A 60,544-nucleotide genomic window follows, 5' to 3' on the forward strand; every position below is an offset into this window, starting at 1 on the left:
AAAATAAGGGATTAACCCTGCCTGTCATTTCCTTAATGAGTAAGAAAATAAATTACAGTCAAGGAAATAAAAACTCCACTGGACTCTTTAGGGGAAATTTCATCTTATGGGGCCTAAGAAAAATAAAAAAAAAATTTCTAAAAAGGTAAGAGTTACTTTATTTAAAAGTGTCACATTATCAGCAGGTACATAAAAATCAGAGTGCTTATAGCTGAAAAATATTTCCTTAGTGTTTGTTAATCTTAAAAATACTGCTTTGTTGTTTTTAATTGGGAAAAAAGAGAAACCAAATGGATAAACACTGCCTCATTTTGTTATAAGAAGTGTTTTGATTACTATCTAACAGTAGTATTCTTCAAATCTTCTCTTCTCTCCTTCATACCTCCCCCCCCACACACATTCTCTCTTTCTCTCAAATTTCTTGCTAAACAAAAATTGTTAAGGGTGTGTGTGTGTGTGTGTGTGTGTGTGTATGTGTCTCATTTTGCAGATGGTTGAGATCTCTTCAGGATATACCATCACCATCTTGTGGCTTTTTGCCATATTCCTGTTAAGGATTTTAATACTACAAGTGGTTTGCTTTTTTTTTTCCTTTGCAATTGCAAGCATGAAATTTAACATATCTCTTCTTGGTAATCCTCTGTAGGTGCGATGAAATATACTGAGGGCCAGATACAGCCTGCATATCAGGGGTTCCCACCAACGGTGAGATGGTATCTCTGCATTTATGCTGTGTTCTCACATGATTCTAAAACAACCAGTTGAATAAGGAAATCCACTGAAGAGAATTAATCAAAGTAGTTTAACTGTAAAGTGAAATTTTTAGTTTTGTTTTGTGTTTTAGCTGACTCTGTTTTAGTGGTTCCTTTTTATTTGTAAAAAAAATATTGATTGGCAGGAGAGTCTAAATTTCCTTTTTCCTCTGTCTCTGGTTATATTGTTGGGACATTTTCGCATTTCTGTTGTAATATTGCCCCATCTCAGTACTATTTTATTATGTGCTTAAAATTTTTTTCCATCCTCCTCTTTTGTGGATGTTTCCTCCTTTCTCTTTGTCTCTGTGATCTATTTTTCCTTCTTTTCTCTCCTTCCTATACTTCTCATTTTTAGTTTCTTCGGTATTCTTTCTGCATATCACTTTTCTTGTTCAGCTTTCTCTACTAACACCCTCCCCCTTCCCCGTAGCTCCCCATACCACCACCCCCTGCTCCGTTCTTTGTTCCTTCTAATTCCTTCCCCCAGCGGTTGTTCCTGCTCTTGTGCTGAGTACACTGACCTCATCCTGCCTGCTGCATAGGTCTTTTAAGGACATAGCTCCCTGGTAACCCTTAAGCTTCAGGAAGGAGTCTAAATACTACCTTTTCAAGGAAGCCCATCCCTAAACCCAACCCTATATTTACGGGGAAAGGTTTCAAAAGGACAGCCTTTGCTTCCGTCCTAAGAAATGGTTCCTGACTCATTACCTTTCTTATGTTTTTTGGGTTTCTTTTTTTTTTTTTTTAATCGTTCACGTAAGTCTGAATTTCCACAGGAAATGTACTGGAACCTTTTCCAAGCTCATATTTGCCTGTCCAAACTCTCATTTGCATAGGGAGCAATTATTTACTAGTGCTTTGGAGTTGACACTTGAATCTTATAAAAGTGAGTTAGATTATTGGTGGTGGAAGACAGGTTTGGGAAAAGAGTTTGCTATCATTTTGGAAAACAGTTTAAATTTAATTATGGGAAGTACATTTTTTGTCTTTTTCTGAATATCCTGGAAGCTCTTCCATGAGGTAATCAGCTTACATTCAAATAGCTTTTATAATTCCAACTGGGTAAACAGGGCTGATGCACAAAAATAAATTATTTGAGGCAACTAATGTGATTCCCAGTTTATTATGCATTTCCCACATGGATTATGAAAATAACATGGACTTTTATTAGCCCAGGAACCCCAGATTTACTCATCCTTCAGACTCTGAAGACCTCGTAGAATCATAAATACAATAGTCATAGAATCCTAAATACCAAATTAGCATGAAAAATATAGTTGAATAAAGGATATACTACCTTGAGGAAGCTTTTTTTCCTGCTTCTTCTACAATTAATACATGTTCATTGTAGAAAATCTAGAAAACATAGAAAAGAAAAAAATAAAATCTCGGCATCCAGAGTTAACGAAGCACTACTGACATTTTGGTATCTATCTTTTCCTACCTCTTAATTTAATTTTAATTTTGGATATAGTCACTTGGTCCAAAATTTAAAAGGTATGTAAGGTACATAGTGAAAAACAAATGTTCTCTCCTCCCTTATATTGTAGTTCCCTAGCTCCTCTCCATGGAGGCAACCATTGTTTCCAGCTTCTAATGTAGTCTTCCAGAAATAGCCTTTCCATTTACATGCTATACACACACACACACACACACACACACACACTCTGTCTTAAACTTTAATGGTAGCTTTATATACGTACCATTCATAATGTTTTTTCCTCCTTACCCATGTATTTTGAACATAAAATATTCCTTACTAAAATTATGATTGTATGTGTGTGTGATGTTTCAAAAGTCAAATAGTACTACTAAATAATATTCAGTGTTTATTATTATGACTAAGTAAGTCTTATTAGCTGTGTGTCTTAGGGCAACACTACTTAGCTTCTCTGTACTTCCTTCAAATTCTTGACATATAAAACAGGAATATAATAGAATGTATCTTATGGGGTTGTTGTGAAAATTGAGTAAGTTAGTTCTGGTCCACAATCTCTTATTCACAATTCTGAAATCCAGAAAGCTCTGAAATTGAAAGTTCTTTCATAATTTCTTTGGTGGCAAATGCTGGCCCAAACTGACCTAAAGCTATTTAAAGTTTGTTTATCCCTCTTAGTTTGAATTTTCATACATTTTACCATAGAAGTTTCATTTTGATTATAGGATGCTTGTCAGATCCAACTTGATGTGGTAAGTAATGAGTTTAGGCACTGAGTTACCTTTCTAAAATCTGGAAAAAAATCTGAATTTTAAAACACACATGGCCCCAAGGGTTTTAAAGGGTAAGGTGCTATGGACCTGTATATAAAAAGCCCTTAACACAGTGCCTGGCACAATTTATTATTATGTGCTACCGGTTATTATCATCTGAGCCACATATGCACTGTATATACATTCATTTTGGTTTTCTTGGAGTTAATAATCATCTTGGTTTTCTGTTTGCTTGGTTTTAATGTGTCAGTTAAAACTTTTTTATATACCAGCTACTGAAAAATATCCTTTTAAAATATTCAAACACAGATGTAAATATATAAAACTGAAAGTGTATGTATTTTATTGTGTCTCACCCTTCATGGAAATGCAACCTTCTGAGAACAGACACTTGGTCTATTTTGTTTATTTTATCTCCAAGACCTAGAATAGTTTCTGGTACAGAGATGGCACGGAAATCTTTATTGGATCAGTGGATGTGGCAAGTATTTTATCACTTCGTTTCCTTCTCAGCCTGTTCTCTCTTGGAAACTTCTGTCCTCTTGCTCCAATCTGGACCTGCCGCCCTCTGGACCTGCAGGCCCAACTATCATCCTAGTAATTCCTTTTGCCTCTTTCCACTGTTGGGTTTCCTGCCTCCAAAGTTTTTCTCTTCCTTGGTGTAGTCCCTCATTTTGGTGGACCACAATTCATAGACTGAAAAATATTTGAGGAACTCTTCCAATTGCTCTGGCTGCATAAAAAAACTACCTCAAAACTTAGTGTATTATGCCACTACACCCATTTATTATCTCCTGGTTTCTCTGAGGCAGAATTGAGGAAAGGCTCATCTAGGCACTTGTGGCTTGGGGTCTCCCATTAAGGTTGCACTCACATGGGAGCTGGAGTTGGAACTGTAGGTCTACAGCAGATGGGAGTTGGGCTGGCATCTCTCTGTGTAGTTTCAGGGCCTCTCCATTTGGTGTGGCCTTGTTTGGGCTTCTCGACAGCACCGAGCATGGCATAGTTGCACTGCGTATGTAGAGGCTGGTTTCCCTCGAATATCATTGCTCTTCCTTTGTACTTAATGATAGTTTGGTGGGTGTAGAATTCTAGGATGGATTATTTTCCTTCAGGATTTTGAAAGCAGTTCTTTATGGTTTTCTGGCTTTCCAAATTGCTGAGAAGTCTGATGCCATGTTAATTCCAGAGTCTTCATATGTCAGCTGATTTTTTTCTCTAGAAATACTTAGAATGTTCATTTTACCCCCAGTGTTCTGAAATTTCATGTGAATCAGGGAATAGATTTAATAAGCTAGTCAAAGTCCTGCTTGGTTGAATTTTAAGTTCTGCTCAATATTATGTCTCAATAATTGGGTTCCCTCCCATTACTTTATTAATCTAGCTTGAATCATCCTAAGAAACTTTTCCTGACTAACCCCTACCCATATTGGTCATTTTCTGGCTTTCAATTCTTTAGCACCTGTACATGGTTTATAATTAACTTCCAAAACTGAAATTCTTCAGATATTTTAAAATATTTGCTTCATTTCCCCTGAACTCTTTTATATGAAGAAATCATGTTTGCTACTCTTTGTATATCCCTATAGCACCACTGCAGGGACCTAATTCAGTAAGGAATCTAAGAAAGGCAGCCTGTGAGTGAATGCTCTGTGCCTTCCAAGAAATGAGGAGCCTGATTGTTTACTTAATGCTATAGAGAGAAACTGCAGGGTTGTTCTCTTCCTCTCTTTAGGTCGGATGAACCAGTTTCCTTCTAAAGGCCAACTCCTTCCACAAAATACCCAGAAAAGCCACATGATCCTCCTGTGGAGTGGCAGTTTACTATGAATGGAGTGGATTTTCAGTTAATATATTCTATTTAATCAAGCTGTTGTTTTTCCTCTAAGTCTTTAAGATGTTATACAAACTTATTCCTGTTTTGTGATTTGGTGTAAGTGTGTAGTTTATAAATTTTTAAGGTTTTTTTGTTACCTTGTAAAAATGTTTATAATGATATATTAGTTGTGTTGTGTTATGTAATCAATCTACTTGAATCTTTGTTCTTTGACTGTGTATATTGTGGTGTCGAGGATCTATCTTCACCTTGAGAAGGCAGAACATGGGACAAGAGACAACCAGGAAACAAAGAAAGTAAAGCTACTCTGGAGTTGTTTTATTGTTATTTATTTTTTACTTGTTTTGAGACAAGGTCTTACTCTGTTGCCTGGGTTAGAGTACAGTGGTGCGATTGATCATAGCTCACTGCAACCTCAAACTCCTGGGCTCAAGCGATCCTCCTGCCTTGGCCTCCCAAAGTGCTAGGAGTACAGGTGTGAGCCATTGGGCCTGGCCTGGAGTTGTTTTATTTAATCACACACTTAATAGATAAAATTCTCCATTCCTGGGAATAAATGAAGAGATTATCTTTACATCCAAAGCTGATTTCAACTTTAGTTATTTGGATAATAATTAAAAACAAAGTTGAATTAGTCAAATACAAACCAAATAGGATGTAATTCTTCACATCTGGGAGTAAATGAAGTTATATTAGCACTCCAAACTTCAATCCAGGTGATAACCTCAGTTGAGAGGTTACTGGAAAATGGTTGTGATTGATTCAGCTGAAGTCCAATCTGGCATATTATATCCTGTATGAAGAAAGACAATGCGTAGGTCCTGAGACAAAAAGTAGGTAAAAATAAATAAACAATTAAAAGAAAAATAAAAAAAGGCGAGTAGAAAAGCAATGGTCAGCATAAAGTATAGCAAAAATGAAAACAAAAAACCTTTCAAAGAGCCAGAAGTTATTTGTTTTACGCTATTCATATGTGAAAAACACATTCATTTTGCTAATCAGGGATATTGGCATGGTGATTCAGCAGGCCATGTTGTAATTCAATTTGCTAAAATTTAATTAATGTACTTTTAAAGGATAGTACTCTACATGAAAATGAAACTGAATCACCATCAAATAGAGTACTTGTTTTTCCAGTATTCCAGATAGTTTTAAGATGATCTATGTACTACTCTTACATCATCCATTTTATACTCTACAGCTCTAGGATTGATGATTACCGTTCCCAGTCCACCTCCTTTTTTTTTTTTTTAAGAGACGAGGTCTTGCTCTCTTGTCCCCGCTAGAGTGTAGTGACAGGATCATAGCTCACAGCAACCTCAAACTCCTGGGCTCAAGCATCCTTCTGCCTTGGTCTCCCAAAGTGCTGGGATTACATTTGAACCCTATCAAGCACTCCTATTTGCAACAAAAATATGTCTCATAATCTCTAAGCTAAAAATTCATTGTTGCTTGCCCAAGACCAAAACTCTCATAGTGGCTTAATTAGGTAATAATTTAATACAGATTTATATTTTTAAAAACTAAAATTTAACTAAGTTTCCTTAATGAGACCTGACTCTAACTTAAATCTCTTCATTTCTTTGAGCCCCTGTAAAGTAAGGGGGTTTACGTAGCAGTGACCATTCACGAAAATTCTATGACTGTCTGACTTTATAATGTTCAACTGTAGCAATATTTCCCAGCAAAATCAAACTTTTCTTGCAAAACAAAAAAGCCAATGGAGCCCTCTGAATAGTGTTTTTCTAGCTGCAGGTTGCAATCCATTAGTAAATCATGAAATCAATTTAGTGGATTGCATTGCCTGCTGGCATTTTTAAAAACCCAAACTGAAATAGAATAAAACAGAGCATCTCAGAATGCATCTTAGTAGTAAGGGAAATAATGTTTTTGAAATATTTGTTTCAATTTTATACATAAGGTATGTAAACATAAAATGTACATAAAGTCGGGTAGGATGTGTCTTATTCCATTTTCTACACCTATTACAGAACACTGCAGACTGCGTAATTAACCAGATAAGTTTATTTGGCTCACAGTTTTGGAGGTTGGAAAGTCCAAGACCATGGCATTCGCATCTGGTGAGGGTCACCCCATGGCGGAAGGCAGAAGTGAGCATGAGAGAGAGAGAAAATGGGGGCTGAACTCATCCAGGAGACCACTCCAGCAATAACTAACCCATTACCATAACAGTATTAATTCATTATTGAGGGCAAAACCCATGTCACCTCTTAATACTGTCACAATAGCAATTAAATTTCAGGAGTTTTGGAGAGGACATTCAAACCACAGCAGGACTGAAAATCTACGATGTTTGAGAAACCCTGCTCTAAAGCTGTGGTTGTCAACAAGTGGCTGGATGAAGACCTTTCAGGGGATCTAAGAGAGCCTCCCTCTTCCAGTTACAAGTATGTCAATGTGAGATGAGATTTTCTTCTGTGCTTCAACCACATTTCTCAACAGATTGAACGGCAGAAGCAGCTTTGAGAATTTAGCTGTCTTCCTTTAAGCCAGATATTAAAGATATTTTCAATCCTGTAAAACAATTCCACTCTTCTAATTATTTTATAAGAAAAAAATAGTCATTTAAAGCTAAAAAAAAAGCAATTTATGTTAACATGTTTATTATAAAATGAATTAGTATTTTTAAAATTTCTGCTTTAAATGGTGAATATCAATAGCTATAACCCACATAAATAAAAGGTTTTTGGAGCCTTCAACAATTTTTTTAAGAGGGTCAAGGGGTTCTGAGATCAAACAATTTGAGACCAGCTGCTCAGTATGAAACAAAGAGCTTCAGGCCTGACTCCTGATAGGTGCAATTCAGCCTGAGGGCCTTCACCGGAGATCACCAAGCCCCGCCCATTCACCCTGCACTCAAAAGGCGGGAAGCTCCGCCCCGGGTGAGAAGTCTGGCGTGTAAGAGCAGACATTGACGAAGGGCGGGTCTTGTCCGCCCGGAGGAAGTAGCAGAGTATGGGTTCATCCGGCAAGCAAAAACTAGGTCACCGAAGGAAAGGAGTCTCTTAAGCGAGTCTTTGCGACACTGTCGCGTCTCGTTGGTTCCGTGCCGTAAAAGCAGGCTCGGAGCTACCCCCTACAGCGGACGTGCGCAGCAATGGCGGATATGGAGGATCTCTTCGGGAGCTACGCTGACAGCGATGCTGAGCGTAAAGGTGGGATTAGTTGGGCATCGGAGGAGGAATGCGTGTCGAGGCTTAAGCTGTGGAAGCCGGACAGCTGTGGAGGTTCCGGCGCCGCGGGCAAGGGATGGTGTTTCCTCTATTCCTGCCTGAGCGCCCCCTGCACTCCCGGCGGTGGCACTCTCTCCCGGCGGGCGGGGACGGTGAGACAAACACAGAGACTGTGCCTCGAGGTTCTGGGTGTCGGTGGAGCATGAGGTTCTTGGGAGCGGGTGGAGCGAAGGCGGCGCGGGGCAGGGGTAGAGATGCGAGCGAGCCTGCGCAGTCCGGGCAGGAACCTTGGGGTCCTGCTCTGCTCTACCTTGCACAGGACAGCACAGAGTAAGGGCTGTTTGTGAATGAACGGAAATGAGGTGTTTAGGAATATGGGGATGGGGTGGACGAATTTACAGAGAGTCTCAGAATGCCCTCTTGAATGAAACCAGAGCATGGCGTGATGGGAAGCTTGAGATGTTTGGAAGAGGAGTCTGGGACGGATACTGGGATGGGGCTACACATAGGCTTTACGCACTGGAGACAATGTGTCCTCTGAGAGCTTGTGCAGAAACTCCAGAATTTCTTGAGTCTGCGATGTTAGATTAGGGAGCGTATGCAGTCTGTGTTTGTAGAGGAGGGATGAAGGATTTGTTGATGAAAGCGATCCTCCTGCCTCAGCTTCCAGAGTGGCTGGGACTACAGGTGCTTGAAATGTGAATAGGAATTATTTGAAGTGAGAAGGGACCCAAAACCAAGTTCAAAATTCTTGCAACACTTATTCATGCAAAATTCTTGCAACCAAGTAGTGTGTGTATGTATCTATTTATCTATCTATCTGTATTTTCCTTGGCAAAGTGCATTGTTGTGGTTCTTTTTTTTCCTCCCTCCATTTTCTCCAACTCTAGTTTATTCATAATTTATAGAGTATAGCGAAGGGAGCACTAGGTCGAGGTACAGAGAACTAAATTCTGATGTGAGGGCTCTGCTGGGATGGGTATCCGGGAGGCTCTTCTAATTAGGATAAGTGTGGAGGTATAGAGCCCTGTATACTAACTCTTGTTCTACTACCTTTGCTAATGTTTTCATTTTTCCCTCATTTTTACTTGTCTATATCCCATTCACCCTTTAAGACACCGTTCTTTGTGAACCCTCCCATGACTCATTTCCCTGAAGTTGTCCATTCATTTTATAAGTATTTACTGATCCCCTATCATGTTCTAGTTACCTTGCTAGGTATTGGGGATATAATGATGAAAAAATAGTCACCCCACCCCCACAGCTCACATCCATGCTTAATGCATATTTGTTAAATAATTGGATGGGTAGAAGCAATAGTTTCTTTCGCAAGATGTACCCTGCAGTGCGTTCCCATTGCAAATTCAGCGTGTGGCGAAGTGATGTATGGAGATGGTTGCTTCTCTGGGCTTCATGTTTACTTTCTTAAAAGTCCATAGCAGCTCTCTTCCATCTTATCGTTAGATAAAAGAACTCTCTATGATTTACTTCCAATTCTGATATGCTATCCTTGAAGGTTGTTGTTGGTCCTGGAGGTAGTGTGGATGTGACAGGGTAATTTATTATGTATGCTTAGCATATTTCATTATTTCCCTGGTCCGCGAAAGTTGTGGAAAATAACTCCATTTGCCAAGTTTCTTATCATGACAATGTGTAGAACCTCAACATATGCCCAGTGTGTGTCTTTCATGTATAAATGACAGTTCTTTTTAAATTTCTTTCAGCAATGTTTTGCAGTTTTCATTGTGTTGTAAGTCTTGCCCTTCCTGAGTTAAATTTATTCCTAAGTATTTTATTCTTTTAGATACTATTGCAAGTGGAATTGTTTTCTTAATTTCTTTCTTTCTTTCTTTCTTTCTTTCTTTTTTTTTTTTTTTGAGACAGGGTCTCACTCTTTAGCAGGGGCTGGAGTGCAATGGCATTATCATAGCGCACTGTAACCTCAAACTCCTGTGCTCAAGCTATCCTCCTCCCTCAGCCTTCCTAGTAGCTGGGATTACAGGCACATACCACCACACCTGGCTAATGTTTTATTTTTTTTGTAGAGATAGGGTGTCACTATTGCTAAGACTGGTCTCTAACTCATGACCTCAAATGCGATCCTCCCATCTCGGCCCCTCAAAGTTCTAGGATTATAGGTGTGAGGCACTGCGCCTGGCTTTGTTTTCTTAATTTCATTTGGGATTGTTCATTGCTAGTGTATAGAAATAAAACTGATTTTTTTATGTTGCTATTGTACCCTGCAACCTTGCTGAATGTATTAGCTGTAATAGTTTTTTTGTGGATTCTTTAGGATTTTTTTTACAGAAAAGATCATTTCATCTGAATAGAGATAGTTGTGCTTCTTCCTTTCCAATTTGTATGCTATTTATTTTATTTTATTTCTTGCCTAATTGCCCTGGCTAAAACTTTCAGTACAGTGTTGAACAGGAGTGGTGAGGGTAGACATCATTGTCTTGTTCTTGATCGTAGGAAGAAAGCAGCTAGGCTTTCACCATAACATATGTTAGCTGTGGGTTTTTGTGGATTTTTTGTAGATATCCTTTATCAGGTTGAGGAAGTTCTATTCCTGGTATATCGAGTGGCTTTATCATGAGAGGGTATTAGATTTTGTCAAAGGCTTTTTCTGCATTAAGATGATCACATGACTTTCTTTCTTTCTTTCTTTTTTTTTTTTTTTAATTTTTTACCACTGGCCTATCTTAACTGTCTTTCTGTCTTTCTGCCTTTTGAGACAGGGTCTCACTGTGTTGCCCAGGCTAGAGTACAGTGGTGCAGTCATAGCTCACTGCATCCTTGAACTCCTGGGCCCAAGCAATCTTCCTGCCTCACGCAGCCTCCCGAGTAGCTGGGACTATATGCCCAGTTAATTTTTCTAGTTTTTTGTGGAGATGGGGTCTTGGTCTTGCTCAGGCTGAGTTCTGACTCTTGGCCTCAAGCAATCTTTCTGCCTCAGCCTCCCAAAGTGCTAGGATTACAGGTATGAGCCACCATGCCCAGCCTTGTATGTTCTTTTAATATGCTGTTAGATTTGGTTTGCTAGTGTTTTTAAAAATGATTTTTGCATCTATATTCATGAGGGATATTGGTCTGTAGTTTTCTTATGATGTCTTGGTCTGGCTTTGGTATCAGGGTAATGCTGGCTTCATAGAATGAGTTAGGAAGTGTTCCCTTGCTGCAATTTTTTGGCCGAGTTTGAGAAGGATAGGTGTTAATTCTTTTTTAAAGATTTGATAGGATTTACCAGGGAAGCCATCTTGTCACTGGGCTTTACTTTGTTGGAATATTTCTCATTACTGAATCAAACTCTTGGTTCTAGGTGTAGTCAGATTTTCTGTTTTATTTTCAGTCAGTTTTTATAGTTTGTGTTTCTAGGAATTAATCCATTTCATCTAAGTTATCTAATTTGTTGGCACACAGTTGTTTATAATATTCTCTTATAATTCTTATTATTTTTGTAACGTTGGTAGTAATGTCTTTACTTCCATTCTTGCTTTTAGTAATTTGAATCTTCTCTTTTTTTCTTGGTCAGTCTAGCTAGAAGTTTATCAATTTCATTTACATTTTCAAAGAACAAACTTTTGGTTTTCATTGGTTCTCTCCATTGCTTTTCCATTCTCTATTTCATTTATCTCTGCTCTGATCTTTATTATGTCCTTCCCTCTGCTTGTTTTGGGCTTAGTTTTCTTTTTCTGATTTCTTAAGGTGAAAGGTTAGGTTATTGATTTGAGATTTTTCTTTCTTAATGTATGTGTTTACAGTTATAAATTTCCCTTTAAGCACTGCTTTCACTGTAAGTATTGGTATGTTTTGTTTTTATTTTTATTCATCTTAAAATATTTTCTAATTTCCCTTGTGATTTGAGTCCTTGGTTGTTTAAAAGTGTGTTAATTACCCCATATATGTTAATTTTTCTGATTTCCTTCTGTTATTGATTTCTAATTTTATTCCATTGCGGTCAGAGAACATACTTTATATGATTTCAGTGTTTTAAAACTTATTGTGACTTGTTTTGTTTCCTAACATGGTCTATCCTTTAGAATGTTCCATGTGCACTTGGGAAAAATGCATATTCTCCTCTTGTTGGATGGAACGTGTTATTGATGTCTATTATGTCTACCTGGTTTATAGTGTTGTTCAAGTAGTGACATTCAAGTCCTCTGTTTCTTTATTAATATTTTGTCTAGTTCTAGCCATTATTGAAGTCTGTAGCTATTATGTTGTACTATCTGTTTCTCCCCTCAATTCTGTCGGTTTTGTTTTTAGGTGCAGGTAGGTTTATAATTGTTATATCTTCATGATGGATTGACCCTTTTATCATTTTATAATGTCCTTGTCTCTTGTAATAATTTTTGTTTTAAAATCTATTTTGTCTGATATTAGTATACCCACTATAGCACTCTTTTGGTTACTATTTACATGGAATATCTTTCTATGCTTTCTCTTTCAACCCATTTGTGTATATATTTGGTCCTAAAGTGAGTCTTTTGTAAACAGTGTATATCCATTTGGGTCATTTTTTTAATTCATTCTGCCAATTTCAGCCTTTAATTGGAGAGTTTAATCCATTTACATCTAAAGTAATACTGTTAAGAAAGGACTTTTGCCACTTTGCTTCTTGTTTTCTATTGTCAACCCTTTTCCCCTCAATTCCTCCGTTTTCTAGTATAACTGTTTTGATTCCTTTCTTGAGTCTTTCCCTGTGTATTTTTTAGTTTTATTTCTTTGTGGTTACCCTGGAGATTATGATTAACATCTTAGTTTAACAATCTAGTTTGGATTAATAACACCTTAATTTGTTTATTATTTATTTGTTTGTTTACTTTTGAGACAGGGTCTAGCTCTATTACCTGGGCTAAAGTGCAGTGGTGTCATTGTAGGTCACTGCAACCTCAAACTCCAGGGATTAGGCAATCTTCCTGCCTTAGCCTCCTGAGTAGCTGTGCTACAGGCGTGTGCCTCCATGCCTGGCTATCTTTTTTTATTTTTTGTAGAGATGAGGTCTCACTATTACCCAGCCTGGTCTTGAACCCCTGGGCTCAAGTGATCCTCGTGTCTTGGCTTCCGAAAGTGCTAGGATTGTAGGTGTAAGCCACGGTGCCTGGCCAATAGCACCTTAATTTAACTAGTATACAAAGACTTTGTTCCCATATAGTTCCATTCTCTCTTGCATTTATGTTGTTATTGTCACAAATTACATCTTTATACATTGTCTGCTCAATGACATAGATTGATAATATTGTTTTATGCAGTAATCTTTTAAATCTAGTTGAAAAGAGAAAAGGAGTTACAAACTAGAAATACATTAATATTGGCTTTTATAGTTATGTATTTAGTTATCTTTACTGATGTTATTTCTTCATGTGGATTCAAGTTATTGTTTATTGTTCTTTCATTTCAGCCTGAAGGACTCCCTGTAGCATATCTTGTAGGGAATGGTCTACTAGCAGCAAACTCTCAGTTTTTGTTTATCTGGGAATGTCTTAATTTTGACATTTTTGTTTTCATTGAGAAATTTACATAACGCAAAACTAACCATTTAAAGTGAACAATTTAGTGGTACTTAGTATAATTACAGCATTGTACAACCACTACCTCTATCTAGTCACAAAGTATTTTCATCCCACTAAAGTAAAACCCTGAATGCCTTACTCACTTATTCCACATGTGTTCCTTCTCCCAACACTTGTCAACCACCAATCTGCTTTCTGTGTCTGGATTTACTTATTCTGGGAATTTCATATAAATGGAATTATGCAATGTGGTCTTTTGTGTCTGGCTTCTTTCACTTAGAATAATGTCTTCAAGTCATTGTAGCATGCATTAGTACTTCATTCATTTTTAATGACTTAGTATTCCGTGGTATGTATATATCCCAAATTTGTTAGTCCACTGATCTGTTGATGGACATTAGATTGTTTCCACCTTTTGGCTATTTGAATAGTGCTGCTATGAACATTTATGTACAAGTATTTGGGTGCCTGTTTTCAATATTTGGGAGTATATATGTAGGAGTGGAATTGTAGAATCATATTTTAATTCTTTAACTTTTTGAGAGATGGCCAAACTGTTTTCCACAGTGGCTGAACCATTTAACCTTACCACCAGCAATGTACAAGGGTTCCATTTCTCCACATCCTTGCCAACGCTTATTTTATGTTTTCATTTTTATTTTTTAAATATAGCCATCCTTGATGGCGTCAAGTGGTATCTCATGCTATCTCATGATGGTTTCAATTTGCATTCCCCTAAAGGCTAATGAAGTTGAACATCTTTTCATGTACTTTTTGGCCATTTGTGAAACTTTGAAGAAATGTCTGTTAAAATGCTTTGTCCTTGATTGATTGCTTGATGGAGATGGGGTCTTGTTATGTTGCTTAGGTTTGTCTTAAAATCCTGGGCTCAAGCAATCCTTCTGCCTCAGCCTCCTGAGTAGCTGGGATTACAGTCATGTACCACTGTGCCTAGCCCTTTGTCCATTTTTTAAATCGAGTTATCTTATTTTTGTAAATGTTGTTTGTATATTCTAGATACTAGACACTTATCAGATGTATGATTTGCAAATATTTTTCTCTATTCTGTAGGTTGTTTATTCACTTTTTAAAACTTTTTATAAATTTATGGAGTATAAGTGTAATTTTGTTACCTAGATTGCATAGTGGTCAAATCAGGACTTTTAGGGTATCTGTCACCTGAATAACATACATTGTACTCATTAAGTAATTTCCTCCCCCTCCTCACCCTTCTGAGTCTCCATTGTCTTATCATTCCACTGTCTACATCCATGTGTTTTTTCACATTCTTAATGTTTTTTGTTGCACAAGTTTTTCATTTTGAAGAAGTCTAATTTATCTATTTTTTTCTTTTGTTTCTTATATCTCAGTTTTTGAAGCATAGTATTGCTGACTATAAAATTCTTGGTTGACAGTCCTTTTCTTTCAGCACTTTGAATATGTCACCTTATGGAAACCTTTTGGCTTTCATAGTTTCTGATAAGAAATCAGCTATTATCCTTATTGAGGCTCCCTTGTATGGTATGAGTTGCTTCTCTTTAGCGGCTTTTGGGATTCCTTCTTTGTCTTTGGCAATTTGGTAGTGATGTGCCTCTTTAAGCTTGTCCTATTTGGCATTCATTGAACTTCTTGGATGTTTTCAGCCATTATTTTTAAAAATATTCCTTCTGTTTTTTTCTCTCTTTTTCTCCTCTGGGAGAGGAGGCGTCATTATGTATATGTTAGGATACTTGATGGTGTCCCACAAGTCTTTTAGGCTCTGTTCATTTTTCTTCTTTCATTTCTCTTTCTGTTCTTCAGACTGGATAATCTGAATTGACCTGTCTTCAAGTTTGCTGATTCTTGTTCCTGCTCACATCTGTTGAGTCTCTCTAGTTAATATTTTATTTCCATTATTGTACTTTACAATTCCAGATTTGGTAATACACCATTTTCGTGTTTGGTCTTCTTCAGGGACAGTTTCTAGCCTTTTTCCTATCTATGGACCATACTTTCTTGTTTCTTTGCATGCCTTATAATTTTTTATTAATTACTGGGTATTTTAAATATAATGTGGCAACTTAGGAAATCTATAATACATTCTGTCTCCTCCGTAGGATTTTTCATTGCTGTTTGTTGTAGCAGTAGTTGTTTATTTGTTTAGTGACTCTTTTTTTTTTTTTTTTTTTTTTTTTGAGACAGTCTCGCTGCGTTGCCCAGGCTAGAGTGAGTGCCGTGGCGTCAGCCTAGCTCGCAGCAACCTCAAACTCCTGGGCTTAAGTGATCCTACTGCCTCAGCTTCCTGAGTAGCTGGGACTACAGGCATGTGCCACCATGCCCGGCTAATTTTTTCTATATATATTTTTTAGTTGGCCAGATAATTTCTTTCTATTTTTAGTAGAGACGGGGGTCTCGCTCTTGCTCAGGCTGGTCTCAAACTCCTGACCTCGAGCGATCCAACCTGCCTTGGCCTCCCGGAGTGCTAGGATTACAGGCGTGAGCCACCGTGCCAGGCCTGTTTAGTGACTCTTTTGAACTACTTTTGTAAAGTCTTTAATCTTTGTTGTGTGTGGCCATTGAGGTCTCTTTCTGTTAACTTAGTGGTCAGCGAGTGGTTGGACAGGGTTTTCCTTAAATGGTTAGAACCCCTAGAATCTCCCAGTCTTTCCAGGTTGACTCTGTGTGTGTGTTGGGGCATGCTTTCAACACTCAGCCAGGCAGTGTGCAACCCTGCCTTTGCCTTCATTGTCTTCTTGTAGAGAGCCTGAAATTCAGCCAGAAGTGAGAGCTTAAGGCCTTCTCAGTTCTTTCCTGAGCATGTGCATGGTCCTCAACATGGTGTGACGTTCTATAATAGATCTCCAAGAATATGTAGGAGCTTTTTAAAATTCCTTATTCCTCATATCATTGAATTCCCCAGTCTTTCCTCCCAAGGTTTTTGGTGACTCTCTTGTTTCCCCTAACTGTTACTATCCATTGTTCCTGGCAGAGGTGACTAGTACATTTGCCTGTTAATGTTTTTGACAACCCCCACTCCCCCATGTAGCATGTAGCTGCCTTGGCACTGGGAGTTCCAAGATAGGTGAGATGAAGGCAAGCCCTTTGAGCTAGTCCTTCAGGGAGCCACCAGACAGGTCAAAACTAACAATCACAGTTCTTCATAAATAAGGTCCATTCTGCTCCCTCCAGTAGTGGTACCTGTACCAGAAATGCAGGCTGTTACCTTCAAGGCACCATCAGGCTAGGGAGCTGGGGATGGGACCAGGGTAAGTTAATATACCACAAAGTTCTGATGGTTTACTGAGATTCAGCTAGTTTTTCTTGAGTAAGCATTCTCCTGGTTGCTCCAACTTTTGATTAGTCTTCTGAGTACTGAGAAGTGGATTCTAACAGTTTTTGCCAGTTTCTTCATTGCTTTTATGTCGGGAAGGACTTTTGGGGTACTTTACTCTGCCTTGTTTTGCTGATGTTACCCTGTGTTTATATAATCCCATAGATTCTGATTCTGGGTCTGACTCAGATTCTGATCAAGAGAATGCTGCTTCTGGCAGTAATGCCTCTGGAAGTGAAAGCGATCAAGATGAAAGAGGTGATTCAGGACAACCAAGCAATAAGGAACTGTTTGGAGATGACAGTGAAGATGAGGGAGCTTCTCATCATAGCGGCAGTGATAATCACTCTGAGAGATCAGACAATAGATCAGAAGCTTCTGAGCATTCTGACCATGAAGACAATGACCCCTCAGATGTAGATCAGCACAGTGGATCGGATGCCCATAATGATGATGAAGATGAAGGTCATAGATCAGATGGAGAGAGCCACCACTCAGAAGGAGAAGGTTCTGAAAAAGCACATTCAGATGATGAAAAATGGGACAGAGAAGATAAAAGTGACCAGTCAGATGATGAAAAGACACAAAATTCTGATGATGAGGAGAGGGCACAAGGATCTGATGAAGATAAGCTACAGAATTCTGATGATGATGAGAAAATGCAGAACACAGATGATGAGGAGAGGCCTCAGCTTTCCGATGATGACAGACAACAGCTGTCTGAGGAGGAAAAGGCTAATTCAGATGATGAACAGCCAGTGGCTTCTGATAATGATGATGAGAAACAGAATTCTGATGATGAAGAACGACCCCAGTTGTCTGATGATGAGAAAATGCAAAATTCTGATGATGAAAGGCCACAGGCCTCAGATGAAGAACATAGGCATTCGGATGATGAAGAGGAACAGGACCATAAATCAGGTAATACATTTATAAGAACCGAAATGGTTTAGGAGAAGCATCCAGATACAGCAGTGGCCCATTTGTTCTTTTTTTCATTCCCATCTTTATTACCTTGTTTTTTTCTTCTGTCCCCCATTTCAACCTTTTCTAACTCTATGTTTTGCTTCTTGTAAATCTTTCTAATCCATTTATTCTTTCTGTTTCCCTTCTGTCCCTTGATGATAGATCATGGGAAAAACAATTTAAATAGGACAGTTTTAGAGAGGTGTGTATGGTGCTAGAGGAGCTAGATAATGAGTTGGTTCCATTTCAGTGGGTAAAGAGCGTGCCTCATGTGCCTGGGGAAGAAAACGATGACATTGAAATGTCCCCATAGGGTAGCCGTACTGAGATGTGGGCACTGAGATGTTCCAGCTCAGATTTTTAAAATCCAAAATTTGATCATCCAGAGGTAGTCAGGCTCTAAGGAGTTTACTCAAACTAATCAAATTTACAAAAAACTAATGTATAAAAATTGAATTGTAAAATTGTTTCAAGAGGACCAGTTATTTCTTCCTTATCATTGCATTCTTTCTTTGGGGGAAATCTATAGTGGATACCAAATTATAATAATCAGGAGGTTGCCTAGGGAGTATAGCATCTAGAAAATGTAAACATGGCTGGATGATCTCAGTGGACAGTGTTATGAGCTATTCCAGTTTGATGTGTGAGTCCCCACCCTACAGAGATGAGCTTGGGTCAAAGCACTCATTCCTTAAAGACTATAGGAAACATAACAGCCAAACTTGGGCTTCTGCGTCCCTCTTATATAATTGTCAGTTAGACCATTCTAATCAAGTTAACATATCCTTCCTACAGAATGTAAAAAAAATTAGAGATCACATTTCTTTGTATTATATAAAAGTCACCTTAATTAGGTTGAAGTCTTCCTGAAGTATTGTCTGGATTGCTTCATTTCTGTAGGTGATTGGTTATATTAATTACATTTTGATCCTGTCCTCTTAGAGAGCTTAAATGTAGGGGAATCTTTTCCTCTGTAACACATACCTCACAGGATAGCATTCAGAACTACATTTTGGCATTATTGGGAGAAGAGGGCAGAATATTTCCAGAGATGTATACAGGTCTGTGCAGACTATTAGTATAGTAAATACTCAATAACTAGTCCAGAGTAGGGTTGTTTATATCATTATCAGAATCTTTGAGGCTCATGCACTACCTCCTCAATACCAGCAGATTAACTGAAGGTTAGAGTCATAGTAGGGAATCTTGTAGCTGGTCATCCTGCTTAAGAGTTACTTGTACTATGGTTTGGTTGATTTTCGTCAAGATTTTAGGAAAATAATTATACCATCTAGAAATAGTGATATATTTGTCTCTTCCAATATTTTTACCTTTTTTCTTCTGTAATTTGTTTTATATAAATTTGATCATAAGTTTCAGTACTAGTTTGCTCATTTCTACCAAGTTTTTCTGCTTTCAGAAACCAGTGTTCCTTTTTTAAATTTTGCTCTTAAGTTAACATATGGTAGAGTTTTTTTTTTACCTGTGTGTACAACTCTCTGTTAGTTGTAATATATGTATAGATTTGTGTAACCACCACCATAGTCAGGATACAGCAACAGTCCCCAACCTTTTTGGCACCAGGGACTGGTTTCATGGAAGACACGCAAGGGTGTCGGGTGGGGGGAGGCAGAGCTTAGGCGGTGATGGGAGTGATGGGGAGCAGCTGTAAACAACAGATGAAGCTTTGCTGCTCACTCACCTGCCCGCGCTCACCTGTGCAGCCTGATTTCTAAGTTTTATGAAAGACAATTTTTCCATGGGGTGCAAGGGGGGTGGTTGGGAGCGTGGGCTCAAATGGTTATGCACAGCCTGGTTCCCAATAGGCCAAGGACCAGTACCGGGCTGCGCCCTAGGGTTCGGGACCACAGGGATATAGAACAGCTCTGTTGCCCTAAAAAACTCCCTTTGTAGTTAACCCCTCCTCCACCCCAATCCCTGGCACCTACTGGTCTTTTCTGTCGCTATACTTTTATCCTTTCCAGAATGTCGTATAAATGAAGTCATATGGTAAGTATGTAGCCTTTTCAGATTGGCTTCTTTCACTTAGCATAATGCATTTTAGATTCATCCAAATTGTTACGTCTATCAGTAGTTAATTCATGTTTATTGTTGAGTAGTATTCCATTGTATGGATATACCACAGTTTCTCTCCAATGTTGCTTTTAAAACATAAAATTCAAAGTTATAATGCGACTGTGATTATCCAGAACTTCTAATTCTACTCTTACAGAATCTGCAAGAGGCAGTGATAGTGAAGATGAAGTTTTACGAATGAAACGCAAGAACACAATTGCATCTGATTCAGAAGCAGATAGTGACACTGAGGTGCCAAAAGGTACCCCTATTATTTTTTTATATATGTATGTATTTCTGTATCTCTTTCTGTATTTAATTGTAGTGCACTCCCAACCCTGAGTGTTTATCCCAGATTGCAAGACCAACAGAAAATAGTGTAGATACACTTAGTGTACCCAGAGAAGTTGTACAGATATTAGGGGCTCATACTTAATCAGTTGCAGAAGAACCTAACACTTTGTTTATGGTTAGAGTGAATCCATTGTTGGGGGCTGAACTTCTGGTTGGGATGGAGGTGACTATGTCCATTCTTCAGTTTGAATCATGACAGTCCCAGAGCACCTCATTTTTAAGTTTTTCACAGTTTAATATCTGATGAAGAAACTGATTCTTTGAGCTATGGGTTAGATGAAGAGTTTATAAAAATCCAGTGTCCAGATGTGGTGGCTCATGCCTGTAATCCTAGCCCTTTGGGAGGCCCAGGCGGGAGGATCACTTGAGCCCAGGAGGTTGAGGTTGCAGTGAGCTATGATGACACCACTGTACTCTAGCCTGGGTAACAGAGCAAGACCGTATCTCAAAAACAAAAAAACACTAAACTAAAAACAAAAAAACCCAGTGTTTATTTGTTGTAAGGACTAAAGGAGATCTACTTATTCACTTCTTTTTGTGACTATGTTTGCAAATAGCAAATCACTGTGCAATGAAGATGTTAGTGTAAGTTACAGCAAACATTATTTATTTAAGAGATGAGATCTTGCTATATTGCCCAGGCTCGCTATATTGCTTGGGCTCAAGCAATCCTCTTGCCTTGGCCTCCTGAGTAGCTAGGACTACAGGTGTGTATCACCACACCAGACTAATTTTTAAAAATTTTTTTTAGAGATGGTGCCTTGCTGTGTTGCCTAGCAGCTCCGGGGCTCAAGTGATCCTCCCACCTCAGCCTCCTGAGTAGCTAGGACTACAAGTGTGAGCCACTGCGCCTGGCTAATAATTTTGAAAGATACTTTGATTATGTACAGCTATTACTGTGCTGAATGGTAATTAGGTATTAATGTTAAATAGCTTATGTAAATTATCATAAGTAACATAACTAAAGGAAACATTTAGAGGGCCAACTAGAGAAAAAAGGAGAGAGCTGGACAGAGCAGCATGCTCTGGGATTTAAAGATCTATAACTGGTAGTTATGTGCATAGACTTTGGAATTAGATGATCCAAGTTAGAATCTTTCTATCTTCCCTTTCCAACTATATGATTTTGGTCAAATTAGTTACTTATTAAGCTTCAATTTTTGGATTTGTAAATGGGAGATGATGCTAACAATCTTATGGGTTATGAGAATTAGGTAAGATATGATCATTTTTGTAATTTGTTCACAGATATTATTGAGAATCTGCTGTGTACTAGTACTATTCTGGGCACTGGGAATGTAGCAATGATCAAAACAGATAAAAACCCCTCCCTTGTAGAACTCACATTCTGTTGACAGGATAGGGAGACTAGTAACACAATAAGTAAACTAAATATATAGTATATTGGATGGTGATAAGAACTAAGAAGAAATTAAATTAGGAAGGTGCATGAGAGTGGGTGGGTAGGGTTGTAGTTTTGATGATTTTTATCATATAGATGAATGAAGATCATATAGATTTTAATTGTTAAAATAACTTTTTTGAAGTGTTGATTAATTTCACACTTCTGTGGATGAGTATTTACAAGATGGGTTTATCACAAAAAAGATATTTTTTGTATTGATATATTCAATACCCTGGCCTTCCTCTCCTCCTCTTTTTCAGTGATCTTGTCCTCTACCCTGTCTCAGTAAGTCACTCTCATAGTTTTATGCTAGACCATGTCGTTACCAATAATTGTAACTCTTCTATAATCTCAATTTTTGTCAGTCTGCTTTCTGACCAACCTTCTATCTTCTATTTACCCACTTTAGTAGCCCACCTTGGTTTATTATTTTATGTAGATTGTTGTTGTTGGTTTTTGCCTATTCTAGGTGATGTTCTGCCTATGAGAATAGGGCCTGGGTAGACATGGATCCGTAATTTTGAAACTTGGGGGACTTACGTAGAGAATAAACCCCAACTTTGAGTAGACTGTAGGAAACATTTGGCCCCTGGGGAATAAAGACAAGTGGAAGAACAAGGTCACAGAAAGTGAAGGGCGAAAGAAGTGCCTCCTGTGCAGCTTTGCCTGTCACTGGATCTGCCCCCTCCTGTTCCACACACAGTCTAGTCAGGTCTTTGAGAGCCAGGCTCAGAGTTGCGTTTGGGGTGGTGTCCTGGTGCTGGTCCAGAAACACTGAGAATATGTCAAAGTGATCAACTTTGAAGAACCTTAGTCACAGATACTAATACTGCACATTTTTCCTCCTGCGTTGAAGATAATAGTGGAACCATGGATCTGTTTGGAGGTGCAGATGATATATCTTCAGGGAGTGATGGAGAAGATAAACCACCTACTCCAGGACAGCCTGTTGTAAGTAAAATTACTGATGTGAACTGGGCCCCTTATTCAAGGCTGATAAGTAAGACGTTTCAGAGATGAAAGATCTCTTTTACTCCAGGAAGAGGAAGTCGATAAATGAATTGTAATGTGGAAATACAATAAACAGATGACTTTCTTAGTTATGTAGAGAACCCTTGGTTATAAGGGGGAGTAGAAATAACTGCCCAACATGAGTTGGTGCCATGCCTTAGAGGGCTAGACTGGGAGGACCTGTGATTTGAGAACCATTGAAGTGTTTTTCTTGTTCATGCCAAGAATTACATGCTGTATTGATAATCTTCCGAGATTTATTAAAACAGATTGACTTCATATTGAAATATTAATTTCATACTTCTGTTGATGAATATTTGGAAGATAGAATTATCATAAAAGATATTTTCTTGTACTGATGAATCCAGACTGATCTTCTTTCCCATGAAGTTTTTGCAGGGTGGGGGGGTTAGGTTGGGGATTAAGGGCTGCTTTAGTCCTGAAGGGATGTCTAACTATTCTTCTTGCTCATCTGAATAATTAAAGTGTGACGGTTGGACTAGGCCATTTCTAAGATCCCATCTAAAATTCTGATTCTTTTCTTAGGATGAAAATGGATTGCCTCAGGATCAGCAGGAGGAGGAGCCAATTCCTGAGACCAGGATAGAAGTGGAAATACCCAAAGTAAACACTGATTTAGGAAACGATTTATATTTTGTTAAACTGCCCAACTTTCTCAGTGTAGAGCCCAGGTAAGGGAATCAATTAAAATTTTTTCTGGATGTTGAATTAGAAATATATGGAATGTTAATGTTTTTCTTACTTTACATTGAGTTGACTAATCACAAAAATGGAAAATGAGTTATGTATCTCTAAAAAAATTAAGCATATCTCAAGATAGACAAGGTATGTATGGATAAAGGAGACTTAATGCTTATGATTGCTTTTAGTAGTTTGGTACTTTCTTATGAATTAGCAGACATCACAAGTCTTCAAGATATTTTTTAACTAGTAGAGCCCTGAAAAAGCTGAAATTCAGAGTAACGAAATTTGCTAGAGAAATGCAAATGTCCACTGTAGCTGCCATTGTTGATCTATTAATAGAAAAGCTAATGGTTTTGGACAATTAAACAGTGTTGATGAGTACTATTTACTAAGTTTACTCAAGATCTTGTGCAATTTAAATTTTTTTTCCCCAAGCAAAATTATGTGGAAAGCTAGAACATATGTAGCTTCTTTAGAAGAGTTATACAACAAGAATAAAGAATATTTTGAATATTTACCTTTGCTTGTACTTTATTTCAAGCAATATTTATTAATGCCATATTTTAAGGAGGTACAGTAGTTTGAATACTTCTTTGAAGTTAAGCATGAAGATATTTGACCATTAGGATTTAAAAAATTATATTATGATTTTTTGATACAGTGTTATGTGTTAATAAAGATATTACTACATCGCAGTAATATTCTTTATAAAATATGATTAATAGTTTATTTTGAAAATAATTTATAGACCTTTTGATCCTCAATATTATGAAGATGAATTTGAAGATGAGGAAATGCTGGATGAAGAAGGTAGAACCAGGTTAAAATTGAAGGTACATTTGAAAATGATATTTTGTTTCCTGTTATATCAACAAATAATTGTGTCTTGAGAATATCAAAAACAATTTTTTTTGTATTTTTTAGTTGATATGTCATAGTTGTACATATTGCCTTTACAGAATTGCTTTTTTTAAGAGACAGGGTCTCGCTCTGTTGCTTAGGTTAGAGTGCAGTGGCATGATCATAGCTCACTGCAACCTCAGACTCCTGGGCTCAAGCGAACCTCCTGCCTCAGCTTCCTGAGTAGCTGGGACTATGGGCACATGCCACCACACCCAGCCAATTTTTAAAATTTTTTGTAGAGATGGGGTCTTATTGTGTTGCTCAGGCTGGTCTTGAACTTCTGGACTCTAGTGATCCTCCTGCCTTGACCTCCCTAAGTGCTGGGATCATGGGCACGAGCCATTGCGCCTGGCCTCGGAATATTTTTAAGGAGAAAAATATATAGTTTTTTCTCTACAAAGGTGTCAGTTTTTTCACTGCTATACTTTTCTAATGCTTTTTAAAAATTGATAGCTACTTCCTTCAGAATAGGTAGTACTGTGGTTAGGTCTTTAGAACTACCATCATACATACTATGGGTAAGTTTTTAGCAATTTCCTGAAGAGGAAATTCTTTAGGCCCTTTAATCTGTAGATAAACAAATCATGTACAAAAAGAGACTTTATTATTATACTAGTATGTAACACTTCATTATATGACTTTCTTTGTGTTCTTTCAATTGCTCTTATTGCCTGTTAGGAGAGAATTTTATTAGGAGAGAATCCCATTAGTGCTGCTCTTTGATATCTTATATTGTTTGGTTACTTCTATCCAGGGAGGATCTCTGAACTTCTTTTAAGTAAAAAGGATGTAGGTTAAGTAGATATTTTAGAGCTGAGTTGTACCAAGAACAAGAAGTAGTTAAACCCATGATACTAAAACTGGAGTTACGCATTTTAAATTCCTAAATCCAAAGGATTTCCTGTAAATTCTTTATTTTCCAGTGGATATTGTACATAGTATTAGAATTTGAGACAGGGGTCTCTGTCACCCTGGCTAGAGTGCCATGGCGCAATTATACCTCTCATTGCAGCCTCAATCTCTGGGGCACAGGTGATCATCTTGCCTTAGTCTCTGTAGGAGCTGGGACTACAGGTATGCACCACCATGCCTGGCTAATTTTCTTTTTAGAAATGGGGTGTCACTGTGTTGCCCAGGCTTGTCTTAAACTCCCAGCCTCCAGCGATCTTCCCGCGTTGGCCTCCCAAATAGCAGGGATTAGAGGCGTGAGCCACTGTGCCTGGCATCTGCTGTCTTTTAAAGCCTTGGTGTGTGAGAGAAAGTACCTCTGGACCCTTCGTTTATTGAGTGATGTGTAAGACTAGGCTGACCAGTCTTAAGCAGTCAGTTGGTGGTACAGTTAATTTTTGTTTTTGTTTTGAGACAGAATCTCACTCTGTTGCCCTGGGTAGAGTGCATTGGAGTCATTGTAGCTCACTGCAACCTCAATTTCCTGGGCTTAAGCCATCTTCCTCCTTCAGCCTCCCAAGTAGCTGGGACTACAGCCATGCACCACGATGCCCAGCTAATTTTTCTATTTTTAACAGAGATGGGGTCTCACTCTTGCTCAGGCTGGTCTTGAAATCTTAAGCTTAAGCAGTCCTTCTGCCTTGGCTTCCCAGGGTGCTAGGATTATAGGGGTGAGCCACCTAGCCCAGCCTAGTTAATTCTTTAATTAACAAGAAACCAGACACAGCTTATGTACCCCTATGAGGTCTTCTGTCTTTAGAAATACTTTATGTGTCCTTCATCCCAGTGGGGTAAGACCTAGCAGCGTGTCCTATTGTAGCATTATTATTTGAATCACCTTGTATAATAGAAAGCATGTTTCAAAATGGCTTGTCAGTTAATAATGGCCTATATGAGTTTGTGTCTTTATATGTGGCCAGCCTATTTTGTATGAGAGGGAAGGCAGGCATATTGACAGATTGTTGTGTTGTAATTCCTTCTTAGGGAAAATTTCAAATATAAACAAATACATTAAAAACAATGTAAAGAACTCCCATGTGCCCATGACCCACTTCAGCAGTTGTCAAGTTGAACAATCTCGTTTCATCTATATTCCCTGGACTATTAATATCTTGAAACAAATCTCAGATATGACATCATATTTAATTCATGAGTATTATTGAATTATTCAATCAGCTGACTTTATGGTTATTTATTTAGTGAGGAATAAATAAGGAAGGGGAAGGAACTGGAAAAGAACCATCAGGACCCAGGTGCAAAGACATTCACAGCTAACAGAGTGGAGATCCAGAAAATCTAAGTGGGAGAGGGAACAGCTGTTGTTAGGGTCGATGGTGGGGGAGTCGGCATAGGGAAGTATGGTCTTAGCTTTTCAGTTTTCAAAATGTTGGCTTCTCTTTGTTACCAGCTTCATTCTCATTCTTTTTATCCTTGTGAGTGTGCCCTTTTTAAATTCTTAACTGTCATTTTATTGGGTTTCCAGGATGCAGCAGTGATAAGCTGCATGTATTTAGTGTGCCATTTTCTCCTGGAAGTCCCACTGACTTTAATTTTAATAACAAGGGTTTTCATTTTCCAAATCTGTCTGGTGTTTCCCTGCCATGCAGGTAAGATCAAGTTAGGCTCTAAACCTATTCAAACCTGGAGTTTTAATTTTCATAGGGCACTTCTTTATCTTTAGTCATACATAAGGAGCTTCCCTAGCTCCCTGGGCCAGTTAGTGGGGTTTTTTTGGTCCCACTTTTATAGGATTTTTAGTTCTGTGAAAGAACCTGATTTACATAGAGGTGTCAATTCTAAATTGCCTCTTCATATGGGCTCAAGCTTTATCTCCTGTCCCGTGTAGGTATTACTGTGTCTTATCACATCTTGGTGCTGCTGCAGGTTTAGCATCTGCTCAAATACTCTGGCTCTAAGCTTTCTCTATGCTTCTGAATCTCGGAGTTCAGAAATCCACTGCAGTGTATTTTTTCCTGTTTTAAATTATCCAGCATCTCTAGATGATTAAAAGGGTTTCAGTATTGTCTAATTTTCTGTCACTACCTGTGTATGCTTATTCTATGATTATGTGTCTCCTGAGGAGAAAACAAGCATAGAGTCAGTTGAATTATAATTTTCTAATTTGTGTTTTAAAACAGGTAGAAAATACTATACGATGGAGGATACGTCGGGATGAAGAAGGAAATGAAATTAAAGAAAGCAATGCTCGAATAGTCAAGTGGTCAGATGGAAGGTGAGCACAAAATGCCTCGAGAGTATTGAAATACCCAAATGGGCTACAAAGGGTCAAGTTTTGGAATAGGACCTTATTTTGGGGCTACCTTTTATTAAAGAATTTCCATTGCTTTATTTTTAACTTTTATTTTATTTTATTTTTAGAAACAGGGTCTTGCTGTGTCACCCAGGCTGGGGTGCGGTGATGCGGTCATAGGTCACTGCAGCCTCAAACTCCTAGGCTCACATGATCATCCCATCTTAGCCACCCAAGTAGCTGGGACTATAGGCATGCACCACCATGCCTGGCTAGAATTTCCATTACTTTAATCCCTGAGACTGCGTAGGAAATCTGAGAGAAACAAATAGGTAGTTGGAGGTCATACAGGCTGGTGGGAAATGTTAAAAGTAGGCCAAAAATGTGATCATGTTCTTTGGCTACAGCACATTAGATTGGAAAAGTTAGGAATATCCCTTCCCCCCATTGCACACTGCTTACAAGTTGACATTTTAGAAAAATTGTCTTTCCCTGGGAACATCACAGCATGTGTTACTTCTATGTAGTCAGTTTTCTCACTGTGACTTTATTGTTTTCTTTCTTTCTGGATTCTATGTCAATAGAGAAAGCAGCAGTTGAACCACTTTTTAATGAAATAAAATGGTAGAGTAAAAGCTTTATGATTATAACATATGAAGTGTTTCTTGTTTCCAGCATGTCCTTGCATTTAGGCAATGAAGTGTTTGATGTGTACAAAGCCCCACTGCAGGGTGACCACAATCATCTTTTTATAAGACAAGGTACTGGTCTACAGGGACAAGCCGTCTTTAAAACAAAACTCACCTTCAGGTAACTATTCTCATCAGTATACTATTTGTTATGATAAAGGAGCAAAACACAGATGTTTCTATAATGCCTGACCCCTTATTGATGTAACCCCACAGTATAATTCGCCACGGACCAAGATCTGGTTCTCAGTTCTGAAAGTTCAAAGGCTGTTTTGTCAAGTACACTAAAAGTTGCTGTTTCTTGGGGAACCAGATCACACTAACCAGACTTATAAGAAACTATTATGTAAACCGGAATGTCAATTTATTAATTTTAGTGATTATCAATTATAACTGTAAGAATCCTAAAATACTTGTGTCTGCTAGTCAGTGTGTCCTTTCTTTTTAGTAAAATTGATCTGGGAGACTAATTGATAACTAGAGGTGGTTGTGCATGCAGTCAGAGGAAAGGCAGTGAGTTGGTGGATGTGAAGACTAGGGGTCATTGCCCTAGGGTGCTGTATCCAATACCACTGCAGGGATGTGTCCCCCGAGCAGACTGGAATACTCAGGTCACCTGGCAAGTACATTTCCCTTCTCTAGACTGTGTAGGTACTACACTGTGTTCATGTTTCTCTTTTTTTGATTCTAAGCAGATCATCATCCTTGGGTAACGCTTATCTTTAGAGGGAACACAATAATGTTGGGATGATTTAGCTTTTTAAGAGTTGTAAAGGTCAAAGTGTAGGCTTTGCAATCAGCTAGACCTGTATTTGAATTCCATTTCCACTTATGTGACCTTGTGCAACTTTCTCAACCTCTCTTTGCCTCAGTTTCCTAATCTATAAAATGTAATAATTATCTCGTAGGGTAGTTGTGATAGCTAAGTCAAATAACATGTAAAACACAAAGCATAGTGCCTGGCACATAGAATTCATTTAATTCTGCTTGAGCCTATTCATTTATTGTTCTAGAAGATGATGATCATGCTATACAAGCCTTTTTTACTCCAGCCTTCTTTTTTTCACTTTATTTGTGAGATAAGGATGTCTCAGTGAGCCACAGAATACAGAAAGCTCACAATCCGCCACCTAATGTATTCAGTTGCGCGTCCCAGCCTATTTTTTCTAGTGGATAGGAAATGATCACTGGCCTCTCATTTTTATGATGTGGATATGACTGGCTCACAAATGCATGTGGTAAACAGTGAGACATTTTTTGTTTATTTCCTGGCAGACCTCACTCTACAGACAGTGCCACACATAGAAAGATGACTCTGTCACTTGCAGATAGATGTTCTAAGACACAGAAGATTAGAATCTTACCCATGGCTGGTCGTGATCCTGAATGCCAACGCACAGAAATGATTAAGGTATGTTTGCTAAGCTCTATCCCGGGATTCTTTGGTATATTACGAACAGCATTTCCCAAAACGTTTGTTCATCATCTCTTATTGGCCCACCTGCTCCCCTTGCAGATAAGGGGAATAGGGAGCTGGATTAATTTCCTAAGCATTTGCCAAAAAATGGATGACCTGTTGACGGTCGTCAAACAGATACAGGGCTCAGGTTCTCTCCCACCAGGTCCTGAGCGTTCAGCAACAAACTGGTGATTGAAAGAACAACTTTCACATATTTCAAAGATGATTAAATCATCTGTGTCTGGTTTAGAATCCATGACAAAAGTCAGTAGAAATGCTGGAGAGTGTCTAAAATAGAGAATACATCAGGAGTCTGACTTAGAGAGTGCCTAGAGCAAAAGCTGGCAAAGAGTAAGAATAGGTTGTGGGCTTTTTAAGGTCAATTTATAACATTCTATCAGGTAGATTTTCAGATTTGATACGACTGTCAATTAGGCACAAATTTAATTCTGGGACATTGTACTTAAATGATGGAGTGTGTGCTTGTATTGGCCATTGGCCTCTAGTGCAGCGCTTGATTTGAGAAGCCGAATGCGATGGTTCAGGCATCGCATTTCTCCTTTCCATCCCCATTCAATCTTGGCCGTTGCCCAGCCTGCCCCATGTGGTTACATTCCTTAGTGCATCAGGGCATGGTGAGGCTGAGACAGTCCAGTTGCCTGAGGGCCTTTTTTACTAATCTCATTGTCAGGCTCTGCTGAAGGTTTGGCCCTGAGCCCCTGCTTTTTTCTGCATACTGTATTTTGTCCATGGAGGCAGGTTAACTAAACCAGGGCTGACAGTAGTACCTGACCCAGTGGTGTGCAGGGGCATTGGCTTTGGAGCCTGGCTTCTTGCTCTATCTCCCTGCCTTTTCTGTGCATGCCAGGGGAGCTGGAGGAAGCTGCAGGGTCCAGTCTCTGCACTACTGGAAGAGCCCTCTGGACCACTATGAGAGTGCCCCCCATGTCCTCCTCCACATCCCCAGCTTCTGTGGAAATGCAGACAAAGAGGCAGCTAGTTTGTTCTTAGTCCCTGTATCACTGACTATCAATGACTTTTACTCTAACCTCAGTATGGCCATGTGCTGTTTAATGAAACAATATTTTGTGTGAATTTTTAGCAACAGAATTGGAGTTGTGTATGATAATACAGAGCAATCAAATGAAGACGACCTTCAAAGAAATGCCTGTATTTCCCTGACCACCCTCCCCCACCCCCGCCAAATCCTGTGTGAACATCAAGGTGCAGAATGGCAGCAGGCAGCTGCAAGGAAATGACGGCTCTAGCTTTTGCCTCTGGGACCCTTCCTATGCTGTCATCAGGAGCTGGGGGAGCTCTCTGGGTCGAGAGGCTGAGACCAGAAGCTCTGAGAGCCATGGGAGTTTGTTGGAAGCTGGGCAGGTCAGGTGTCTGGCTCAGGGATGAACAGAAACAGCCTCTGCTGCCCCAGGGAGTCAATTCAGGTATCCACTGGGCATGGATGGGGTTTTTGAGGTCAGTTGCTTCGCCCTGGGCTCTGAGGGGGAGCACAGAGGATGGTGCAGCTGCCGAGGGCATGCCTGTGCCAATTCTGATCAGGCTAGCGTGAGGGACCCCTTCTGCCTTTCACTTCACGTGTGTGGTAGCAGGTGAAAGTGGACACAAGGGATAGCTGTTGTGTTGTCCGGGACTGGGCATTAACATGTTCTCTATAGTAAAAGTGGGTTCAAGTGGGCATGAAAGTAGATCTTTTTTTAAGTTGAATAATTTATTCCTTTCTTTACAGAAAGAAGAAGAACGTTTGAGGGCTTCCATACGTAGAGAATCTCAGCAGCGCCGAATGAGAGAGAAACAGCACCAGCGGGGGCTAAGTGCCAGCTACCTAGAACCCGACCGATACGATGAGGAGGAGGAGGGCGAGGAGTCCATCAGCTTGGCTGCCATTAAAAACCGATACAAAGGGGGCATTCGAGGTGAGTCTGGTGCAGAAATTACATCATTTCAGGGTTCTGGACTTTATCTTTGCCTCGGACATGATCTGAACAACATGTCACGGGACATTTTATTTTTAAAGAACCACCAATGTTAATGAGTGATCCGTTTCAAGGCCTAGTTCTTTTTTTTTTTTTTTTTTTTTTTTTTTTGAGACAGAGTCTCGCTTTGTTGCCCGGGCTAGAGTGAGTGCCATGGCATCAGCCTAGCTCACAGCAACCTCAAACTCCTGGGCTTAAGTGATCCTACTGCCTCAGCCTCCCAGGTAGCTGGGACTATAGGCATGCGCCACCATGCCTGGCTAATTTTTTCTATATATATTTTAGTTGGCCAGATAATTTCTTTCTATTTATAGTAGAGACGGGGTCTCGCTCTTGCTCAGGCTGGTCTCGAACTCCTGACCTTGAGCGATCCACCCGCCTCGGCCTCCCAGAGTGCTAGGATTACAGGCGTGAGCCACCGCGCCCGGCCAAGGCCTAGTTCTTTCAGGTGAGCTTGAAAGGTAGTGATGCTGTCGTTCCCGCTTTCAGTTTCACCCCTTGAGCTTCTGCTTTCTGATTTGAAAGTTTGCCACTTATGTTGGAACTTTGCTTAATTTTTATTACTAATTAGGATTAAGAAATTAAATTATTCACAGAATGCATGACGTTTTCTTTCTTTCTTCCTCCTCTGCCTTTCTCTAAGTTCTCCTTGGCATATTCCCTCCTTTCACAAGTATCAGTGATTTATAATGGTTACATTTTTTCTGTACATACTGAATCCCAGGCAAACACCCAACATGTGATGCGCATCCTATTGGATCCTCATAACAACATTATGACCTAGTTGCCAGTATTTCCTTATTCTTATTGAGGAAATGGAGACTTTGAGAGGTTGAGTAATTGCCCAAAGACACGTAGTTGTAAGTGACCATTTCTTGAACCAAAGTTGTCTGACTTCCAAGTTGTGTGTCTCAGCCGTGACGCTGCCGCCACCTGGTTCTCATCCAGAGCTTCCCCCACAGCCAGTAGCAAGAGGATGTGCTGAAAAGCAAACCAGAAGATGGGCTGGCCTCCTGACCCTGCCTGCTCTAAGCTCAGCCCTGCCACTTTTTAATTGTATGACTTTTGAAAAGTTACAAAACCTCCCTTCTGTTACCTATGGGAAAAAAACCAACCTATTAATAATAGTATGTACAACATAAAGTTGTTTTGAAGGTTGATATAATCTAGAGCCTGGCATGTAACATGTACTAAATAAGTGCTACTCCTAAACTGTTATACCACTTGTAAGCTTTGGGCAAGAGACTTCCCATCTCTAAATATCACGTGCCTTGTCTGTAAAATGAGGCTCTAATACTCCCTTGCTTTGCTTGGATAGAGCTTTAGGAATCCCTGTACAATGTAAAGTATACCCAGGTTGACCATGTATCCTGGTTTTGTCCCTGTTGAGTGATACATTTTATAAACACCCAAATGTCTCTTTCTCTGACCATCCTATGAAGCTCTCTCCTTTTCTTGCAGTAAGTGCATTTGGTCTGGCGACCTGTTATACCTTACCTACCTATTATTTATTTTAAAACTGTAGCACAGGGACCTTTTCTTTTTTGTTGATGCTAATTTCCCACAGAAAAAGATCAATTGTGGAAATAAACAAGGGAGAGAGGTATATAATATTCAATTCACCAGAGATTAAAAATCTAACACATGAGTTCAGTAACGCTCATTCTGTCCAGAAGTCACGTAGGCAGGGAGTGGGGTGGAGAGGCCTCTGGGCTCTGAGGGGAAGGGCTTGGTTTGACGTCAGCTGCTGTTATGCCATCCAGGGCTCACCAGGGATTGGGCAGCAGAGCAGCTTGGTGGTCCTCTCTGTGTCCCTTTGAAAGGGCCACCTGGCAACAAATGTCTTTATAAGACCAGGAAACCACCTCCTTGCCTTTATCTACAGAGCTTACTTTGGAGTTAATTTACCTGATGACAGAATGACTCAGGCTTTAATAGTTGACTTTAGAAGAGTAGAGAGTATCAATCTCTTTAGTCCCTTTGCACACAAACATTTTTGGTTTTTTTTTGGAAACTTCAAGTGATAGACTTTTTGATCTTTAAAAGTGGTCAGACTTTTGTATTTTGACAGTCTGCTTTATCTAAATTTTACATTTATGTTTAAATAAAAAAATTTAAAATTATTTGGTTCCTCTAGGAAAAAATGTACAGAGGGAACTAAAGGTATTTATCAGAAGAAAAATCCAAGAATGAATACATAACTGTCTTTGAAAGTCACTCACAATCTAATTCCTTTTATTTCAGAGGAACGAGCCAGAATCTATTCTTCAGACAGTGATGAGGGATCAGAAGAAGATAAGGCTCAAAGATTACTCAAAGCAAAGAAACTCACCAGTGATGAGGTGAGACCAAATGTATTCAATTCCAGGGGTTTACGCTGGACCCAGGAGCCAACTCCTGGGAATGAAGAGGAGCTCGCAGAGCAGGAGTACAGACAGATGTCTCCACACGTCAGTAAATTCAGTGAGATAAATGCAGTAATAAGAGTAGGAGTGGCCCAGAGGAGGGTCTGATGCCTGTGCCCCGGTGGGTCTTGGAAAGCTAGCTGCACGGAGGAGGAGACCTCTGCTGGGTGTTCAACAATGAGCAGAAGCTTCTAGGGCCAACTGTCTCTGGTAGGTCACGCCAGGTAGATGGAAAGGCCTGTGAGAGAAAGTGCAGCCCTGAGACATCAAGGCTCATACAAATCTACTGAACAAATCATTCACTGTGATAGATCAGAGAGTGTATCTGTGATCTACCGCCGCACTGAATGATTTTTTCATACTTGGTATTCTTTTTTTAATTACGGAATTCATTCTTTTGGTGGGAATGCCTATTTTTTTTCTTTCTTTATTTTGAGACAGAGTCTCACTCTGTTGCCCGGGCTAGAGTGCCGTGGCATCAGCCTAGCTCACTGTAACCTCAAACTCCTGGGCTCAAGCAATCCTCCTCCCTCAGCCTCCCGAGTAGCTGGGACTACAGGCATGTGCCACCATGCCCGGCTAATTTTTTCTATATATTTTTAGTTGTTTATATAATTTCTTTCTATTTTTAGTAGAGACGGGGTCTCGCTCTTGCTCAGGCTGGTCTCGAACTCCTGAGCTCAAACGATCCACCCATCTCGGCCTCCCAGAGTACTAGGATTACAGGAGTGAGCCACCGTGCCCGGCTTTCACTTGTATTTTTAACCATATCCTTTTCTCAAATTATGAGTACAGGCACTGAGAAATTTTAAGTTTTAATTATACCTATGAAATACTATATATTATTGACTCCAGGTACTATTCGTTCTTTTGATAAATATTCACTGAGCATCTTCACTGTGCTAAACAACATTCTGGACTCTGGGATACACCTGTGAGCAAAACAGAAATTCCTGCCCTCGTGACATTTCCATTCTTGGGTTGTTAGACAGTAAACAAAATAAATAAGGCAAATTCTGTATGTGTTACCGGAGATGGTGAAAAGTGATAAAGAGAAAATTAAGCAGGAAAGCGGTATAGAGGGCTTGGTTGGGGTGTCATGGGAGTTGGGGTGTACGTTTAGAGGTGATGTTCAGGGAAGCTCTCACTGGGAATGGTGGTCTTGACCTGAAGGTAGTGGGAAAGAGAACTGTTCAGCTCTCTGGAGAGTGTTCACACACAAGGAGTAGCGAGTATGAAGCCCCTACGGTGGGAACATGCCTGGCATATTTGAAGCACAGCAAGGAGGCTGAAGCTGGGGCCTTGTGAGTGAAGGGGAGATGTGAAAATAGTGGGGCCAGATCACATAGGGCCTTCTAGGTCATTGTAAGGCTTTTTATTCTGAATGCTGTAGGAAGCCATTGAAGGTTTTAAGCAGAGGAGAGATGATATGATTTAACTCTTAATGGGATCACTGACTGCTGCACTGAGAACAGGTTGATTGTGCTTGTGACGTAATGGTCTCACCTTTGTTTCCCAAATATACGCAAATTAAGGCAGCATTACAGAGTTAGAGAGTAGGAGCTTTGGAGTCTTATAGGGCTGCCTAGGTTTAAGACAATTCACTGCTTCTTTTTTTTAGCTGCATCTAATATGTTATTAATCTGTGTTTTTTAACTTTATCTCTGATCTCTAGAGGTTTAATGTCTTTTTTGAATTGGTCATTTTAGAACTCCTGCTGCTTAGTCATATTTTCAGTTTCTCCTTTTATGTGTTTAAGTATTTTAAACCTACATAAATTGTAGGTTTATGTCTGATAATTCCAATGTCTGAGGTCCTTACATGTCTGATTTTATTGCCTCAGTCTCTTCAGACTATTATGACAAAGTACCATAGACTGGGTTGCTTATAAACAACAGAAATTTATTTCTCAGTTATGTTGGCTGAGAAGTCCAAGATCAAGGTACTAGCAGATTTGGTGTCTGGTTAGTTCCTGTTTCCTGGTTCATAGATGGCACCTTCTTGCTGTGTCCTCACACAGCACAAGGGATAAAGGGAGTCTTTGGGGCCACTTTTATAAAGGCACTAATCCTGTTAATGAGGGCACTGCCCTCATGACCTAATCACCTCCCCAGAAGCCCCGCCTCCTAATACCATCATGGGGTGGGCAGGGGGGCAGTTGGGATTTCAACTTATAAATTATGGGACACAAACACTCAGACCATAGCACTGCATATTATTTCTGTTAGCTCTATCTCATGGTGCCTTATTTTTCTATGCGTTCTGTGATTAGATGATTGATTTACTGAGCTCAGATCAATGGGAATTTTTGAGGCCTAGATTGACGGTTTCCTCCCAAGATGAGTTATATCTGCTTCTGCCAAGGGGCCTTGGTCACTGGATACCTAGGACCGCTTTGAACTATATTCTCGGAGTAAGGTCTTTTTTGATTACCTGGGAAATATGAATGTTGACTGGTGGTTATGAATTCTCCTGGAAAATTTTATTTTGGTTTTTAATCCCTTGCCAGTTAGTTCCAATGTTTGAGATTGGAAATTGTCCTCACAGTCATTTAGAACAGAGGCTGACACATTAAATTCTACTGACCTAATCTGGCCTGCTGCCTTATTTTTAAAATACAGTTTTATCAGAACCCACTCATGCTTAATCATTTATATATTATCTGTGGCTGTTTTCTCGCTACAGTGGCAGAGTTCAGTAGTTGCAACAGAAACCGAGTGGCTCCCCAAAGCTAAGATATTTATTAGATGGCCCTTTACGTTAAAAAGTTTGCTGAATCCTGCCTCAGAGAAATGGGGCTGGGCTTATTTCTGGTTTATTTTTACACTAAAAAAGTAGTCCTTCGGGGTCTGCTATTAATCTGCTCAACTTGATCTTTGTCTCCTGTTTTCTGTACCCTGCAAGGCATAAAAACCGAAGTTCATATTTCTGTTGTTTGGTAATTGTCTTCTGGGAGGAAGCTTGCTTCAGTGCTCTACTTATGTCTCTGGGTTCCTGCTTTCACTTAATTTTTGGCCTCTCTACCTTATTTTCTTGCTATCACATTGATTTGTTTATATTTTACCCATCATTGTTAGTTACTTTCAGAAGAAGGATTGTTCAGAGTATTCTGCCATATTGTAGGAAATGTATGTTAATGCTTCTGTTATCCAGGATTTTCAAGTATTTTGATCATTTTGGGCTTCCATGAGCTCTTCTTGTGTGAAGCAGAATCCCATTCTTAGGTTATTGCTAATCACAACATTTAATATTTCTCAATCATTCTTGGAAGTGCCATGCTATGAAGATAACTAGACAAAATTTGTTACCTTATTCTGCAACATACTTGTTTTAAATTAAATGAGGTAACATCTTAACGATGCATTTACAGTGTGTTAAACTGTTGGCAAATGGGAGTCTTCGTCTAAGCAGATGCTGTTTATTTTTTGGCAAGCAGAAGCTGTGAATGAAAATTGAGAAGTGCCATGGGACTTCTGTATATTCCTAGTATTCTCAGAAATGAAAATTTTTTTTTTTGTTTTAAAATGTGATCCTAACTTTCTTCTAGGCTGGACAGTTGCAAACCTGTAGCTGCCTCACTTAAAAATGCCTCTTGGGAGTGGCCTCCTAGCTAGCTGTCTGTAACAGGAGCTTCCCCACCCAAATACTCTCTCTTAGGCCTTCCCGTACTCTCCCCTCTCCTTCCCTGACAACAGAGAGTTTACTTCTGCCTGGACCTCCCAACTCCTGCCACCACCTGTTCATACTACCCCGGTTTGAGTCCTGGCCCCGTAGGTTACAATGGAAGAGAGAAAGAAATGGAGTGTTCCTGCTCTAGGTCCCTCTCCGTACTTTGCACACTAAAGCCCACCCAAACACCTGGCCTGAGCATGCCTCTATGATATAGGGGAGTTTTCAGACCCAAAGTTCCACTCTAGAAAACCACCATTATCACCAGAGCATGTCTTGATGTGGGGCCAAGGGCGAGTCCAGATTAGAGTGAACTGGATCGTTGAATTTTGCTGCTACCCTTTCCTACTTGTGTGGCCTTGGGCAAGTCTTCTCAGTTTTCTGAGTCTGTTTCCTCATCTTCTTACTGAAAGCATAGCACATGTCCCCGAGGCCTCATCAGAAGAAGGAATACAAGTGATTTGAGGAGAAAGAAGTTTATTCATTTTTTGGCAAATGAGGAGGTTGGCAGACTCCTGTCTTAAAGTACCAATGTCCTGCCTCTGAGCAGGAATACAGAGCTTTTAAAGGGGAGGTCTGTAGCTTCAGGATATTGCTGTTCAACTATAGTTGATGGTTCTGGTTCATCCCATCTTTGACTGGACATTCTCCATGACCTCGCCAGGACAGTTCCCTAGAGCCATCTCCAAAGAACAAAGGACACTCCCCTGCCCCTCCTGACCATTGGCTTGGGGCAGGGATGCAGGTTTTAATTCCCAAAAGGAGTTGGGCAGATTTTAGAGAGACAGAAACATTTTTACCCTTTTTCAGGCCATTCCCCCCGTTACAGTCTGATCAATGGGGTTTTATGCTTGCTGTCTTGTAGGGTACAGCAAATAACAGAAAGTGGGTAACACAGTGACATGTAGTAGCTGAATAGCAAATGCTACTTTCCCTTCTCCAGCGAGGTCTAAGTTACTAAAAAGGAAGAAAATGTAAAGGAGAGCTTTTTGTCCTCCCTCATTTTTATAAGCAGTAAAACTTTAGGAGACCTAAATTACTTCAAAGATAGAAGAAAAATGCGTAGGAGGAGTAACTGTGTGATGGTGTTCTGTTCTTCAGGGATCTGGGAAATGGGAAAGACCCAAGGTGAAAGAAACAGATGGAGACAATGGAAAAGGAAGGTGTCAAGGCCAATCCCCAGCTTGCTTAGACAGGAGCGGTTCCCTGCTGAGAAGCGTTGGTTAGAATATGGTGCCCAGTGGCCTCCGCTGTGTCTCTCCTTCCTCCACCAGCTCTCCCTCTGGAACCTCCATTCTCCCCTTGGCCACCCTGCCTTATCTTCATAGCTTGTGGACTGCCTGTTTCTGTGTCTACAGGGACCTGCATTCATGACCATGGTAGCAAGCTTTCTTTTAGCCTCAATGAGAGTATTTTGTCATTTGCTGCATTTACATATGACACAGGGATGGATTCCAGTTACCTTTAGTAAGGCAGCATCCACGTGCGTAATTTCACAAAACAAAGTCACCCTGAAGGATTCCCTCACCTACGTGCCTGGAGTCTGAGGAGCGACATGGCTTGCAGCGGTTTACTGCGCTCCTGTGTGGCTGCCAGGGAAGTCAGTCCTGGCAGGCTGTCCAAGGCGGGATTCCACAGCTGCTCATCCCAGACAGTGGATTTGGACAGGTGCTGATTAGACTCATTCGAGAGAGCCCTGGCCACCTCCTGGCTGTGGCGGGGCCTATCCAGGGGCCTTCAGGACAGGCTATGCCAGCTTGTAGAAGCGTCCAGCTAGTTCTCCTTTTAACACTCTAATTTAATCTCATTAAAGAATTTTAGAGCTGAAGAGATCAAACACACTAAGGCTTACTTTGGGAGGTTACCAGAAAACAGTGCTGGCGTGTAGTGTTTAAGATAAGATTGTTCAGCTGAAAATAAAAGACAAGCAGTGTGATTGAACATGCTCTTTGCCTTTGCCGATGTGGGGTCGAGAGAGAAGACTTTGGGTTTGCTCCAGACTAGGAAGTAGGAAGGGAGGGGCAGTTGCTACATCTTGAGGGGAGGATCCATCTTTCAGTATTGCTGTTCGGGTGCCTCCTGCTGCTGCCAGGGAGTGAGTGGAACAGGACTTCTCTAAATCCCTTAGTGTAGATTCGCTTTCCCCTGTGAACTCTCCCGCGGCACTGCAGGTCTGCGGGTGCACATGTGGGATACTAAGCAGGAAGCAAGTGTGAGAGGCTGTCTTGTCCCTCAGAGGGCCAGCCACGGGGACCACCAGGAATAAGTGGGCGTGCCGGGTTGTTCTACATCTGGAAGCATCGTGTGGTCCCAGCAGCAGGATGCCTGGCCTTCCCCAACTTCAGCCTTTAAGCCGTGAGGAGGCTGGTTAATGGCATTCTGGAGTGTCATATTCAGTGTCAGTTCATTTAAGTCAGTATTTGATATTTTTTAGATGTTGATATGTTCAAATAACTTCCTTGAATTGTTTGTTTCTGTTAGAGTATTGTACAGAATGATTTTATACAGAGGAAACTTGTGTATGGAAGACCTTTTAATTTCTTCAAATATGGTCTTAAAAACCTTTATGATGTGAATTTTTAGTACACCTAAAACAAGAAATTGTTATAAGAATATTGAGTTTTAAAATTCCGCATTTTAGATAATGAAAAGTGGTGAAATGCTGAGGAGGCAGAGGAAAAAGGTTGAGTAATAACCTGGTCATGGTAAAATCATTCCGACAGGACGAGCGGTTCTACAGGCCAGACCTCCCAGGGCGAGCCCTGACCCTTCCCAGGGCAAACGCTCTCCAGCGCCTGCCCGCCCTGCTCCGTGTACAGCGGTTTCCCCGCGAGGGATGAGCTCACACTTGCTAATCCCTTACGATTTCCCTCCCAATCCGTGGGGGCCTGAAGCTGGGTTTTATAGTTAGTTTGTGGTGAACTTTGCAAAGCTGTCATTTTGGACTGCCCTCTAATCCCTGTAGATTTGAAAACTGGACATGACTTTGCTGGTTTTATTCTCCTGGCGAGTGTTCTTATGCAAATAGTTACTTTATTTTGAGTTTTCAGAGGGTCATTCAGCTCAGAGCTATTTGTGATCAACCATCCTAGAAATGATCTCTATTGACTTTTAGAGTTTTAAAAATGTTGTCTGTTTACATGCTTACTTCGGCAGCACACATACTAAAATTGGAAGGATACAGAGATTAGTGTGGCCCTTGTGTGCAAGGATGACATGAAAATTCATGAAATGTTCCATATGAAAAAACATATATAATTACACATTTTATCTGTTTAGGAAGGTGAGCCTTCTGGAAAGAGAAAAGCGGACGATGATGATAAAGCAAATAAAAGGCATAAGAAGTATGTGATCAGTGATGAAGAGGAAGAAGATGATGATTGAAGTATGAAATGTGAAAAGATTTTATATATTTTATTGTACAGTTATAAATATGTAAACATGAGTTATTTTGATTGAAATTAATTGATTTGCTTTTGTGTAATATTAATTGTAATAAAAAATTTAAAAGCCAAGTCTCTGTGTTTAAGACGTGGTTTTTCAAAGGCAAGTTGACTAAAAAAAAAAAAAAATTTTTATAGAGATGGGTTCTATGTTGCCCAGGCTGGTCTTGAACTCCTGGCCTGTGGAGATCCTTCTGCCTCGGCCTCCCACAGTGCTGGGATTACAAGTGTGAGCCTGTGTGCCCCACATCCAGTTGATTTTGCTAACACCTTGCACAGAGTCTTAGGTTTTCTTGAGTTTCTGCTGCTCTGCCCTACCCCACTTCCTCCCACAAAGAAGCCTCCGGCCAGGGCCAGGATTCTCACAGTTCTAGAAACTGGAAAAATCAAAGTGTTGGCAGGGTCACGCTCCTCTGAAGGCTCTTGGAAAGAATCCTTCCTTGCCTCTTCCTAGCTTCTGGTGATTCCCAACAATTCTTAGCTTAAGACAGTACTGAAATGTCTGCGTCAGTCTTCATATGACCTTTCTTCTTTTGTGTCTGTTCTGGGTCTCTGAGTATCTCCAGGTCTCCCTCTGTTTCTAAGGACACTATTCATTGGATTTAGGGCCAACCCTAACCCAGTGTGACTTCATCTTGGCTACTTACATGTACAAAAGTCCCATTTCCAAATAAGGTCACATTCTGAGGTTCTGGGTAGACATGAATTTTGAGGGTCACTATTCAACCTTCTATAATAATCGTGGTAAATAATATCGTAGACAATTTTTATTTATTTTTAATTGTGCTTTTTTTTTTTGAGACAGGGTCTTGCTTTGTTTCTGGGCTGCAGCACAGTGGGGTTATTTACAGCTCACAGCAGCCTCAAACACATGGGCTCAAGCGATCCTCCTGCCCCGGCCTCCCAGGTAGCTGGGACTACAGGCACGCACAACCACACCTGGTTAATTTTTTTTTTTTGGTAGAGATGGGGTCTCACTGTTACCCAGGCTGATCTCAAACTCCTGGCCTCAAGCAATCCTCCCACCTGAGCCTCTCAAAGTTCTAGGATTACAGGTGTGAGCCACTGCGCCTGGCTGTAATATAATTTTTAAGATATTGTATTAATATAGAATTAACGCAGAAAATCTGTGATGAACAAAATGTCAAAATTGTAAATAAAGACAGGATCTAACAGGTCTAGGATTAGGGTGAGGCAAGTGAGAGGGGCAAGTCATACAGGGGCAGAACTGGAGTCTGTCTTTAAGATTTTGTTTATCATGAATTTTTTGCATTAATTTTGATTTTTAAAAAATACTGCATTACAATATTATTTATCTTGATTACTGAGATTTTGGTGCCCCTTGTATTTGCTAGCAAGGTGAGTGTCTCGTTGTTGCAACCTAGGTGTGGCTGTGCTTTCTCAGAGCATGGCGGCTGGGTTCCAAAGGTGACTACCCCGAGAGAGATCACCAGGTGAGAGTGGTATATATTGTCTTATTTTTGTACTACCTTGTATGACCTAGCATTAAAAGTCACACAACCTGGCTTCCATCACATTTTGTTTGTTAGAAGTGAGTCACTAATGTGAGCCCATTTTCAAAGGGAGGGGAATTTGATGGCTCTTGATGGGAGGAATGGCAAAGACTTTGAGGGTATGTTTTACTTACAGCTTCTGCCTCTACTTACCTTCTACCCTACTTCCTTCCTGGTGCTGTTTAGTACACTCTGGGAGTGGTGGTTGTGGGAGGCCTACCCTGAAGCCAGGTTATAGAGAAAGAAAAGTGACTTCAAGAAAGGTCCTGAGTTACCATGTCATCGTGTCACTTTCCTAACTCAAACATCTTCAATGCCTTGCTATTTTCTGGCTTATCAAATTGAAACTCCTATGACTGGTTTTAAGTTCTGACCCCTTCCTTTCCAAGGCAACATGGGTTTTTTTGGTTGTGTGGTTTTTTTTTTAATTTGCTAGCGGATACTTGTGTGTCGGTTATTAATTAAACTCTTGTCTCCCATCTCCACACCAGCCCTTCTGTGCCTGGCACTGTGATGCCGGAGCCAAGACTCCACAACCTGGGTTTCAGCTTTGCCAGCTGCCCCCTGTTAGGGGGCGCTAGAGGAAGACTAGATGCCTGGATAACAAAGAAGGGACTGCTCCTTCCTGTTTGTTCATGGAACTTTCTGGGGGCTTCCTGTTGGCTTGCATTTCACCCAACACTTCACCTCAGCAGAGGCGGTGCCCTTCTGCAGGAGCTGAGTCCAATTTGCAGTTTTATCAACACTTGGAGAGCCAGCTTCGTTCCCCCCTGTGAGACATCGGACCAGCTGGACAGCTGCTCTTCCTCAGGTAGGAGCCGCAGCTCCCAGGGGCCCCTGAAGTTTTTAAAAGTTTAATAATTCCACCTCTTCCCTGTGTTCCCTCAGCCCTAGAGGTGGAGGTTGCTCTCTGCATTTGCTGCCTCTGTGGTCCCTCAGAGTTCCTCTTTTTATAATTTGAGTAACCTAGCCAATAGCTTTAAACCTATTTACAACTTTTAAAAATACTCCATCTGTACTGATGTGTTTTCTGACTAGAATCTGACTAGATGGTCAGGAAAATGAACTCTCAAAGCTGGAATTTGGGGATTGGTTTGGCTTTGAATGTAGTCGGAGCTCCTCACCGGTGGGGGGTGGGACCCTGGTACTCCACAGTGTTTGCTGGTGTCTTGGATCGGATTATCTCGTGGGTTTGGGGCCGTCAGTAGCTACTGCACTTGTCTGTTAGTCATCGTGACTGTGGTGTGGGATGGATATTTCTGAGTGCCCTGGAGCACTTATAGAAAGAAAATGACAAACTTAGATCTTAAATGTTCATCTCAAGTCTTGGTTGGAGAACCAGTGAGCGTTCGTGACAGCCCTAAAAGGTTCTCATGTCTTGGAGCCACAGGGCTGAGGTAGCTGAAAGTCAAACAGCATTTAGTTATGTGGTTATAGATTTATAACATCAGTTGAATTCGCAGCCTCTGTGAGTCTCTCATGTGAAAGTTAAGGCAATGATTGGGAAGGAAACAAGGAATGGGGATGTTACGGACAGAAATTGTGTCCCCTGAAAACTCATTTGTTGAAGCTCTAACCCACCCCCCAATGTGATGGTATTTGGAGGCAGAGTCTGGGAGATGATTAGGTTTAGATGAGTTTGTGATGTGAGGGTGGGGCCCCCTGAAGGGATTAGTGTCCTTAAAAGCAGGGGAACAGGGACCAGAGCTCTCTCGTCATGCAAACAAAGAAGAGGTCATGCGAACTCACAGCAAGATGGTGGCTGCCTACAAGCCAAGAGAAGAGGCCTCAGGATGGAGCCCACCTTGCCGGCACCTTGATCTCGGACTTCCCAGACTTTGGAACTGTGAGAAATGAATTTCTATTTTTTAAGCTATGCAATCTGTGGTATTTTGGTATGACAGCCTGAGCAGACTAAGACAGGGGATCTCTCTTTGGACTCGGATAAGGCTGAAAAACTCAAATTTCCCAGTCACTCTGAGCCTCCCTGGTCCCCTGTGTCTGAGGAAACTAGTCCTTTTTTTTTTTTTTTTTTTTTGCTTAAAAACATTATAATAACATCACCTGGGGGCAGTTCTCATTCTTCTCAAGACTTACCTGACTGAATGCTGTCTGACTCACCTTTTTACCAGTAGAGCCACCACTAGGATCTCATCATGAACAAAGCAAGCACAGAGTCTGAAGAAGAAGTAGCTTTATACATACCATAAGAATTACAAGATTTTGCTAACAAATATAGGCAGAAGCCTGGGGAATATGTGTGGAAGTGGATTCTAAGAATGTGAGAGGAAGGATAGAATATAACACTAGCTTGGGCCAAATTTATTTATATGGGTGCACTTATATGTTCTGGATTTAATGTGTTAGAGCTATATTAATAGCTTGACGAGGCTCTATACTTGGGTGGTTAACCAAACTCAATGGTAGCCTACATTTAATGAAGTTGAGAGGCCAAAGCTTCCCTGGCATTATGTGGAGGAGGGAATCCAAAGGCTTATTAGGGAGACAGGAATGTTGGAGTAGACTTACCTTATGTGACCTGCATACCGCCCGTTCCCTCCTCCAACTGCATTCCTTGAGAGGGCCAAGTGATGCTCCTTTCATTAGGACATTGAGAAACATATTAGTAAGGGGGGGACATATATCCTCCAGAAGCTGTAGGCAGGTAAGAGAGGAGGTGCTGCCATTGAGATGGGATCCCAGAACAGAGGCCAAGTGGCAGTGTTTAAATGCTGGAGCCAAGATGATGGGCCTGTTACTAAAAAGTGCAGCAGGAATGTAGCAGGACAGCAATCAGAATGTTTTGATCTGCAGAGATTTTTAGTGGTAGCTAATTGATCATAGTGTCCCTAGGAATAGAATAGATGGGCAGGCTATCAAAGTGTTGCTTCATCTGTATAATTGTATTATTTGGGGCAGTTCTTCAGGATTCTTCCTCACGGGGACCCAGTCTCCCCTTCCATTACATCAACATCCCCTTGAGGAAGGATCCTGAAGCACTGCCACAATCATATATTGTAAATCTTCCTGCAAGCCTTCCCCAGAGGAAACCAGCCATTTACTAGAGTGGCTTTGCACTGGGGAAAGGAAATTCCCAGAATTTGGGGGTTTCTAGATATGGCTCATTCCTAGAACCTAAAATCCAATGGTGGCCCACCAGTCAGAGTAGGGGCTAACGGTGGTCAGGTGATAGGCTTAGTTTTAGCTCAAGTTCAACTCACACTATGCCCAGTAGATTTGCAGATCTACGTTATGATTACTTACCCAGTTCTTTTAAAAAAAATTTTTATTATTTTTACTTTCTAAAATCTTTGTAGAGACAGGGTCTCATTATGTTGCCTAGGCTGATCTTGAACTCCTGGCCTCAAGGGATCCTCCTGCCTCAGCCTCCCAAAGTGCTGGGATTACAGGTGTGAGCCACGGCACCCCGCCTCCCCAGTTCTTAAATATATGAAAATTGGAATAGATAAATTTTGTCAACTGAGAGATTCCCATGCTGTCTTTCTGATCCATGAAATAAATACCATTATGGTAGGAGGGACCAAGTGGAAGTCTCTGGAACTTCTTTTTCTTACTAGGATAATAAACCCAAAACAGCACTGCAGCCTGAAGGGAATCGCAGAGATGAAGACACCACCAAAGATATGAAAGAAGCTGAGGTGATGACACCTCTTACATCCTCCATTGGCCTCATCAGTTTCACCTGTGCAGATGGCAGATGGATCTTGGAAACGACGAGTTATCTTAACCCTAATCAGGTGATGACTCCAAAAGCAGCTGCTATTTCGTGTTACTGTGTTTACTGGAGCAAATCAACGGCCACTGACACCTGGTATTGCAGCTGTTTACCTAACAAATGCTTTTTTCTCCGTATCGCTATGTCAGGACGGACAGAAACAGTACGCTTTTACTTGTTAGCCCAATGGCACAACTTCGGTCTTGCCTCCGAGTTACGTGGACTCACCTGCACTCTGCCATAAAGGAGTCCGCGGAGATCTTGATCATCTTGACATTGCACACATCACACTGGTCCGCTGTGTCAATGACATTACGCTGATTGGATCTGAAGAGCAGGAAATAGCAAGTACTATACTTTAGATGCCTTAGTAGTTAGCATGCAAACCAGAGGGTGGGAGATGAACCCCATCAATACTCAGGGGTTTGCCACCACAGTGAAGTTTCCGGGGCATGTCTGGATATCCCCTCCAGAATGAAGCATAAGATGCTGCACTTTGAACCATTTACCATTACGAAAAGAATGTTTGGTGGATCTTTTTGGATTCGGGAGCCAATGTACACTTTATTTCATTGTGCTACTTTGACCTTTTGCCAAGTAAGGCATAGATGCTGCCTGTTTTGAGTGAGGACCAGAGTAAAAGAATGTTCTGCCCTAAGTCTAGGCTGCAGGGCAAACTTCTCTTCCATGGGGGCCTAATAACCCAGCAGACCAGTGATGCTTGATGTGTCTGTGGCAAACGCCACTGCTGTGTGAACCCTTTGGCCAGGATCAGTAAGGGAAGTGAGTTCAGGCCTCTTGGGATTTGGAACATACCCATGCCCTCTTTTGTAGATAACCCCTTTTGAGAAACAACTGCTGGCTTGCTTCTGAACACCTACTCATGGGACATCAAGTAGCCACCCAGCCTGAGCGTCACACCATGAACTGGGTGTTTTCTGTCCCATCAGCCATAAGGTTGGCCATATGGATGGCGCTCTGGCACCAATCTATCATCTGGGCCCAATGAGGTCCAGAAGGCAGGAGAACGTTTCTTGAGTAGGTGGCTCAGACTCCTGCTAAATGGCTTCTTCTGTTTCCTCCTCCAAAAGCAAGAAGCCTGGCTCCAGTTATCCTCAGTATATTTGCTCATTTGTTCAGTCCCCCATATGCAAATAATAAAATGACTACAGATATCTGCTCAGCTCTGGGCCACGCACAGCAGCCATGCAGACCAAGTTCCCATTTCATTTATAGCTCTAAAAGCTCTACTCATACTGAGAATTAAAAAGACTGCAGTACTCAATAGTTGAAGAAAGGGGCAGCAACTCTACAGACCCTTAAAGGAAACACCCAAGAAACTCGAACGGAATGAAATGGATGTATTAAGCACTCAGGTGTACTGTGCCAAGTGAGTGAACATTTAACACAAATGTGGATAAATACAGACAAAACGGGCTTCTGTGAATATTCCCCTCACAGTGAAGATACGTGCAGTGTCGGGCTGGTCCTGAACAGCACTGTTGTCAGATCCTGTTAAGGACTCTTTCTGTTTTGGTTCATAATTTTGCTCCTTTGTTGCTATGTATTTCAGCAGGAAGCCCTGGCAGCTGTTGGTTAACAGATGTCTTTGTTAGGGAGCCACAATCACAACTGAAGCTACTGTCAAATCTGCTTTGTGACAACTGGGGGATTACGACAAGAGAAAAGCGTCAGCATAACTCCTTTGTGGGAGATGTCTTTTTCTTAGACCTTATAAAATGGTGCAAATTATTCATCTGGCTGTACATTGCTACTGGTACATTGCACTTACTGACTTATGCATGTTAATTGGGAAAATAGTCCTAGGCCATGGTAGCTTTTCATGTTCTAGAAACTCACACATTTTGGCCCTGGCTCCTAATTCTACAGGACAAGCTTCTTTTGTATACTTAGGCTCTATTAAGGATGCATCATTTTTAAAAAGCCAACAATTTAGGAAAGATTTACAACATTTTTACAGAATTCTTAGGTTTGTTTTTTTTTTTTTTTTTTTTTTTGAGACAGAGTCTCACTCTGTTGCCCAGGCTAGAGTGAGTGCCGTGGCGTCAGCCTAGCTCACAGCAACCTCAAACTCCTGAGCTCAAGGGATCCTCCTGCCTCTGCTTCCCAAGTAGCTGGGACTACAGGCATGCACCACCATGCCCGGCTAATTTTTTCTATATATTTTTTTAGCTGTCCATATAATTTCTTTCTATTTTTAGTAGAGATGGGGTCTCGCTCTTGCTCAGGCTGGTCTCGAACTCCTAAGCTCAAATGATCTGCCCACCTCGGCCTCCCAGAGTGCTAGGATTACAGGCGTGAGCCACCGCGCCCGGCCTTCTTAGGTTTTTTGAAGGGTAAATGCTAGTAAAATTTCTCTAAAGAATGTATCACAAGCCTGTCATGTGTTAATTGATTTGTTGACGGAAAGAAAAGCCCATTTATTAATTAAGTGTGCCTAGCTATCAAAAGCTAGTGAGTCCATATGGACTTGGAGTTTTTTCTTTTCTTTTCTTTTTTTTTTTTTTTTTTTGAGACAGAGTCTCACTCTGTTGCCCAGGCTAGAGTGAGTGCCGTGGCATCAGCCTAGCTCACAGCAACCTCAAACTCCTGGGCTCAAGCAATCCTACTGCCTCAGCCTCTCGAGTAGCAGGAACTACAGGAATGCGCCACCATACCCGGCTAATTTTTTCTATATATTTTTAGTTGTCCAGATAATTTCTTTCTATTTTTAGTAGAGACAGGGTATCCGCTCTTGATCAGGCTGGTCTTGAACTCCTGAGCTCAAATGATCCACCCGCCTCGGCCTCCCAGAGTGCTAGGATTATAGGCATGAGCCACCGCGCCCGGCCGAGTTTTTTCTTTTGAAAGGTTTTTAACTATAAATTCAGTTTCTTTAATAGACATAGGACTGCGTTTATTAAATAGGTTGTCTATTTCTTTTTGAGAGAATTTTGGTAGTTTGTGACATTTAAAAAATTGGATCATTTAGTCTCTAAGTTGTTGAATTCATGTGTATAGAATTATTTGTATTATTGCCTTATTCTTTTAATATTTGTGGATTCTGTAGTGATAGCCTCTCTTTTATTTATGATATTTATAATTTGTGTTTTCTCATGTTTTTTAGTCTGGCTAGAGGTTTATCAATAACATAAAGATCTTTTCAGAGAACCAATTATTGGTTTCATTGATTTTTCTCTGTTTTTCTATTTTAAGTTTTATTGATTTTTTTTTTTCCTTTTTATTATTTCCTTCCTTTGACTTGCTTTGGGTTTCTTTTGCTCTTCTTTTTCTATTTCCTTAAGGTATACGCTTCAATTATTGATTTGAGATCTTTATTCTTTTCCAAAATAAGTATTTAATACTATAAATTTTCAAGGACTTCTCACTGCATCCCACAAATGTTGATATTTTATATTTTTGTTTTTATTTTTTTAAAAAAAAATTTAATTGATACTTCCCCTTTGACCCAGGGATTTAGAAATACTTTAATTTCCAAGTATTTGGAGATCTTTCTGACATTCATTTCTAATGTAATTGCATTATGATCAGAGAATATATTTTACATGGTTTCAATTTTAAAAATTTTGTTAAGTATTGTTTTATGACCTAGGATATGTGTCAGATGTGGGATTTGATTTTACCCTATTATAAGCTGTTAAATTAGGCTGTTAATATTTCATGGCTGCTGGCATTAGTGTATACATGTAATTAGTGATAAACAATAAGCCCCTCATCTCAATAGCCATAAGTAGCATCATTTTTACTTTGCTGAAGTGGATGTTTACAGGAACCATGAGAAAGGTGAGGAGTCTCTCAGCAGTGATTATGTGGATAGACTTTGGAGTCAGGTGACCTTTTTGCTGGTTCCCTTCCTGTGTGGCTTTGGACCAGTTAATAACCACTCAGAATTCTTGATCTGCTAAATGAAGAATGGACTACTTCACGTGACTATTTCATGTAGGCTGAGAAAGTTCAGCAAGGAGACTTTAGGGAAATTACTTAGACCCTTTCTTATAGTCATATGTAAATACTCACCTTTATGGAGGTGAATGGGGAGGCAGAGGGCTGATCACGGCACTAGTAATGTTGAAGGACCTGGGACCACACAAATATTCATAACTGATAAAAATCAAGTTAAAATAAATACCTAGTAATTCATGTTAGATCTGAAGGAACTGATAATTGAAAACAGAAAGTCTTGGTACTGGCGGCTTACTTTTGATTGAATGAATGATGAGTTTCTCGGGTCTGTAACATCCGCTGATGGCTTCGCTTCCTTTCCCCCTGCCGGCTTCTTGCCTGGGTCACTGACACAGTCCTTTAGGGTATTTGCTTTCTAGAGATCATTTTTGCTAGCACCTCGCTGGCATTCTGGGCTGAGAGAATGTGTGTGTGGGGGCCAGTATGGATCTGTACTTTTGAAGCCTATACTTTTAAGTGAAGGACAGACATGTGGGGAGAGCTCAAGTCTCAACTTTGGGTATCCAGAGACTGTCGGAGGTCATCTGGGATCCTGGGCTATAAGAGAAGTGGGAGAACAGGGACGCAGAGAAAAGCAGGGAGGAAGTGCCTCCTGGGGAATGTGTTAGTCATGTATTGCTGCGTAACAAATCAGCCCCTAACTCGGCAGCTTGAAACATTTAATACAGCACACAGATCCTGAGGCCGGGAACTCAGGAATGGCTCAGCAGGGTGGTTCTAGCTCAGGGGCTCTCACAGGCTGCAGTCCAGGCGTGGCTGACACTATGTTATCTAAAGGCTGGAGCTGTTTCCTAGATGGCTCACATGGCTCTCAGCAGAGGCTTCAGTTTCTCACCCCGTGGGCCTCTCCATAGGCAGTTTGAGTGTCCTCACAGCACAGCTGGCTCGGCCAGAGCAAATGACCCGAGAGAGAAAGAACAAGGCAGAAAAGCCACAGTGTCTCTCCTAGGCTCACCTCAAAATTGAGGTTGTATTCATTCCATTGATCACATAAACCAGCTGTGACACAGTGTTGGAGCAAACCACACAGTGGCACGGAAACACTGGGAACTGTCTTGAAAGCTGGCCATCACAGCGACTTTGCCTTTCACCAACCAATTTTGCCTCTCTCCAAAGACACTGTAGTCAGGCTTTGGCGGGCCAGGCTCAGGGAGCTGATCTGAGGTCGGTTTAAGGAAGAATTGGCTTATGAATCTTGGGAATATGTTGAAGTGGTGGGCCAAGAACTACCTGTGTAAAGAACTTTAGAGAAATTAATACTGTGCATTTCCCCCCACCCCCACGTGGACAATTACAGTACGACCATGGATCTGTTTGGAGATATAGATGACATATCTTCAGAGAGTGACGAGGACAATCTACTACCTATTCCAGGACAACCTGTTGTAAGTAAAACCACTAATCACAACCGATCCTATTATTCAAAGCGAAGAAAAGTTTCAGAGGCTGACGGGTCCGTCCCTCTCATGTTGAGAGGGGATATGGATAACTAAACATCTGATGAGTGCGTGACTTTCTTAGCTGTATTGAGAATTCATTTCTAGATATAAGAAGGCACAGAAGGAACTTCTCAGGAGGAGGTTGATGCCACGCTTTAGGGCCTGGACTGTGAGGAGTCATAATGTGAAACCTTTGATTTAAAGGTTTTTCTTATTCAAACCTGTGCCATGAAGCATGGGCTGTGTCAGTGTTCTTCTCTGGTTTTCATAGTTGCTTTGTATTGATGGGTTGAATACTTTCACACTTCTTTTGCTGAGTATACCATGCACAATAGATAAGTCAACAAAATAGATACCTTTTCTAGTAATGCAGGCAAACAGGTCTTGTTCTCTATGGGTTTTTTGTTTGTTTATTTTGGTTTTGTGTGTATGTGGATGGTAAGGCTTTAGGGAGAGGCTTGGAAGGGTGGCTGACTGTTTTGTCCCTAAAGTGGTGTCTAAATTTACCACCTGTCAAACCTGCATCTACCTAGCACAGGAAGAGTAAGCCGAGAACATTTCTTGTATCTCTGCACGTTTTCATTTCTCTCTTAGGATGAATGTGGAGTACCCCATGACCAGCAGGAGGAAGAGCCCGTTTCTGAAACCACAATGGAAATAGAAATTCCCAGTATTAATTCTGATTTAGGAAATGAATTGTATTTTGTTAAACTACCCAAGTTTCTCAGCATAGAACCCAAGTAAGAGTACTAATTAAAATTTTTAAGATACTGAATAAAAATATGTAGAATGTAAATATTTTTTCTTATTTATCATGAGTTGACTAAGCACAAAGATAGGGGATTTCTTATATAATTCTGAAAAAAAAATACATCTAGGACACGCTGTGTTAGAAAAATGATGAATTTACTGGTCAGAGAATTTCAATGCTAATAATTTTTCTAGCATTTTGGCACTTTCTTTTAAATGAACAGATTGCAACTGATGAATGTGTTTTTCACTAGTATAAAGCTGAAAAAACATAAAATGAGAGTGAGAAAGTTTGCTAAAGAAATCACAGATTTTCAGTGCAAAAGCTGTTGTGAATCTAGAAAAGAAAATGATTTTGGACAACAAAATAGTGTCAAGTATTACTCACTAAGGCGCATGCATGCAAACTTTTGTGCAGTTAAACACAACACGGTTTCTAAAAAAATATGTAAAGATAGACCATATGTCACCTATACTTTAGAAGACATTTCATCAAGGAAGATTTTGAATTATTAGTCACATTTGGAGTTTATTTCAGGCATTATGCTTTAAAAACAAATTTTAAGAAAGTAATTTGCATACTTCCTTGAAGGTTTACATGAAGTTATTTGTCTACTGTGGTTTTTAGAAACAAATTGTATTGGTACATGTATAGAGATAATTTATAGTATTAATCATATTCATTATAAATATGGCTAATATGACATTAAAAACAATTTTTAGACCTTTTGATCCTCAGTTTTATGAAGATGAATTTGAAGATGAGAAAGTGCTTGATGAGGAAGAGAGAACCAGGTTAAAATTAAAGGTACCCTCCTACGCGCTATTCCTTTTTTTCTTTTGACTTTTTCCTTTTATAACGTAAAACAGAGGGATGACAACTTGAGACTGAACTTATGAAAATGATCTTTCATGTTTCCTGTTTAATCAACAAATAGCTCTTTGGACTGAGGAATTAAACGTCTTTTCAGAATATTTTTAGGGGAGAAGGTACATTTTTTATCCCTGTAGAATTGTCACTTGCCTTTTTGTTTTTTTGCAATTGTATTTTTTTGACAGAAGTAAAGATAAAAATTCTTGAATATTGTTAACTACTTCATTATTATAAATAACAGTGTAGCAAGGTATATGGAACTGCCTCCATTTTATAGTGGGTTGACTCTAGCAACTTCTGACAATAGAAATGTCTCAGGCTCTTTATGGCTATTCTAATAATGTACAAAAATGTCATTAGGTGGTCCTCTCTAGGTGGCCTGGGATGGCAAAACACTACCATTGCTCACACAGGGATGTTGTCTTCCTTAACAGGGTTTCCCTACAAGCTTCTGCCAGGGGGCCCAGTGGTAGCACTGGGCAGGGTCAACTTTTACGTTACTTTTGTGACTTTGGATTTCCCTGCTATACGGGTAGAGGAAATTTGAACTCAAAAACAGGACAAAGCACAGATCTCAGGCTTTAATTTGTTGTTAATTGTTTATTACTTTAAAAATTTTTTAATTTCATGCCCAGAGTGTCCCTGTCTCATAGCCCTTCCAGTGGCACTGCGGTAGGCAGAGGTCTCAAGTTTACCTGCTTGGCTCCTGTGAACCCGAAGCCTTATCCTCTCTCCTTGGGAGCCCTTAGTGTGTCTGATGACACCTCAGCCTGCATCCTGCTTAGCTTGTTTCCACTGCTATGAACGGGAGCTCAGAAAAGGTGTAAACAAAGTGGTTGGTTTAACCAACATCTCTGGGTATTTAAAGCAGGTGGGTTCAGTGTTGTGGCATCAGCTATTTTTTGTCAGCTTATTCTATCATTGCCTATCAATTCATGACACATGATTATAAATCAATTGAGGAACAAAGAACAGTTAGTTGGTTAAATTGGTTTTCTAATGCCTTTGTGTTCTGAACTAGGTAGAAAATACCATACGATGGAGGGTACGCCGGGATGAAGAAGGAAATAGAATTAAGGAAAGCAATGCTCGGATAGTCAAGTGGTCAGATGGAAGGTGAGCACAAAATGCCTGAAGAGTACGGACATACCCAGGGGGAGGCCTGGGATGAGTGACACTTTCTGGGTAGGACCTTAGTTTGGAGTCATTTTTCATTAAAGAACTGTCAAAATTTAGGGCTGTGGCATTACCTAGGGAAGTTAGCAGGGTTGAGGTCACATAGCTATGCTGGTGGGACACTTTACAAGCGCACCCAAGATGTGTTCAAAGCCATTTTATCTCCGTTATCGGTGTGAATGGCTAAGGTTAGCTCCCCTGGGTGAGAGTGAGACACTGGACATTACAAATGGATATTTTTGAAAAATTGTTTGTTTTGCTAAGGATGAGGTAGAGATTGGGAAAATTAGAAAACGATTATATGAGTTGAAAAGAAGATAGATTTTTACCACTTTTTACTTTGAAAGGAGATAGGTTATTTACAGCACCTTCTCTAGTTTTCTCATGAATTCAGTATGAGGACAGGATCCCGCAGTTCCACACTATTTTAAGTAAAGCTAACAGGGTAGAATGGAAGCTGTCGGAGTCAGTAAATATCCACCCTAATACCTAAACCGTTTCTCATTTCCAGCATGTCTCTGCATTTAGGCAGTGAAGTGTTCGATGTCTACAGAGCCCCACTGCAGGGCAATCACGACCACTTGTTTGTAAGAGAAGACACTGGTCTACAGGGACAAGCTGTCTTTAAATTCAAACTTACCTTTAGGTAACTATTCGAATGGACACGTGATTACTTGCAGTTAAGGGGCAACAAAAGCCCGACTCTCTTGATTGACATAATTTCATAGTCTGGTTCTGATCCACTTTTAGCAAGTTTACTACAAGTCGATATTTCTCAGGGGGCCAGTTCACCCTGTCAAAATTCACAGGAGACTGTTTACAACCCAGAAGACTGCCGCATTAACCCACACCGATCAGTGCACTTGGTAAGAGGCCCAGCAGACTTGCCTTTGCTGCTCTGCGGCTCCTTTCCCGTGAGAGACATTGCCCTGGGAGGCGAAGCCATCTCAGAATGGTGCTGGGGTCTGCCTGCAACAGACGTGACCTGCTGCGGCTGCCCCCTCCCCACACCCTGCCTCCGTGGGACACAGTACTGTTGATTAGGAGGCGGCTTTCCTAGAGAGGTGGAGCACTTAAAAGATGAGGGTCCTTTCTGGGGTCATGCAAGTATCCTAAAAGCAGCTTGTGGTCATGGTTGTACCACTTTGCAAATTGTTTCATTGTGTACTTAAAATGAACGAATGTTATGGTACGTGAATTATACTAAGTAAATTTGTTAGTCTTTTTAAAAGCTGTAAGGGACCACCCCGAGGTTGTGTATCTCGAGGAAGGGCCTCAATCTCACAGATTTCTGGTTCATCTACCTCCCAGGGATGGTGAATCGATTAAGTGAAACAACACCTAAAACGTCACGTCCGATCCAACCTCCTAATGATCTCTTCCAGAATGGCGTCCTGAAAGACATGCAATTCTGAGCTTGCGTTTTCTCACCGTACCCCGTGCCCCACTATGGGATAAGATTTGACTGCTCAGCACAAGTTCATTCCTTACGTCCCCTCTCTCTGTGGCCATGCTGTCTCCTTCAGGGACCCTCTCCCAAGGCTCATCTTTCCTTCTCGTGTACTTAACTAAAAGCTGCCCTCCTTCAGTCAGGGAGGCATTTCCTTCTGTCCCGGGACTCCTGGCCTAGTTGTATTGTCCCCCTGGGCTGTCAGGAGGCCCCTGCTGCTGTGGTGACCTGGCTCCTTGCTTTGACTTCCTTCTCACTTTTTCCAGATGGAAAGACTCACCTTTAGTTCTCCAATTGTGTCATCTGGCACCTGCACCACCCTCTCTGAACTGAGATGTCACATTCCTTTTCTCCTCCCTGTGGCCGCAGTCTGGGGCAGTCTTTGTAAAAGCCTTTGACCTCACAACCCGGCAGTGGGGGCAGAGGGAGGAGCTGCTCAGGGAGCCCGGAACGAAGGACTGTGGCCCCCGCTTTGCTGAGGGGGAGGTCATCCGTATCCACAGGTGCTTTTGCTCTTGGTGTGATTGCCCCCATGTGGTCTTAGACATTTTTGTCCATTGCCCGCAGACCTCACTCTACTGACAGCGCTACACATAGGAAGATGACCCTGCCACTTGCGAAAAGAAGTTCAAAGACACAGAAAATTAGAATCTTACCAATGGCTAGTCGTGATCCTGAATGCCAGCGCACAGACATGCTGAAGGTATATTTGCTAAACTTTATCCTGGCATATTTTGGGTATTTAGAACTGTGTTTTCCAGAATATTAATTTACCATTTCTTATTGCCACTGCTATTTTATTTCTTGTAGTTATCAGGGAGCCAGCTTAACCTTCTAAGTGTGTAGTTAACCACAGTAATGTCTACGGCTGCTGGTGAGATTACAGCAAAGGACTCAGATGCTCTCCCTCTGAGATTTTGTTCTTTAAAAGCTTATGGTTAAAGGGAGTCATCGCGCAATCTGGCGGAGCCTGGGCAGGTCGGGTGTCTGGTTCAGGGACGGACAGAAATAGCCCCGGCTGCCCCAGGGCGCCCATCCAGGCTGGCCGCTTCTCCCTGGGCAGCGAGTGGCTGCCCAGACGGTGCAGCTCCCGAGGACGCGCCTGTGCCCCTTCTGAACAGGCTGGTCAGTGTGAGGAACCCCTCCTGCCTCTTCACCTTGTCTTGCCTTCACCTCCAAACCAAACCACATGATCCGTGTGTGTGGTATGGCACAGGGACAGCTGTTGTCCTGGACTAGGCATGACACGTTCTTTATGGCAAAAGTGGGTTCAAGTGAGCATGAAAGTAGTTCCTTTTTTAAGTTGATGGGTTTATTTGCTTTACAGAAAGAAGAACGCTTGAAGGCTTCCACCCACCAGGAGTCTCAGACAAGCCATCTTCGGGAGAAGCAGAACCAGCAGGGCCCGAGCGCCCCCTGCCAGGACTCTGGCAGTGATGATGATGAGGAGGAGGAGGGCAAGAACACCTTCAGCCTGGCCGCCATCAAGAACTATTACCAAGGGGCACCCCCGGGTGAGTCGAGTGTGGAGGTCACACCTCTACATTTCTGCGTGCCAGGGCCTGGTTTGCTCTGGTGAGCTCTTACTCCTTGTTCTACTGTGATTTACTTAGGAAAATCGTACAAAGGTCTTTTTTTTTTTTTAGTTTGTTTTAGTTAGGACCACTCTCCCACAGAAAAGATTAGCTGTGAAAATAAGACATTCCCAAAAATCAAATCAGTTATATAATTTATGTCCTTGTGTAGGAATATGTATAACAGACATTTCCCCGGCTTGTATTAAGAACCCAGTATCTAAGCTTCATAGTTCTTTAAAATAAGTGCATGAAGCTTCTTAGGTATTTAAAAGTGATCAGATAACCTCCCTGAGAACAAAACCTCTCAAATCTAAGTCATTGCATCATGTCTGAAAGTTGTATTCATCTTCCCACTGTAACTTTAAAAAACTTCTTGGCTCCTCCAGGAAATATGTACAGTGGGCAGTTAACAATATTCAGCAATGGAAAATTCAAGAATGAACAGGCCATCATCTTTGACAGTCAATCCCAGGTCTAAAATTCCTTTCTTTTCAGAGGAACAAGCCAGAATCTATTCCTCAGACAGTGATGAGGGATCAGAAGAAGATAAGGCTCAAAGAGTACTCAAAGCAAAGAAACTCACCAGTGCTGAGGTGAGACCACATGTATTCAATTCCAGGGGTTTACCCTGGACCCAGGAGCCAACTCCTGGGAATGAGCAGGAGTGCGGACAGATGTCTGCAGAATTCAGTGAGATAAATGCAGTAATAGTAGGAGTGGCCCAGAGGAGGGTCCAGTACCTGTGCTCGGGTGGGCCTTGGAAGGCTGCACGGAGGAGGAGACCTCTGTTGCATGTTGAAGAATGAACAGAAGCTTGAAAGCACACAGACCAGGGTGGGCCCCTCCAGGTAGATGGAACAGCCTGTGAGGAAAGGCACAGGGCCCGAGACAGCAAGTCTCGGCTGGAGAACTACAACTGGTTCAGTGAGGGTAGAGCAAGGGGTGTGTCGTGTTCACTGTGTGGGAAACTGGGTATCTTCATTGTCTGGATATGAAAGTAGTTAAGAGTTATTTCAATTCCCTGTTATCAAAGTATTTTTCCTTCCTTTGTACCTGTGATCTTATAAGGAGGAAAAGGAAACAAAGAAATTTTAAGTCTTAATTATATGACAGACATGCTATGTTACTGCACATAGGCCACATTCATTCATCCAGTGTTTTCTGAACACTTACACTCCATGGTTCTAGAGACACAGATAGGAATAAACATCACGGTCACATAAATGTTTAATTAAACTTTGGTCACTTGTATGTTCACTTTTTTCTTTCTATACAACACACATACATAGGTACAGTTTTCCCTTGGCACCTGCAGGGGACTGGTTCCAGGACCCTCCAGGATACCGAAATCCTTGCATGCTCAAGTCCCTTACATAAAATGGCACAGTATTTGCATATAACCTATGTCCATCCTCCCGTATACTTTTTTTTTTTTTTTTGAGACAGTGTCTTGCTCTGTTGCCCTGGCTAGAGTGAGTGCCGGGGTGTCAGCCTAGCTCACAGCAACCTCAAACTCCTGGGCTTAAGCAATCCTACTGCCTCAGCCTCCCGAGTAGCTGGGACTACAGGCATGCGCCACCATGCCCGGCTAATTTTTTCTATATATATATATATATATATATTTATTTATTTTAGTTGGTCAGATAATTTCTTTCTATTTTTAGTAGAGACGGGGGTCTCGCTCTTGCTCAGGCTGGTCTCGAACTCCTGACCTCGAGCGATCCACCTGCCTTGGCCTCCCAGAGTGCTAGGATTACAGGTGTGAGCCACCGCACCTGGCCTTTTTCAAATTTTTTTTTTTTTTTTTTTTGATCCATGTCTGTCTGGATCCACAGATGCAGTGGCCCAACTGTACTGAATGTTAGATGGAGAAAATAAGTGAAGTACTAAGGAAGTAGGGGAACATATTTCAAGTAATTATGATAGGAATGCCAGTCAGTCTAGAATTAGAATGCAAAGTGTCCCTCCGGCCCTGACCACTGCCCAGGGGAAACGTAGGTTCCAGTTGCCTGATCTCCTAGGAACAGTGTCTGTGAGGACACAGGTCGGCTGCTCACAGGGGGTCAAGTACTACCACGAAGAGCTGGCTTCCCCAGTGTCAGCTGAGAACTACTTTAGAAAAATTTTCCAGAAATGTTTTATATTGAATTTTACATTGTCTCTCTCATATCTGTTCAGGAGAACCTTCCCGAAAGAAGAAAGCAGGGGGTGAAGAGGAAGACGATCTAAACCCCTAAAATGAGTACTCATTGTAAAACAATGATGAAATGGCCTGTTTTGATGGAAATGAATTACTTTTGCATAATCCTAGTTGTGAATAAAGTTTTCAAAAGGAAGTCTGTGACTTTTGAAAATCCAGTTTTCCCAGTTGAGATTATTTTGGTAACTGCTCAGGGTGGGTCTTAGGTTTTAGTGCATTCCTGCTTCTCTGCCCCGCTTGCTTCCTCTGTCTGGCACACAGGTCTGCCTAAGTTCAGCTCACGTGGCCCCTCAGAGCTGTCCTCCCTGTCCTGCTGAGCTGGGTTCTGGGCCCTCTTGTGCTCCGTAGTCCCCTTGGCATGGCGTTAGTTCCACTTACCACATGGCACTGTGCTCTCAGAAGAGCAGGTACAGCAGAGAGGGCCCGCTGGACGCTGGGTGCTTTGATGGGCGCCGTGTGGGCCTTACCATTCCAATCCTCAGAACCCCCTGCAGGGCAGAAGCTGTTATACCCCTTTTACAGATGTGGAAGCTGAGGTTTAAAGAGCTTAAAAGATCTCTGTACAAAGCCTTTTCTCCTCGAGTAAACAAAGTTTTCTGAGGCAAGGTATAGGATCTTACCTGCACAGCAATCACATGCAGAGCAGAGACTTTACTGACATAACGGAGACAGATACTCACAGTATCTACCTGCGGTATAAATGGACACCATTAAATTTAGGGAAAAGAGCAGTGGGAAACAAATGC

At 40.9% G+C, this 60,544-nt stretch overlaps 2 protein-coding genes and 1 non-coding gene across 5 annotated transcripts; all 3 read left to right on the forward strand.

Moving 5' to 3' along the window:
- Positions 1–7,745: 7,745 nt before the first annotated feature.
- Positions 7,746–41,167, forward strand: LEO1 (LEO1 homolog, Paf1/RNA polymerase II complex component). Of its 3 annotated transcripts, none has more exons than XM_069459767.1 (12): positions 7,746–7,979; positions 16,986–17,741; positions 20,020–20,124; positions 22,478–22,572; positions 23,179–23,324; positions 24,086–24,170; positions 27,327–27,421; positions 28,115–28,249; positions 29,404–29,539; positions 31,335–31,521; positions 33,826–33,923; positions 40,935–41,167. In XM_069459767.1, exons 1-12 carry the CDS (start codon positions 7,922–7,924, stop codon positions 41,037–41,039), a joined length of 2,001 nt encoding a protein of 666 aa, XP_069315868.1. In that variant the 5' UTR covers positions 7,746–7,921; the 3' UTR covers positions 41,040–41,167. The 3 variants fall into 3 exon arrangements, with proteins under 3 accessions (XP_069315868.1, XP_069315869.1, XP_069315870.1); XM_069459768.1 differs by having other exon boundaries at positions 40,939–41,167; XM_069459769.1 differs by lacking the exons at positions 24,086–24,170; positions 27,327–27,421.
- LOC138381087 (U6 spliceosomal RNA) lies at positions 40,796–40,901 on the forward strand. Its single transcript, XR_011233030.1, has one exon. It is a non-coding gene; the product is annotated as a U6 spliceosomal RNA (small nuclear RNA).
- A 10,469-nt stretch (positions 41,168–51,636) lies between the features above and the next one.
- LOC138397946 (RNA polymerase-associated protein LEO1-like) lies at positions 51,637–60,096 on the forward strand. Its single transcript, XM_069492113.1, has 9 exons — positions 51,637–51,717; positions 52,366–52,511; positions 53,245–53,329; positions 54,417–54,511; positions 55,083–55,217; positions 56,589–56,724; positions 57,349–57,535; positions 58,094–58,191; positions 59,777–60,096. Exons 1-9 carry the CDS (start codon positions 51,637–51,639, stop codon positions 59,825–59,827), a joined length of 1,014 nt encoding a protein of 337 aa, XP_069348214.1. The 3' UTR covers positions 59,828–60,096.
- The last annotated feature ends 448 nt before the right edge of the window (positions 60,097–60,544 follow it).

Source organism: Eulemur rufifrons, chromosome 2 (genome assembly GCF_041146395.1).
Source record: "Eulemur rufifrons isolate Redbay chromosome 2, OSU_ERuf_1, whole genome shotgun sequence".
In the NCBI taxonomy this organism is placed as follows: Eukaryota; Metazoa; Chordata; class Mammalia; order Primates; family Lemuridae; genus Eulemur; species Eulemur rufifrons.

Coding starts and splice junctions, on each gene's coding strand:
- LEO1 (XM_069459767.1), top strand. CDS start 7,922: ATGGCGGATATGGAGGATCTCTTCGGGAGCTACGCTGACAGCGATGCT. Junction 22,573..23,178: donor CTACTCCAGGACAGCCTGTT/GTAAGTAAAATT, acceptor TTCTTTTCTTAG/GATGAAAATGGATTGCCTCA. Junction 24,171..27,326: donor GAACCAGGTTAAAATTGAAG/GTACATTTGAAA, acceptor GTTTTAAAACAG/GTAGAAAATACTATACGATG.
- LOC138397946 (XM_069492113.1), top strand. CDS start 51,637: ATGGATCTGTTTGGAGATATAGATGACATATCTTCAGAGAGTGACGAG. Junction 56,725..57,348: donor AGCGCACAGACATGCTGAAG/GTATATTTGCTA, acceptor TTTGCTTTACAG/AAAGAAGAACGCTTGAAGGC. Junction 58,192..59,776: donor AGAAACTCACCAGTGCTGAG/GTGAGACCACAT, acceptor ATATCTGTTCAG/GAGAACCTTCCCGAAAGAAG.